The sequence below is a fragment of the Solea senegalensis genome, linkage group LG7, assembly GCF_019176455.1.
Source record: "Solea senegalensis isolate Sse05_10M linkage group LG7, IFAPA_SoseM_1, whole genome shotgun sequence".
Classification (NCBI taxonomy): domain Eukaryota; kingdom Metazoa; phylum Chordata; class Actinopteri; order Pleuronectiformes; family Soleidae; genus Solea; species Solea senegalensis.
Window position 1 is genome coordinate 3,586,932 of NC_058027.1, and position 54,900 is coordinate 3,641,831.

Below are 54,900 nucleotides of genomic sequence, written 5' to 3' on the forward strand. Positions count from 1 at the left end.
GATACTAAGGCTCGGCTACAGCCGCTTCAATCACACTGAGGTGTGCTTTGCAAATTAAAAATACTCCCGAATAAACTCCCCCACCATTATCTTGCCTCAGCAGTGTACTAGGTGACTGAATCCCCAGGAGTCCCGGAACATAAAATTGTTCATTCTCACGACACCACAGCCGGTGAGCGCGGACCAATCCATATCTCCTGTGACCCTCAGCAACATGTCGTTATGCTTGCTAATCAGATTTTTCAAGACAACAAGTGAAAGGATGGCCGCTCTGGGCCGTTTGCTCGCACAAATGGATCTGCTTAATATGGGAGATTAATAGACTACTATCTAATCTTCTTAGTGATTGAAGCTATGATCTGGTTACACAGAAACATGATGGATGCCGGTGCAGCCGCACATGGTAGTCAACGTTAACCCTTTCCAGACAGGTCGAGTTGCAATTTATTGACTATTAAAACACAATGCGGGGGCAGCGATCGCGGTAATCAGGATGTCTGCACAGGGGCTGGCTCTTTAGCAGCAGAGCACTGAGAAAGAGGTTCAATTGGTAGTTTCACATGACTTGGTACATTGAGTTTGAATGAACTTAATTCCTTTAGGTGTTGTCATTTTTTTTTTACAGTGAATGTAATGAAAAGAATTATGCTTATCAAAAGTATTTGGATAGTAATCTGCCAAATTTAATGCAAATAGGTCTGGAAAACTAAAATCTTAATTTGGGATAAAACTGCTACCCGATGTACGGACAGACATAGTGAATGTAGTATCAGTAGACTTTACTGCCTCTAAAGACCAATATTTCCTCTTCTTTCATGTTTAATAGGTTTATAGTTAGTTAAAATGTTACTCTATACATGCTTTTATATTGTAAAATGAACATGATGATGGTATCATTACTGGTTGGGCTTTCTAATACAATCTTTCTTACAGACGGAGTCAAGATGTCCTTGAGACAAAGATAAGGAGCACCAGGACTGATCAATACCTACAGTACATGTATATGACCTGCTGAAACAAGAACAACGCCAGCTGCAGTCTGGAAATCATACAGCACATCCAGGTCTCCAATAATATATCTGCAGTCGTAGCATGTTTATTTCTTTGTGCAAATTTTATTTCAGTATTCATTTATTTCTAAATGTCATCCTTAATTCACTGACCTCATTTTACCAATGCACAGAAGGTGTAAAAACTTGAATGCACTGCAAAAACAGATTTTCAAGAAATTAAAATAAATACATAAATAGTTTTTTTTACTTTTTAAAATAATCTAATTTTAAGAGAAAATATCCAACATTACAGCAACAAGCTAACACTCTGGTTTGCATAATATCTCCACTGATTGTGGTGTGTGTTGTGTATTAAGTTGTAAAATTAAAGTAAAATTCACTATCACATTTACATTGTTAAAGTCAGCTTTCAATTGTGGCCAGTTTTGTCACATTACAGTCTACAAGTGGCTGCAGATTTACAGGCTAGTTTTAAATATTCTAGCCAAACAAAACTGGCTTAGCCCATTGTCCGTTTCTTCTTCTTAAACCACTTTTGTTTTGCAAAAGTTAAGACTTTTTGCCTTATTTCTAACAGGGCTGTTTTTGCAGTGCAGATTGTGCACATAAGCAGGCTGATGGAGACCCACCCAGTGTCTCTCAGTCTGAGATGTTTTCATTGCTACAGATCTGCGAGGATGTAGCACCGTCAGTGTAACATCACATGTAAATCACAGAGAAAAGCTTTCAACCCCAACAGGGCCTTGTTAGTGGCTACAGATACATAATGACTGATGCCTCGCAGGCAAACTAATTATCAGGTACTTAACAGCCAGAACCTATAATATATCTGCCATAGGCTGATGGCTTATGTGAGGCACATGACCACCACCTCCACCACCACCTCCTCTTCTTTCTTTTTCTTTATCTGCATGTCGTTCTCTTTTTCTTCCCCTCTTTATTTCCATCTCTCACTATGTGGCCCCTCTTTCACTCTCATTGTATCCTTTCTACTCCTCTGCCCCCCCCCGCCTCCACCCTTCGCTCTCTCCCAGGGAACCAGCTGGGAAACTGGCCTTGGGATACAAGCTAGAAGGATACAACCATATGCTTGATATTTTCATGTAGCGTGTGTGTGTGTGTGTGCAACACACAGAGGGAGGGGTTGGACTTTTTGTTGAAATCTACTAGTGTAAGAGCTAAGTAGGACATTTATCTGGCAGTGGTTTGTCTTCCCCTGTTGTGTTTGCGTGTGAGATCCTTCTCAATCCCACAGCTGAATGCCGTCAACGTGGAGACTTTCTGCTGCTTTCAAATGCACGCACGCACACGCACACGCACACACACACACACACACACACTGCAAACTGCACAGGCTGACTGCTGAGAGGGAGCAGCAGAAGACACAGACACAGCTTGCTCATTAGACAGCTTCTCCTTGGACTGAAGCCAAATATCTGCGGGTCATAAACTCACTGATGTAACAGGCAATGTAACTCACTGACACGGGGAAGTGTTTAAAAGCTGCACACATCTCTTTTTAGGACTGCCTCGTAACATCATTTACTATAATTGTGTCGCAATAATTATGAGAACATTTGTGAGCGGCCATGATGGAGCGATCGAAACAGAATCACCAGCATCGCTGTGGATGAGTAGACAGCTACACTGTTTCTTCACCATTTTAACCCGCTAGAAGTGGTCAAATTGCACATTTTGACACTGGTAGCTCATCGGAAAACTGCATTCACTTTTCACAGTCAACTCTTTGTGGACACGGAATGCCAAAAGTATTGCGGATGCAGTGTTGGGATGCCTTTGGATGTCCATACTGGGTCATTCATCTTTCATTCTTGTTTCCACTGAGTGTAACAGTTCAGTTTGGTACAGTATGGTCCATATTTTTTTTGCGTTTCCATAAGGAATAGTAACAAAATAACCAGCCCACACTGTTCCATTTTTGGCATCCTTCCCTTGGGGTACGGTATGGTTCGCTAGACAGTCCCTAGACACACCCTTGACAGTCAGTTGATTGGGCGACAGAAAAACCTAGCTCCCTTGTGACCGACCGGTGTTTCATCAACGCCCGCAGTCTATTCTCAGACAAAACAGCGCTGATGCTGCCATCAGGCACTGCCCACACCCGTCGAAGCGCAAGCCTGACCCAGGGCTTTACCGTTCCAAACCGTATCGTACAGTACCAAACCAAACTGTACCATAATGGAAATACAACACAAGTACATATTAAGGTACTGATGGACGTCCTCGCAAGCGTCCATCCCCCTGTCAAAACAAGAGCGAGTCATCAGAGCTGTTTCTAGGGTCTGGCCTCATAGATATGCCATGAAGAATAGGCTCTTGACCTTTAGGTGGAATCCCAACGCCACGTAATTCACAACTGACCTGTGGAGTCGTTGCTGCGTGGCTGTATCTGTTGTCTATTGGGGGGACCCCTCGCAACTCGGGGCCCTAGGCAATTGCTTAGTTTGCCTACCCCGTTACAACGGCTCTGTGCATCACCAACTGGACTGGAAAGTGTTGTGCAACAGGAAGCATGTGCAGCCTACACGGTCACACAATGTGGAGGTCCTCGGGTTCTCCTGCAAAAGGTCCACGTATATGACCACGGATATGGACGGAGTGACATTTACACCGCGGGCGACGGTAGCTCAGTGGTGGGGCGAGTTGTCTTTCAACTGGAAGGTTGTGAGCTCCGCTAGCCTGTGACTCCCACGTTGCTCCTGTGCCTGTGACTGAGTATGAAAGATGTGTGATAGAAAACTGTGTGTGAGTGAATGACAAAACTGCAGCGTAAAGCACCTTTGAGTGGTCGTCAATACTAAAAAAGCGCTATATAAATACAGACTAAAGACGACGTGGAAAGTATGACACATGCCGTCACTTACAGTAGCATCGCTTCCGGCTTAAAAAAGGCTCGCTGAAACCTACTTCCTGTTTTAACTTTGGTTTTTGTTTGAATTTAACAAACAAGAAAAAGCCTTAGAGGTGCTCGCAGATGGATATTTTCTGGGTGCCCCCCAGCCCCCCATTTGCACTAACCCTTGACATATATTAGCTCTATAGCCTTTAGCCTTATATTTAACTAATAGTGCTTTCAGAAGTCATTTTTCTGGCATTTTAGGATGCGTGAATCATGAAGCCCACTCCACTCCAGCCCTTCACATATGCACACGTTTCTACCCCCTCAGGGTGAGAGCAAATGGACAGGCTCTGTCTCTCATTAACCTACTGGTTGGATAAATCAAAGTGCAGGCCAGAGAGGAGACCCTCCGCCGCGGCCGTTCAGATAAGAAGAGCACCAGCTCATAGCCTACAGCCCAGTGATATATGGATCTGCAGAGGCTAATAGCAAAGTATTGACAGGCAAATGGTGTGCTTATCCTGCTCCTGCATGCTGGGGAGAGGTCCCCAAAGCAGATGGGATACACTTTAGGGATAGAGAAGGAGGAGGAGGAGGGTAAAAGGATGAGGAAGAACCGTACTGGGACAAATTAGAGTCTTTATTGCTTTATTTCGCCTAATCTGTCTCTGAGTTTTTTTTAGTCCACAAGCAAAACAATAGGGTTCACTTTCAAACTACTGTTCTTTAGGCTATATTGTGTCTTTGCGCTAACTTCTCAGGCTGATATACGTAAGTTACAGTTTATACAGAGAGTGAATTCAATGAGTTTTAGAGTGTAAGTTCATAAATATTATGTTCAAGTGAGCCCAAAATGTGGACGGTTTTTAAAAATATCTTGTTTAAAAGTGACCTAAAAGTTGTCTTAAAGGTCCAGTTTACAACATTTTGGAGTTTTTGTTTTGACACAAGTAATCGGACTATGAATCACATTATCCAGGTATGTTAGTCCGACTAAGATCATACTTTTAACATGCATGTAAGCACCCTGTGTGTGTGTGTGCCTGACAGTAACGTCATTTGAAGCGTTATGAGACCAAAAGACCCCTTTTAATCTCACTGCTAGTTTTCTAGTAATGCAGTTGTGAGCACATGTCTGCACTGACATATACCAAAAATACAACACACAGGCTGCAGCCAGCAATACTGCTCTCTGACAGGTAGCAATAGATCAAGACTTAGGCCATGCCTCCCATTGGTGGAGTCTTTAATGCTGGAGTCAGTAGGTTATCGCTGTGGGGCCTACACCTTGCTCTAAGTGTCAGCTTTATCAAGCACAACCAATTCTGCCTCCGATGCAGCTGCGGATGCAGGAGATGGGTCCTAATGGCAACACTTCATCAAGCTCAGAGAAGACGTAGAGAGAAACGGCAGTCTCTGATGTCAGATAAAGATGTTGATACTGTTCTGTTACTGGACCACCAGGCATAATCAGGGTAAAGCCTGCAGAGCTCCATTGCGTGGTTAGTTTTGCATGCTGCTGTTTGCTGACACTCCTTGATGTTAATAGCCAGTCTAACACCACATTATGACATTTTTCAGTTATTTAAACTTCAAGAATAGCCTCCTTTGGCTCTTATAGGCATTGGTGGGAGCATTTTTTCCTCTTGCAGCTTCCTGTGTGATTTCCAGTCCAAAGCCATGACGTGCATTCATATTCCGTCCAGTGGCATAACTGTGAACTATATTTGGATCAATGTGCAGCACTGACAAGACGGGGCGGTGAGTCAGCTTCTCCGTAATCACCAATGGTGCTGATGTTCTTCTTCTTCGTCTGACTCATTTTTCACAGGTCACACAAGGGTGAAACAACCACTGGTAATGAGGAGTGGGGTTAATCACCTTTTCCTAAGCGGGTTCAGTCAGTCAGTCAGTCATCATCTAACCGCTTTATCCTCCACCAGAGGGTCGCGGGGGCTGCTGTGCCAATCTCAGCTACATCGGGCGATAGGCGGGGTACACCCTGGACAGTTCGCCAGTCCATCGCAGGGCCACACACAACTAGAGACAAACAACCATTCACTCTCACACTCACTCCTATGGTCAATTTAGAGTGTCCAATTTACCTAATCCCCACATTGCATGTTTTTGGACTGTGGGAGGAAGCCAGAGAACCCGGAGAGAACCCACGCCTAAGCGGGTTCGTCCAGGTTAAAAAAATCCTTGGTATATAACTACAAATATTAGGCTACCAGGGCAACAGTGAATGAATGAAATATCCACTCCAAAAAATGCAGAAACTCTCAGTGCGTTTACCTACATTGTTAAGTAAAGCTACATTTGTAGCACAACTCAACTAGCCTTTTTTAATCTAACTACTGTCCTTGTTCCAAGATACAAGTATACCTTCGTTTGGCTTGTTATGTGTTGTAGTAGGTATTCTTTGGTTGACTTATTACGTCACAGACCAAAGCTTTATCTGGTGCCTCGCCCCATTCCATGTCTTTCTACGACACTCACTGTTTTCTTCTTCTGTGTACAGGCTTCTTCTGGTGTTTCCAGTAGGAGATGTGGAACATGCACAGCACGTCTTGGCCAGTTTGGCTCCGGTTGAACATATACATACATGCAATAGTATTTCAACCAGTGGCTTTTCTGTATGGAATTTGCCTGTTCTCCGGTTTCCTCCCACAGTCCAAAAACAGCACTTATTTGGGGCGGTGGTAGCTCAGTGGTAAAGTAAGTTTTCGACATGTTTCAATGTGAAGGTTGTGGGTTTGATTTCCGGCTACGCTAGTCTAAATGCTGATGAGTCCTAGGGCAAGAAGCCCCACGTTGCTCCTGATGGTTGTGCCAGCAGCGTATGAATGGGTATGATAGATAATGTGCTGTAGTATAAGGCAGCTTTTAGTGGTCATCAAGACTAGAAAAGTGCTATTTAAATACAGACCATTTATTCTCTCCAACGTCATGAGTCACTGTCAGTATCAAAGCTCAAACACAGAGGGATGACTGCCTCTTCTACTTGTCATAACTTTGTTCCTGTAGTAGGAAAAAAAATACCCACAGATGCTCCAAGCTCTATGAAATCTCGTCCTGAATTGAATCAGCATTTTTTTTTTTTTTCATGGAGTTTATATTCACCAGAGGATCCAGGAACACTGCTTACAAAATCTGATGCTGTCGTCAACTCTAGGAGTATAATGAGCGTGCATCTGCGTCAATGAGCACCAAGGGCAAAGACAATATACCACCGTGTCCATGCCAAACGCCTCTAAAGGAGACCACATACGACCGACTTTACATCTGGATGCCAAGCACTGTACTGGGGCCCGTCTATACCCACTTGACATCTTTATAGCTTGGTGGCAAGGCATCCTCTTCTGCAGAGCTGCAGCGAGAAGCGCAGAATGCCAAAGTGTCCCCACAGTGGTGGTGTGGGACATCAGAGTTTTGTGTCGAAATAATTAGCGTGCTTAGCTGCCATCTGGGCTCTGAGTGTGTGGCACGAGCCAGGTGTTTCATGGGTAATACCGAAGAGAGAGACACACAGCAGATGCTCCTGTGTGGAGCCGAACCACCTTGGCATGGATCGGGAATCGGCTACACTAGTCTGGGAATAGAGGCAGGACTGGTCTGAGGACCAGTAACTCATTTAAAGGGTTTTAAGCGATTATAGTCATTAGCAAAGACAAGTCTGCATGACACCGGAAAGTAAACTTTACGATACTGGTTCGAGAACAAGTCAGCAACTTTACAATCTAACCCGGCAGAAATCTATAAAACTGCATCCTGCTCATATATTGAATCCGTGATAACCCCCGGTTTCATTTGACATGAAACACAAGCCAAACAAAGCCGACAATCGACACTCTTATCTTTGAAAAGCAGGTGCCATTTAATTACCGCGCTGCCTCGACGTGTAGTTCAAAATCCGAGGTTTAAATATTGTTTTTGGGCAGTTCAGTCCACCGGTAACTTGATAAGGCCCCTGGATTTACTCGATGAGGTAGAAAGTTCCTGAGCAAGCAGCCGGCATGTGGTTGTTGTTCCCAGAGGGCTGGGAAACTGTATCTGCCCTGAAGGTGCATCCTCTTTGGTAAGCACTTCTTATCCAGGCCATCACTGCAGGCCGATAGCGGACCGGGTAATATCCAGTAACTGCAGCTTTATGTGCGATCCAATACTTGGATCAATCCCTAGGACGGGAGGACTGCCATTAACCCCTGAGATCTCTCTTTCGTTCCCTTTCTCTCTTCCTTGTTCTCGGTCTTTGATAACTGCAGCAAAAAAAAAATTCTGAAACAATTTTCAAGAAAAAAAAAAATCACACTCCGTTTTAAATTTCGCACAATCCTTTTTCACAAGTGTGTGAGGTCAGTGAGTGTGTTGTCTGTGAAATCACGCATCAATTAAACACTTACTTCTGAGGGTCTTAAAAACAACAACAGTGGACTTCTGTTTATATTGTGAGGTGAGACAGTGCAGCGGTTGATGTGTCTATTTTGTACAGTATAATCAAATGTGTGTGTGTGTGTGTGTGTGTGCACAGGCTTGTTTGGAGTGTGTATGCGTAGCTACAGCGACAGACATGAGCAGGGAAGAGATACAGTGGTGAGATACAGATTTTTTTTTGTTTGAAACTCCCAATACTTTGGGGAGCATCGCCCCATATATTGTCCCATGTGACTGAGAGGAAGAAACATAAAAACCTGAACATAAGATGAGTAGCTCTCGCATGACAGCATCTCGACTTCTCCCACAGAATATAAATGGAGGAAAAGGTAAAAAAAAAAACAGTCGCTGAAATAATTTTAAAATGCATTCCTGTTCCTGTATAAAAAAAAAAATTACAGGCTACAAAATGGCTGTTACTACGTGTTTATGTTGTTCAGAAGTGACATTTTCACTCATCATATGACAAATGATCACAATAAAATGCTTTTTTAAATCATGTTTCACTGGGTCATCGATATCAGATTGAAGTTTTACATTTAATAAATCAAAATGATTCAGATTAATCTAAACTACAGGGAATAATTCACTTCATATCTGCCATGAAGTCCCATGCCAATTACCACAAGTTATCTAATAAATAACCTCACTAGAGAATCAGTTCATAATCACCATGACTTCTTTGCCATATTTTTTTGTTTAACATATTATTTGTTTTTCTCCTTAAGAAGTAAATGTATTTATTCTGTTAATTAAGGAACTAAAAGTCTTGATCCTGTCACCAAAATCAATTATTTATGCAGTTAAAAAATAGAAAAGGTCACATGCAGCTGTTTCCAAACAGTAATTAGAAGTTTCACTTACCTTGAGTGTTTCATTTTTATTTTTTTTTTCAAACTTTGGTCAAGACCCCAAACTCGAACGCAGGAAGGTTGAAAACATCTTCTCTTTTCCACGCAAACGTCACGAGAGGCCACGAGGCAGCTTGCAGCACCGGGGGCCACATCGCCGTGGAGGATACGGGCTTTTTGCCTGCGAGCCGTCCAGCCGGGCCGGCAGCCAGTGTGACGGAGGGTTGGTCACTCAGCTCGGCAGCAGAGACAAGGGGACACAGGCACACAGGGAGAAGAGCGGAGCCGGAGTGGGCTCTGCTGGAAGGCTTTTTCCGCCTTCCCTGAATGAAAGCAATCCCTGAGAGTGAATGGGTAATGAGAGACTGGCTCCTGAGATTTTAGCTTTCTTAATCATGTTCATAATTAATTCAAGAACATTGATAATTTCATTACATTCTTTTTGTCTTATCAATAAATGATGTGCCTGCACTTTTGGTCTTGTGTATACGGGAGAGAGGGAGTCGGAGAGGGAGAGAGGGGGACACGAGAAGTAATACGGCACTAAAAGCACAGGAGATGGAAAATGATACAAACAGGGAAGTGGTAATTATAATCTTTGACCAAGCCACTGGTAGCACAATATGAAGTCAAGTGGCTACAAATAATTAATAAGGCCTCCTGGTGAGTGTGTGTGTGTGTGTGTGCGAGAGAGAGAGTATATGGTGTGTGTGTGGGGGGGAGAGTGGGGGAGAGTGAGTGCTGACAAATGTCTGTGTATTCCACCAGCCTCATTTTGGGTAAATATAAACACAACTGTGTTGTAACAACATGATAACACACCCCGGCTTCATCCTCACCTTTAAATGACATCTGTGGAGCATCCTTGTCTTAAAATGCCCTTCAGATCCAATAAGGACTCAGGTTTCAGGGACGTTAGTGCACTGAAGCGGTTTTCCAAAGACCACTCTCCTCCTTTCCTCCCTCCTCGCCTATTCACGTGCCCTCTGTCGGGTCAAGAGAGGAGAGAGGGGGAAAAAGGGTGAAATAAAAAGGAGAAAATCACTTTCTGTCTTGTGGCATATACGGTTTCCAGTTATTTGGCAGCAGGAATAATGAGATAATATGCATTTTTAATAGTTCATATTCAGAATATTCAATAACCTTCACCTCTGAGTGTGTGTGTGCCCGTTATAGATTCTGTGCCTTATCAATTGAAACTTTCTGTTTGAAAACCAAGCTGGAAATAGACACAGGGCGGCGAAGGAGGGGGGGGAAAAGGAAAAAATAAGGACGTAATGGATATCGCTGTATCCTAAAAATACTGTGAGGACGAGGGGGAGTGTGAGGAATCACAGCCTGAAACGAGACAAGTGGACAGATTGACTTTGAGCCGCCTAATCTGACACTGAGTGACTGACTGCTCTGTCAGAGATCTAATCTGAAGCAGAAGAGTCAGACTTCACTGATATATAATCATTAATCTGTTGCCAACCTGGTATATAAAGCAGCAGAGACAGGAATGTTATGGGAGTTTCTTACTGTTTTTTTTTTATCAATTACTATGAATATGATATATATTATATATCATCTTGAATTTCATTTGTGTCTAAATATAATCGGTTGGATTTTTTTTTTTTTGGTGCATGAAATCAGTGTAATTTAACTAAAAGAGTTTCACTATTGTGAGGCTATTTGATTTCTGTCACTTTCTAATGGATTTCCAGCTTGTGACACACTACAATATAGATTGGTAACGCTATATGAGGCATTAGAGATTCAAGTACTTTATGTCCTATTTATTCCTTATGTGCCATGGGCCTTCTGTCTTGAGCTATAACCAGCTCAACACAAGAAACCTTTAATAAAATAAAATAAGGGGGAAAAAAAGTAAAGAGGGGAAAATAGAGATTTACAGCTGGCCATTCTGACAGTAGACTTGATATAAGGTGTTCATAACAAGTTTTGCATTTTATTCCCGGTCCCCTCACACACATTTTAATCATATTTTATGTGATCTATGTATGCAGCACTCATCCTCGCTCTGTCACCCAACCTCTCCAAATGTGTCCCTCTTAAACAGATTGCTACAATACTTGTAATGATGGTCCTCCCCAGCTGTGCTGCAGGAGAGGGGAAGGGAGCAGCAGGCTATAGTATTACCATAATACCCACTCCCCTCCCTCCGCTGTCCCAAGGGCCCATGTGGGGCTGCATGGGGATGTGGGGTAACTCTGCTGTGGAAGGGGACTCAACTCGCTGCTGGTCCTGCAGGCTGCATGTGTGCGTGTGTGTGTGTGACAGGGCTGAACCTGCCTGTAGGCGATGTAATAAAAGCGCCACACACTGCTGGTGGCGATGGTGGCACCGCTGCTGTTGCAGCAGAGGAGAGGATAAATATAAACCAGGCCCCCGCATCAAGGAAACGGCCTCCAGTCAGAGCCTGACTTACATCCTAATAATTAGGCCTCTTTCCAATAAAACAGGGATTTGTGGCCATGCATCTATTTTGCCTTGTGTTTGCCGATGCGATGGGAGGGATGCATGAGCTGCTGGGTGAGGGTTAGACTGAGGATTTCATTTTCAGGAGATGTTGTGGTGGAGATCAGCCATTTACTTCTTGGTCTTCCAAAGTGTGAAGAAACATTTATTTATTCAACGGCATCTTGTGAATTTTAACAACCACCCACTCTCGCATTCACACCCAAAGTCAATTCATAGTGTCCAATTAACCTCTGTATATTATTGGACATGTGAACGCTACACACAATGGCCCAAACTAGGATGCAAACTGGCAACCTTCTTGCTGCAAGGCAACATGTGGCACAATTTCTATTAAAATATTATCAAATTCATTCAAGTTCATTCAAGTTTGTCTGGGTCAGCACCCACAGATGGGTTTTTGGGGTCCCCAAACAACATCTTTTAGTTAACAATTATGTCCATATGTTATTATATAACATGCATAAAATAGCATGCATTTAATTTACCAACCATTTCTTGGAACTGTTTAATTGTCTTTCCTTATTTCTGTTTAAATATAACCCTCCTTTGAAGTTCAAGTTTAAAACAGTGGTTCCCAAAGGCTGGGTCAGGACCCAAAGATGGATCGTGGGAGATTTTGTTTGGGTTCCTAATTTTTTGGTCAAGATGTATGTTTTTTAAGCAAAAGAAGTTCCTAACAAATAAAGTTGTTGGAACTGACTTGAAGTGAATTGAATTGGATATAAAGTCTGCAAATGTGATGTTTCTCATAATTACATGTATTGTAATCTATATTTTAATAATAATAACATCCTTTCATTATAGAACAGCTGGGTTTTTTTTAACTGATCGCTCACATTGTGTATTTGACCTGTAGTCCAAAAATCAAAAGTATTATAGTTCACTCCACAATCAGGAGAAAATGAAATCAGTATTTTGTTTCCGTAAAAATCGAAATATTTTACATTGAATTCCCTCAGCTCCACGTTCGTGCTTGTTTGAGGGTAAAGTGGAGAGAGAGGGAGACAGAAGGGGAGCCGGGGGTCAGCTCCAGCAGTGGAGGGTGTTGCAAGGGTATCAGGCTAATTAAAGTAAGCATTTGTCAGAGATTAAGCCTTAAACAGAAAAGGTCATCTGAGCACCAGAGCGCACTGTTCCACCGCTTGTGCTCTTAGGGCAGTCTAAACCTTTTCCAAGCGAAATGGTAAAGATGCTATTTGCCGTGATAGCGGGGGGGTTGGGGGGGCAGGTGGATGTGTGTGTGTGTGTGTGTGTGTGGGGTGATCCAGATCCTAACCAGTGACAAGACTGACACTCGGGTCATTGCTTCTTCACTGTCCATTACACGGCGCTGGTCAAATCTGGCAATCGGTGTCATTTAGGGATGAAAAATAAGCACCGGGACAAGATCAATAGCTGCAGCCGTCTGTAGCAGCTGTGATTAATCGACTGTCGCCAATTAATGACTGGTCTGTTGCAAAGCAATGCAATCCTGGAGGGACAACAGGAAAAAAAAAAAGAACATTTCTTTCATCTCAGTCAGTGTAATATAGTTATTTCAGAGAGAAAGTTTCCCGGTAACGAATTCAGTTACAGTGTGAACAGAAAGTATCTGCGGCAACATCGTTTTTGACTTGACACTGAGATCAATTTTGGCTTCAATGAAAACTTTGTTCCTTGAACCGAATGTTCAAAAAGTCTATATCATTTTTAATAAACTGCACAGCAGTGTCAACGTAAATCACCTTTACATTTTACTGGTGCGATGTGAAAAACGAGTGAGAGCAAGTGGTGGCCCGTGAACCACTTAACATTGTGTTGAAATCAAGTGGACGAATAGTGTTGGTGTTTTCAAATGGGTGTACAAGCTTATTTTGCAGTCAGTCAATTCTAATCCCATTATATTCCCAGGAAGATGTCTTGCTTCGAGACACGATGAAGAAAAGTGCATGTTGGTTTAGGAATGAGTAATGGCTTTGGAGGGCTAATCTGGGGGCGGAGATGTAATTTGAAATATTTGTAGTGGAAAATATGCTAATATTAACTCGCTCAGTATAGGTAGTTATAAATTAGATTGTTCATCTGCGAGTTTTTAAAGAATGAAAGTGCTGTCAGTAATTTAGTTTTATTTATTTATTTATTTGATATGTAATAAACTAGAGAGAGCATCATTTTCTTAAAGTTTCTTGGACCATAACCTACTCCCCCAGAATATTTGAATTTATGTTGTTCATGAACAAACTTGGCCACAAACATAACCACATCAGTGGAGATGAAAATTGCCCTGAGGTTCCAATTTTGGGGAAACAGAACTCAAAACAATAGAAAGATTATAAATATGAGAAACCAAAACTAACTATGTTCATAAATTACTTTGTCAGTCATTGTGTTGTAAATTAGTCATTTATTTGTGTTTGCAGAAGTGAGGAAATTTACGAGATTCCTTGAATGCACCTTGAAGCTGTTTCTCTAAGCTCAGCAAGCTGTAGATCCGGCAGAAGTGATGCAATGTACCTGTGTTCTTTGAATGCATCTTGTCAGCTGCTGCAGTGAACCCTGCATTAATGTCACTAGCTCTCATGTGCTGGAATTCAGAATATTCAAATTGCATTGCAAATCCTTGCTCCTGATGGCTATGCAGGCAGTGTGTGCTGTGTTTTACCTTTCCATTTAATCATTTAGCAGATGCTTTTTATCCAAAGAGGAATAAACTACATAGAAGTAGTCTTCAAAGTAACTTGCACCGCCCGGGAATCGAACCCGGGTCGCAAGAATGGGAATCTTGCATGATACCACTACACCAGCGGCGCATGTCTGCATATGTGTGTCTGTATGACTGGCTGAGTGCAAAGCCAAGGCATAAGCGAACTTAGCGGTTGTTGGGGGGCCCCTATAGTGTGTTGAGACATGTTGTTTTTTTTTTTTAACATAAATCTTGATATCTTTAGATATATTTGGATACTTAAACAGTGTTTATTTTGAGTTATTTTGTTTTATTTTGGAGTTTTGGACATTTAGTGCACATTTTCACATCTGCTCTAGGTTTTAAAAACCAAAGTCGTGAAACTTGTTGGTTTACTTGTTTAATTCAAAGTTCAGTATCGCCACAGTTCGTGCTTCACTTTGAAGACAAATGTGCAAATTAATATGAGACCACGTTTGGGATGTTACTGCCTTTAAACAAAAGACATTGGTTTGGTGTAAATAACACAACTTAAATTTATAATTAATGCAATTCATTGTGTCACATTTGTATCAAAAAGAGATGAGAACTGGCTACTCTGAAGTGGGGCCCTCTCCAAATCCAATTCAGCTTAGGGCCCTATGAAAGCTTGGGCCAGCCCTGTGTGAGCGAATGGGTGTGAATGGGTGAATGACAAAACCCTATTGTAAGGCAGCTTTAATTGGTCATCAATATATAAAACCAGAGCATTTACACACAAACCCAAACTGAATACACTTCTGTGGAAATATACAATGCATGTGCTTTACATTATGCATACGCTTATGGTGCTGTATTTTTTGTAGTGTATATTTATACAATTTTATTGTACAGTTATTTACATTTTATCTATTGCTTTTTATTATTATTATTTTATGTTATATGCCTGCACTTGGAGAGTCAGTTGCGGCATAACTCTATTCAAATGTGCATTGGACTGGTGTAAAATATTGAATAACAATAAAAGTTGGTCTTTATATCTATCCTGGACTGACAATCCCTACCGCTTTAATTTTTAATTTTATTTTTTTTACCAGAACTCCACTGTGTACGTAAATAACACGAAGAAGTTAACTCAAGGAACAACTATATTTGTTTACATGCTAATTTTAACCCACACACACGGCAGCTTCCGTGTGCTGCGAGTGCAAAATGTATTCATTTATTTTTATTGCCCTTTGTAATTTCTTATAGGACTATGTTTTTCCAGGTTGACTTTTTAATCCCTAAATCTTTGGCATGCAAATTATACCCCGGTTTCAACATTCCTGTGGATGCCTGGTATAGAGAGCTTTATAGATTTTTATGGAGGGAATGCAGCTGTTTTAAAGAGTAAAGTTTCTTTCTCAACCTGCATGGTTGGATGTGTATCGGGAGATATAATAAATTGAGAAAAGTCAACTCTGCTCTTAGTTATGAATTTGGTTGTTTAAAAACAGCAGCAGGTTATATGACTTAAATATCCAGAAAGGCTGGGGTCTGAACCAGTGACCTTCTTGCTGTAAGGCAATAATGTTAACCTCTACAACACTGTGTGTACATCACTGAATGATTTCATACAACAGCTGCAACTTGCTGCAACCATTTTAATGACACCATCATGTACATGATTTTTTCCTCTGAGATCACTCTGTGTAACGTTACTTATTATGTTTTAAACCTGCAGAGAATCATAAGATGATTCAGCAAGCAAAATTCCTGATTTTGTGCTCTAACCACCCCGGTTTCTGACTGCAGATTTAAACTCAAACGGCACTAAACAGCAAGCAAATCACCAACAAGCCAGATAAGACAGTTGATCAATGCACACACAAAAGCATCAGATTCCCCAGGATTTGTTTGAGATGAAAACAGAGCTAAATAGAGAGTGATATTTCACATTTCACAGTCATACCTGAAAAGGTTGGCTTTCTCTTTGAAAAGGCTGACTCAGCACGTTTTAATCCAATTGTTGTCTAATTCCTAATAAAATATGTTTCTCAACATAAAATATAATTACGTCAAACATTACACCTAAACTGTACTATCAATAAAGGGGAAAATTGTATCTTCTAGCTGCTATTTTGAATGCAAGTTTCCAGTGTTGCCAGATTTGACAGTTTGATTTGACCAATAACACTGATACCTTTGAAAAGTTGCAATTGTCCCTGTCCCCATTCAACTTCCCTTTACTGCACAAATCCTTTTTCCCATGAAGGTTCTACGTTTATATTTGCTTGACTTTCATACTGTTGCTTCAGATGCCACTACACACTTGTTTTTCTAACATAACAACATTTCTTTCTGAAATTTTAACCAGTTTTTGGCCTGTTCTTCCTCATTTCAATGAACATTACAGTCTGAAAGTGGCCAGTTTTGCAGGGTACTTTCAAGTATTCAAGCCAAGCAAAAATCGGCAGATTATATTCTTTCAATGAGAAAAATCCATTTAAGAATATATGGATTTTTCTCAATTATGACTGTTTTTGCAGTGAACTGCTACAATTGCACATACACAGACTGTCCGTTCAAAAATAAACTAACCAAATTGTGAACTTCCCGACAGAAATTTCGAATAGATTTGGTGGCCTTCCTCCCAATCTGGCAACTTTGTTTAAAGCCGCCTTTTTGGCCTGAGGGGCTTACCGTAGTTGTAGCACTCGGCGCGCAGCGCAGCGGGACATGGTGGGACATTTGTACTTCCTAGGGACAACTGTGTTTTTCGTGCTGTCTGTTTCTTCAAACCATGGCTTTTAACTATCAGACGTCGACCCTTTCTATGACTTTGCCAATTTCGTGCCAGATATGTCTCGGAAAGGTAAGTTTCCGAGCTGTTTTTAGACCGTTTACGCGCGGCAGCCATTACACACACACACAGATATGTTTACACCGGCTTTCACTGCCGAGTGACCTAAATGTTTTAGCCCGCGATAGTCAAGTACTGTTAATGCTGTGTTTCCACGCTTTGATAAACTTTATTACCAACCTTAAATAGTCTACACACGTCCCACTTTCTCTCACTCTGTTTGTGTGTGTGTGTGTGTGTGTGTAGGTCAGGCAGCCAGTCATTTGTGCCAACCACCACGTGTTCTGTTCGTCCTGCATGGAAATGTGGTTAAAGAAAGCGAGTCAGTGTCCCACCTGCAGAGTCCCCATCACAACAGAGAGCCCCTGCAGGCAAATCATTGGTGAGTAACTCCATAGACACAAATAAGGTACGAAAACGAAGAAAGAAAACACACAAAGCACAAGATCATGCAGTGACAGTGTTGATGTGAGGCTTTCTCTGCCTGCAGCTTTTCACAGCTGAGTCATCATGTTAGTGAAGTAAATCCTGTTGTTAAAAGTTGCAGTCAAGTTTATCTCTGTATTATTACTACTCCTAGTTTGCCAAACAAAATCGAAGACAAAAAACAAGACACAAGCTAGTGTAGAAATAATAATATAAATTAATCTAAGCCACATCGGTGTCCCTGATGGCTGTTGCTTGGTCACTGCTTCTTTCCCAGGTATGAGCAGTTTAAATGACCATTAATACACAAATGTATAAGCTCAAAAACCAGTCAACCTAGGGTGGATGGAACTGACCCCAAAACATTGTAATTTCAAAGTAAGATATGTCTTCTGTAATCGGCTGTCTGTGCACCTTATAGCTGTGGAGCATATAAGACAACCTAACAAGTACAATAAAAACAACCTAAACAGACACTTTAAGTAGAAAGTAACACTCAGTAAGTTTGCGTGACATGGAATTATTGTTAGCAGGACTAAGACTAAAAAATAGACTTAAATTTTATTGAGTTAAATTTCTCAAAGTGTGGTTGGACATAGGGATGTCTAGCAGAAAACTATTCGACTAGTCAATGGTGGTATTTGTCAAATATTCTAATCCACAGTGCATGAGAGGTAGTATAAGTTATTCAGGTTTTAGAGCATTTTGAGCTGACAAGAGCAGCTAAGGAGATGTGTTCAAGGAACCTCTTACATTTCATCACTTCTGCAAACACAGATGAGGTCCACTAACTAAATGATTGTTGCTGCAGAAAGATTAGTTCTGTATGTTTTTGATATATTAGGAATATTCACCATAACTGATCAATGTTTCATAATCAAGTGAATAATGGAATACCCCTGCCTATTCCTAGTCTATAGTTGAATTGCTATCGCATATATACACCTTCAACTGGACCCAAAATGGCACTGTTCAACAGTTCCCCACCTGCAAGCTTGACCTGGGTGTAATAGAGGAGGCCAGTACACAGAAGAAAACAGTGAAAAGAAATACAATGACATTCAGTGCATTTTTACACCGACATGGTGACGGTTTATGCTGTTCTCATAATTGATTAATCCTTCAGTCATTATTCTGATTAATCAAATAGTTGTTCGATCCATAAAATAACAGAATCTTTTGGAAAATGTTGATTTGTTTTTTCCCAAACCTCGAAATGATGATTTTCTCAAATGTCTTTTGTGCACAAACCAAATTATTCAGTTTTAGTGACTTCTTTGGTATGGAGCAAATAAATTAGAACATAATCACATTTAAGAAGGTGTACATTTATTAAAAGAAAACACTCAACCAATTCATCAATTATCAGAAATATTGTGGTTAATTTAGTCATGGTTAATAATGATTAATCATTGCAGCCCTAAATAGTTTTTGTGTATAACTGAATGTCAAATCAAAGGAAGCACCCTGCAATAGTATTTTAACAATGTTTATTCTCAGTTATGTACTTGAAGGGATAAAAAGTAAGTACTGAAATAAAAATATTCCCTCCCATCAGATAAAAATAAAATACCTACTAAGTCCTTGAAACAAATGCTAATTTATGAAAAAAAGTGTAAATTAGTTGCTACTTTGTCAGTTCCCATTCACTTAACAGTTTCAAACAAATTTCTGACAATGTCAACATATTTTAGCAACTAAACATTGTTAACACCTGCTTTTCTCTTCCATTCTGTGTCGTTTTCATCCCACCCTGTTTTTTTGAGGTCAAGGTAGTAGGGATGAGCACAAATGCTAGTTGACAGTGCCTAGGTATTAGTCTGGCCTGGAATACACCAAAGAAAAGTATGTGCTTGCTAAACTTGGTCAAGATGTACAGAGCTACTTCCTTCAGATCTTGGAAAGTGGTCTTAAACCAAAGAGCAGTAGGCTCACTCCAAAACACTCTTTCAGGCCCTAACCCTCACCATAACCCATCTGCTCAGAGCTTAATCTTTTGCATTTGGAGACGGCCAATATTTTCCCACTTAAAGTGTTGTCTTTTGAGGAGCCCACTGACACCTGTGATGATGACTGTGTTCTGAATGAACAGGGTGAGCTGCTGTGAAGATTCAAGAAAGCTGCACTGTCCTCTCCAATGGACCAAAAGTGCACCAAACACTGCCTTTGCTCAGCCATTTTACATTTTTGTCCAGTAGAAGGTCATCTGGTCATCTATGAGAGGCCGATAATACTCTGTGGAAGTTGATAATTCTTCATTATTGTGTTCCTCTGGATTGGATGGCATCTTGGTCTGGACTGCGGTCTGTTATTAGACAAATGAAACAACGAGGATGATAACCGAGGCTACAATTGCACAACAGATGCTGCAAACCATGGCGATCTCAGACTTGTTTTGGCAGTGGTAGTCCTCCTCCTCGTGACTTAGGTGCCTCTGAACATGCTCTTTCAAACCCCTGAGGATGGCAGCCTCCACACGAGGTGATGTGGCAATCAGGTGTTTTGCTTTGTTGCCATAATGGCACTTCAGGTCCCAAAATAAACGATCCGCCACTATCCTTGCACTTTCAATTCTAGGATAGAACCCATCAGTGATGGTGAGTTCCTCCATGGCCCGGTTTGTCAAGTACTTTAGTCGGTTCACCCACCTTTTGCCGCTTTTGTCTGTAATATTGCACTCATTCAGAATTTCGAGCAGCACCACGGTGACAAAAATCCGTACCTGCTTTTGTGTCTCCGTCTGTGGGTGCAATGAATTGCTATATGGGTTGCGTTGCATTGTCTTTTTTGTGATGCCAATTGTAAGATTTGTGAAGTCGTTCATTTTCCTGCTGCTTCCTCTTCTTCCAATTTCCAGCAGGCTGTACCCTGAGACATGTGACGCTGCTCTCCACAGTTGAAAGTTCTTAATCTCACTTCGAAATTCTTTAGTGCAGCTCGTAGTTCTCATCCCCTCATTTCGTCCTCTTTTCATCGCAGCTCAAAGCTCTTTATCATAGTTAAAAAAATTGCTTTGATGTCATTGCAGATTATAGCTCTTTTAACTGCTCTTTTTAAAGAACTTTGATATATAAACTCTGAATAGGGGTCAGCGGATTGTACTGTGATTGAGAACTTTAAACTGTGGAGGACAGTGTTGCACCTATCCATGCACAGCCTGCTGGAAATTATTAGAAGAAGCAGCTTCTTATTTGGCGCCTAGACTTCCAAAGGCGTATTTGGTACATCAAGGCCAAATGTAGGCTATCAAAGCTATGTTATGATTAAAGCAAGATTCCATGTGTCCTTGAAATCCTTGAAAGTTTTTGAAAATTGCTCTATCGCCGTTGATGTGCCCTTGTTGTCTTACAACTCCTTGAATTTGAGGGAATTGGTCAAGGAGAGTCCATTTTTAAAAAGTCCTGTATTTGATGTCAAGTGGCACTTTTCCACTACACAGTTCCAACATGGAATGTTAGCGATAGTACATAGTACTTTTTATAGTATTTACTCTGGTGAGGTTCTAAGCAAGCTGACCAAATACTATATGTAACGTCGACAGACTGATTGGCACGGGAAGTCGTGACGTCTGACACAAGAATCAAACCGAACATTGCCAAACTTCGAAAAGCAACATATAGCATAAAAATGTCTAAAATCACTACATTTATCAGAGGATTTATTTCGGTTTTATTTAGCAACAGCACTGCCGAGACTGGCGATAGCAAGCGGCATCACAACCCCTTCCGCCATATTTTAACAAATCTTATTTATTAACTGGGTCTAATGATACCGTACACCGAAAACAACTACTTTACAAGTCACTTTGTGTGTTTGTGTCGTATAAAACAAATTTGTGTCGTGCTGGAACTGTATTGTGGAAAAGCGCATGGAAGAAGAATGCTTTTAACTTTCTTTAATTTTGTTTTTCATAAATGCCTCCAGTTTATAGAAATTCCTGTTACCCTGCAGTGATAGTGCTACCTCACTTAGTTGAACTGGACTTATTACTTAGGTTATTATTTCAGATTTTAGCATACACACTATGTTCCAAATATTCAAAAAGATTGTGTTCAGTGGGGAGTTTTTTACCCAGATGTTTCAAAATAATTAAGCAAATCCATAATGCCTTTGCTGAATTTGAGCATACTGTCAGATTCTCATAACAGTCTGTGTTTAATGCTAGAGGATTAGGGTTTTATTTTGCATGTGACACTAATAATGCCACAACACCTAACAAGGACTCATTCTGCTGTCTCCACTCTACCTTACACATGAAGAAGCATACATACAGTTTTTCCTGAGCAGTGCTCATCTCTAAACTAACAATCGAGACACAAACCCTAACCACAGCAAACAAGACGCCCATATTTAGGCGTCAGAATGTGAAAATTAAAATATTAAATGCACTTTTATTGTATGCTGCTTTTGGACATGCACTGAAATACAGAAAAGGTGCATTTATATACCACTATTACTTTATTTATTCAAATGTTTTCAGATGTAAATAACAGACAGTGAAAATAAGGTGAAACATTTTGCCTTAAATACTTTGGAACTACAGTACATCTTTTAAAGAATATTGACATGAAACTGAGACAAATTGTCCAATTGTTGAAATCTAACAGTTTTCCCATGGTTTACAGAAACCAAGCTCTGCTTTTGCCCTGGCTAACAGACTTGCCAGAAGATTTTCATGCAGAAAGTAGTGGGCTGTCTGTAGAAAAGAAATGCCAACAGAGCGTTTGTTTGACGGGGATAAAAAAGTCTTAAGAGAAGGAAAACAATGTGGACTTCAACAGTCCTTGTGCTGAAAAGGGACATTTGAGTGGCCACGTCCGCTCCTTCAGCCATGGCCAAGAACACTGACGAGTATATTTCCCAAAAGGTTAAAATATCACTTAAAGCAAGGCCAAAAGGACGAAGATTTGAGACTTGTTCTTACATCAAATGGAAGACAATTTTCTGTGCTTGAATTTGGGCTTTTCAGTTAACATTTACCTCCGTTTTAAAAGGGCAGCTCCCCATGTTACCAAACCTTTGTCCAGTGCAATTGTTCCATTCTGTGCTTGTGTATTTCTTGTACAGGAGGTACCAACGAAAGCGATCACGGCGAGGGCCAATCCGTGAGGAAATGTCTCAGAAAAACCAGAGGAGAACTGCTTTTACGGGAGTACGAGGTATTATTTCATCGTTTATACAGTTTATGGTTGCAAAGCAATAACAAGTAGAGTTTAGTTCTCTAGCAGACATTGATGCCTAGACACATCAGCTTTTCTGCCTGTCTAATAACCTAAATACTATCTTTAAGCTGGCTCATAAATGTGTGCGTGTTCCAGGGACATCTGTGCATGCTCAATGCACATTTTCAGCTGTAGGTAATATTGTAAATAAAAAGAGCCACACTTGACACCAGTCAGGTTTGACAAACTTGTGTTTCTGGCATTTAATATCAGAAATTAAGTTGGGCTGCTTGCCTTGACGTAACATTATTACATTTTAGTTAAAAGCTTCCTCATGTTTTAGGGAGTGTTTATTCCATCCTACTCTGAGTGCTGTATGTTTATAAATCCTCTTAACACTAGCAGTTAATAAAGTAACAATTATTAAAATGAGAACTGATGTTATTATGTATTAGGGGTGCAATGATGATGATGATGGTCTCTGGGTATCTGGTTGAGCAGTTTATCATCGACAACTATTTTGATAATCAATTAATCCGTTTGAAGCTTTTTTTCATGATTAAAACAATATTTACGATTGTTCAAGCTTCTTAAATGTGAGTATTTTCTTCATTTCGTTGCTCTGGATAAAAAATATATCATTAAAAGTTAATAATGTTGGTTTGTGGACAAAACGAGACATTTGAGAACATCATCATTTCCAGGTTTGATGAGATTTTTTTTTTTACTGATATTTTATGGACCAAGCGATTCATCGATTGATCTGGAAAATAATCGACAGATTAATCGATTATGAAAATAATTGTTAGTTGCAGCTCTAATCATTTCTATTTCATTTAACAAATATTGGAGCTGAAAGTGTTTATTGAAAATCTGCTTCAACTGGATATGTCAGATCAGATTATGTGAAAGAAAACATTCGGTGTCCATCTTTTAGGTTATTGCAATATAAAATCTGTATTTTATGTTGCTGTAACTCAACAATATGTCGGTATGGAAGTAATGCTTTTTATTTTTACCCCATTTCTCTCTGACAGGGAGAAATTGACGGGCTCATCAGAGAAAATGAAGAACTGAAAATAAAAAATCAAAGTCTGGAGGCCCAGCTGAAGACTGCTTTGGATCCCTGCAGCATTACTACAGTGCAAACAGGTGACAAAAGGGTTGACCCCCAAGTCCTGGAAGAATGGACTAACAAGCTGCGCGCTGCCACAGATGTTTGTGATAAAGTGAAGCAGGATATGGATAAGCTAAAGGAGGTATGTAACCTATAATAATCAATACATTGCATAACAATATTGATCTTCAAAGGAGAAATGTGCCTTTTTCTGTGTTCACCCCAGAGAGCAAGTTCACTTTCAGTAACCTAATAATCGTCAAATATATGTGTGTTTTTTCACTCATTACATACCAATTTCCGAACATTTGTCAATGTCTCCACACAAAACCTAAAGATATTCTTGCTGTTGTCACCCATGCATGGCAGTGCTGCACTCAAATCACCTACGTTTTATTGTTACGTTCCCTCTGCACACGGGTGTCTGCTTGCTTGTTGTGCTTGTAAGGCAGTAGGAAAATGACAGTGACGTGACGTGACGTGTGAGAGACACTGACACGTTTTTTTCGTAGTACTCTGTCACGGTGTCATTTGAGCGCTGGTTGCAACCAACGGTTATTTTAATAATTGATTAATCTGTTGTTTATTTTCTCGATTAGCCAATTAGCTGTTTGGTCCATAAGATGCTGAATTTCACAAACCAAAATTATTCGGTTCTCTTTGTCACATGGAGCAAAGAAACCACAAAATATTCACATGTAAGATGGTGGAATCATCAAAAAAGTGGTAAATAGTGGGTAAGTAGGTAAATAATGCAAGGTTTCAACAATTTATTGATTATTAATTATTGCAACCCTTCTTTATTTACCCTGTAACTGCATGCAAAGACAGATGAATTAGTGCTGCAACTACTGGTTAATAATAAATGAATTTGTCAATTATTACATCTATCAGTAAGTTCTTTTAGTCATAAAATGCAGAAGGTTTTGTTCAGTGTTTTTTCAGACCTCAAAACGGTTATTTGTTTTTTGACCACAAACCAAAGACATTAAGTTTACGTCGTAGAGCAGAAAAAGAAAACAGAACATATTCAGATTTAAGAAGCTCAAATCAGAAATGTTTATTTCATTTAAGACAAACAAACAACAGGAATGATCATTTGTTGGCAATTTATTTAGTAGTTGATTAGTAATCAATTAATCCTTGCAGTCCTGGTGTGAACAAATGTTTAGCTGTGTTAAGAAAAAACACATTTGTAATTTGCCATATGTAGCAGATAATTAAAGACGTGTTTTTGCTCCCGAGTGAAACCAATTCATTTTGGTTTATACTTCTTTGTGGGCATACATCTACTAACACTCTGAGCAGTTACTGTATGTTATGTAAGTGTAATTAATTAATTAGGTATTGTACGGCTATTGAAGAAGATTCTGTTTCTATAATAACTATATTTGATTGATATTTGTGAAATAGGCCAAACCTTCCACATGTGTGTTACTCTGTCACCCCCAGGCTAATAAAACACTACGGTCTCAAAACATCGACCTTGTCCAAGAGAACATGAGATTGAAAGCAGAGGTGGCGAGCAGATCTCCTCAGAAGTGAGTGTCTTTGTCTTGAATTAATGACGGTAAAGCTTTTGATCCTTTCTTTGATTTGTCAATTAGTCTTATTTAGCATGTGATTCAGACCTGGTATTAACATCCGTCCTCCTTGATCCGATCACAGCAAGATTGTGCTAAGTATGTTCATACAGTATGTGGTATTAAACCCTTTATTCAAATACATACAAATATCTGGACTGTTTGCAAGAGCAAAATTATGTTTTTAAGTCTGATAATACAGATGTGTCCTCTGTCAACACCTGTCTGTGTGAGTGATAGTGGATGACGACCATGAGAAAAGGTAATGATTTCGTTCAGAGTTAATATTGTGGCGTCGCCTGCAAAGACTAGTACTTGGCATGATCTGACTGTGATTGGATCTCAGGACAGATGCCAATACCAGGTCTGAACAGGGGTTTTTAAGTCAGACACCAAGACAGATGAGGTACAATGAAGTAGCTTGGTTTCAGTTCAGGGTTTTCTTTGTGAAAATGGCTGGTTGTCTGATTTCAAAATAAAAAGTTAAGATTTGATAGAATTTATTTCTTGGTTTTCCTTCACTTCCAAATCGTCATACTGAACCTCAGATATTTAAAGGCTCATGATCATGAAATGATCTTTCCCCAGGTTTGGACGTTACACAGTGGCAGCACTGGAAGCTAAAATCCAGCAGTATGAGCGTGACGTGGACCACTTAAAGAAGGCCCTGGAGCGCAGTGACCAGTACATCGAGGACCTGGAGTCTCAGGTCAGAAAGTGTGAGAGTAGATGTTCTGAAGCGCATGAAGCCAGTGGGAGCAGCAAGTCCGGGTCGGACGCTCTCACTCAGCAACAGAAGATCAGCATGATGATGAGGAGCCTGAGTGACAACGAGCGGGCGTTGATCTGCAGCAATCCAGAGACCGAATCTCGAACATTTTCCAGAAACCCTGGTTTGATGTTCATGTCCTCTGCAGACCACAGAGTGCTGAATAAGAATCTCGCAGCAGATAAGAAAAACGAGGACTTGGAAAGTGCTTCCTCTGACTTTTTGCCTACCACTCCATCCTCTGCTTTCCGTTCCCTGACTTTGAGAAGCCCCGGCATCCATGAGAAAAAGGTATCATTCAAACCTGTGTCTTATCTGAGGAAGCTAGATTTTGAAGATTTTCCATGTATTGATAAGAATAACGGCCCCAAAGAGAACCAGTTCAGAAGCCTTGATAAATTCCCCAAAGCCGTGTCTCCAAATGCTGACATTGAACCCTCAAAGTCTGTCCTCTGGGGGGGTTGGCAGAGATCAAACTCTGATAGTAATGACCAACCGTGTCCAGGTCCAAGTGAAGAAAGCTCTGTTAAAGCCTCACCATCTACCGTTGTGGTAGATGTTAAAGCCTCAACATCTACCATCGAGGTAGATGATGAGTCTGATTGTTTCCAGATGTCCAGCGAGGCCTCCATGGACGCAGCTTACCTGGACAAAATCTCGGAGTTAGACTCCATGATGCTGGATGGAGAGAGCTCCAGCAGCCGAGGGTCCCAGCCCTCCCTGGTCTCTTCTCCTGCCACAGATTTGAACAACACTCTGGTCCCAGAACCACGAACCTGCCCCAATGCTTTGTCAAACCATGTCGACACACTTGCGTTAAACCACCAACCATGCGATGACCCCGATGACGCCTTGAATGACGGAGATTCTCCAAAAGATGGAGCTTTTGCAGCAGTAGTGTCAGGTAAGGAGAGCCAGGCTCATGTTAGTGGCCGTGCAGATGATGATGCGCCCTCTCAGACTGAAGAACTCTCTTTTGATTTGCTGTTTGATTCGCTGGAGGAGAATAAACCCAGTCCCTCTTGCTCTGCCACTCCAAGTAAAGATGCCGATCACGATCACTTGGATCACTCCTCCTCCTTCTCCAGCTGCAGTGGAAAGCCTGTAAACACACCAAGAGACAAACATGCTCTCATCATTAGTCAGCCAACAAAGAGAAAGTCTCACAGTCCATTTAACTCAAACAGTCCCACGAAACTTTCAAAGCTAATGTGAAAGTTCTACAAAGTGCCGTCGACTCACAGCCACACATGGAAGGTAACTTTAACCCTAGGTTTCTTCATATATACATTTGTACATGTGAAGATCTGGTTTAACTTATTGTCTCTTTTTGTTGGATAGTTTTTCTGTGTGTAGTCTACTTGTAGGTCTGGTTAGCTGTTGAATAGCTCTTTTAAAGGGGTAGTTCAGGTATTTTGTAGTTCGGTTGTATGGGTGATTGACATTGGACACGAGACACTCACGCTCACTGATAACAGACATAATTGAGGTCAGAAAATTAATCCTTTTTTAAGTCACTTGATAAAAGACCCTCAATACTTTCCCTGCATTTTCTTGCCTTTTTCTGTCTGAGAAACCACTTTTTAAACCACTCACTCTCCCACACCAAAGTCCATGGAGAAAATTAGGGATTTTTATGTCATGGCACACAGACGGTGTTTATCCATTGCTGCCTCTGTCAGTAAATTCAACTGTTATCATGTGACTGTGGTGTTTAAAGCCTTTGTTTGCCCAAGTGGCACAGACTTTCTGAAAGCGGCAGCAGTAGACCAGCAGCTTCTGTGTCCTGGTGCACTAAAAACACTGGTTTTCTCTGTGGGGTTTGGTGCTGGACAGTTACAAATGTGTGTTTCCAGGTGGAAAAGGTGGTCACAGAGGAAGATGAAGCAACAAACATGTCTCCTTCTGTCCTTGAAGGCAGCTATGTGAGCGTGAGTGTCCAGTTGCCAGGCTGAAAGTAGGTGTGAAAACTGTGCTAGAAACTGAACTATCTCTTTAAGGCTGGTCTTGACAGTCTGACTGTTTTATTGTAGTGCATCACTTTTGTTGCTGAAATTGTTTCAGCCCACTTTGATGGCGTGTTAAGCTATTTAGCAAACATGGCCATCCTTTAGTGATGATATGCAATACTGGAGATGGACGAACAATGACTATTGTGCAAAATAATGACATTTTGAATTAAATATTGCTGTGTAGCACTGTAATAGGAAATAAAATATTAATGCAATGAAGCTTCACTCATTTTTTTTTATACATTTTATTTCATCTCTTTGAGATTTTAAGACAACTTGAATCATTCAGGCATGTGACTGACCTAATATTTTGTGGTGAATTTTAATTCAACTGTATTTTATTGGTTTTCATTTGAAATGCATAGAGTTTAATATTTAGTAGACCAGCCAATGTTTTTTTTTTTTATCATTTCACTTTCTTTTGTTCTACTTTTCCCGATGATTTGCATTACATTAAACTAACAATTATTAATCTGCTGCCATTAAAAAGTCGGGGAAAACCATCGTCTAAAAGCTTTGCTGTAGCCTATAGCAACTCACATTAGAGACCGCACACACGCGCTCTTTAAACTCCATTGTCGGGAGGGCGAGGGAGCGCGCGCCTCATTTATTATGCAAATTTAACGATACCATGTATATTTCACATACCTCTCTAATCGCCGCATGAAAATTTAATTGCGTCACCGTTGTGGGTTGAATAAATGAAGTGTTAATTCATTGGGATTAATTAATTTAGGTGAGGACCGTGCGCGAGGTTACGCTGGTGTATTAAATCAATTTGTTTAGTGCTCATCGGGCGATGATGGCCTTTAATGACGAGGCCTCATTACTTCAGTGGCTAAGATGAGAGACGCTACAGTGAGACACTATTTAACAGCCTTTGCACACAAACGGTAACTTAAAAAAAAGACCGTAAGATACACTGTGGATAACTCATAACGCCGATAAAATAAAATATATATAAATGTCTTTTATCCACATTTGTGCGTCCATGTTTATGTTATTTAACTGAACCTGGAGGCTTTTGAACACACGTGTGTTTTATCACCTCTTTTTGACACAATTTTTAATCAATTTAGTTCAAGTTTCAAGAAATCAGATTGATGATATTTGTTCACTTACGTCTCGGGACTCAATTTTAAGTGTAAACCTGTTCATTCTACGTATCACTCCGCTGACACGGAACAAACATGGGCGCACTGACCACTTAACAGAAAGTAGTGCCTCTGTTGTAAAACTTGTTGTAAATAATGGAATCATGCAGGATTTTGCCAATGCATAACACAGAATTGATTTCAAGTGAACGATTTGAGGCCATTAACCCAAAGATCAGCGAAGATGTCAAAAGTGAATTCTGTTTATTAGTTGATTAATTCACAGCTTTAGATCATACGTATCACTCCGCTGACACGTCACTTAAACTTGTCAACAGGTGCAGGCTGAGAGAAAGTAGTCCCTCTTGAACGCTGTAAATAATAGAATGATGGATCTTAAGTAAACAATTTGAGGTAGTTAAGTGGAAGATCCGACCTCGAGACACTGAGCAGCACAGTTTTGAAAAGTTAATTGAATTACTTAACAGTAAATAATGTCTTGAGTCTTTACTGCTAATCCAAGACGTATCACTCCGCTGACACATCAGGAATATTGACCACTGAACAAAAGGTGCACTCTCTATGTACCTCAAGATCAAGTTAACTATAGGTTATTAGTTAGGTTTTGTCTAATTCAAAATTATTTGATTTATTGGTGAAAGTGCCCTTATCATGATGCATTTGTTCACGAGATATATTATCAAGAACATATATCATTTGTGATGTAATTTACTGTCAGTTTATGACAAAGTAGCGCCTCTTCAACTATGTAAATAATAAACTCACACATGCTTTTGCCAGTAATATAATATAAAGTCAAGTCAGGTTTGGTTCTTAGGTAATGTTAACTGTGGCCCATTCGTTAATTATGTCAAATATAATCTAATTCAAAATTCTAATATTCAGAATTAGGTGAAAGAAGTGTTTGTTCACTTACAAAGCAGTAAATAATCATGACTTTGATGTCATGTTAATTAAAGAATGTATATGCATCACTCATAAATACAGTATCACTTGTGATTTCAAAACGCAGTGCAATTAACAATGTAAATAAAAAATAATAACATACAGTCAAGTCTAAAATGACACCAAATCAAACAATTGGAGGTCAGTTTTGTATCTGGATGGATGGAGATATGAATTAGGGTGAATATTGAGCACACCCCACCCCCTTTTTGGCACATTTTCATTATCAGTCATTGTGGGAAAACAATTTCCTAAAATCAGATGTTTTAAAGTCAAGTAAAAACGGATAAAATAAACAATTCCAGCTCAATAAAGTCAAAAATCAGGCCTTAAGATGTTGTGACTGGATAGAGTGCGCCTTTAAAAAAAAAAACCTCAAGCGTCTAGTCTCCAGATGTTACTGCCTGCCCTGTGAGCAGTTTTTTTTTTTTTATTTGTCAGCCTGTTCACTGCTCTGGCAGCGCATGTCTCGCGAGAGCACTCGGGCAGGGGCTCGACGAGATCTGAGGCGCTCAGGTGTAAGAGCCTCTCTCATCCCCAGCAGTGGGAAACAGTAGACAGATAAGTGCGTCTGAGAGACTGCAGGCATCTCTGTGATCTCCGGGCTCGAGGCTGCACTATACACACACACACACATACACACACATACACTTTTACACACATACACACACACACTGGCTGCAACCGCATCGTTACTGGAGAGGCAAAAGGACCAGTGTGTTGCATCTATGACTGTTTTCCAGCTCTTGCCGCCTCTTCTTCTCCTTCTCCTTCTTCTTCTTTCTCGTGCACTTTAATTGGAGACGCTCGCCAAGATGATGTCCATGAACAGCAAACAGCCGCACCACTTCGCCATGCATCCCTCGCTATCCGAACCCAAGTACACCACCCTGCACTCCAGCTCGGAAGCTATAAGGAGAGCCTGTCTACAAACTCCACAGGTAAATAATCCCTAACCATTCACAAAAAGTTCCATTCCGTGCTTTTTTTTCCTCGCTTGTAGCGCTGAAAGGCTGCGCGTAAAATCAAGAGCTGCTCCAAGGCACATTCAGCCAGAACGCGCGCTTTATGTTTTTTTCATGCGATCACTCGGACGTGTGTGATCTCGCTCTGTTGTTGTTGTTTTTTTTTAACGCATGCTTTCTTTAATTTTTATGACTTGCTGCTTCTAAAGGAATATTCCAAATGTTTTTTTGTGTGCGTTGCCAAATGTCCAGACTGACATGTTTCCTCCTCCACCTTTATTTTCCTGCCCCCCTTTTTTAAAAACATCGCTGTTGCAGCTGCAGAGCAACATATTCGCGAGCTTGGATGAGACGCTCCTGGCGCGGGCTGAGGCTCTGGCGGCCGTGGACATCGCAGTGTCCCAGGGCAAGACGCATCCGTTCAAGCCCGACGCCACCTACCACACGATGGCCACGGTGCCGTGCTCGTCCACGTCCACTGTCCCGCTGGCTCACCACCACCACCACCATCACCACCACCACCACCAGAACCTGGAGCCGCCGGACATCATGGACCACATCACCTCGCCGTCCCTCGCTCTCATGTCCAGTGCGCACGACGGGACCGGCGGAGGAGGAGGCGGCGGCGGCGGAGGCGGTGGAGGCGGCGGCGGGCTCATCTCTACCCCTTCTGGCCACCCGCACTCTCACATGCACGGCCTCACTCACCTCTCACACCAGGCCATGAGCATGAACTCGCCTCTCACCCATCACGGCCTCTTACCGGGCCACCACGCGGGGAGTCAAGGCGGCCCGGGACTCACGAACGTCGGAATGCCCTCAATCAATGACTCGGACACGGACCCAAGGGAGCTGGAGGCGTTCGCGGAGCGCTTCAAGCAGCGGAGGATCAAGCTCGGGGTGACGCAGGCGGACGTGGGAGGCGCGCTCGCGAGCCTGAAAATCCCCGGCGTGGGCTCACTGAGCCAAAGTACAATTTGCCGGTTCGAGTCGTTAACTCTGTCCCACAACAACATGATTGCGCTCAAGCCCATCCTGCAGGCCTGGCTGGAGGAGGCCGAGGGCGCGCAGAGGGAGAAAATGAGCAAACCGGACATTTTCAACGGCGGCGAGAAGAAGCGGAAGAGGACGTCGATAGCGGCGCCGGAGAAACGGTCTCTGGAGGCTTACTTCGCCGTGCAGCCGCGGCCCTCGTCCGAGAAAATCGCAGCCATAGCGGAAAAGTTGGACCTGAAAAAAAACGTGGTGCGAGTGTGGTTTTGCAACCAAAGACAGAAACAGAAGCGGTTGAAATTTTCCGCCGCCCACTGATGGAAAAACACAGACAAACAAACAAAAACTAAAAAGTTGTGTGGCTGAATTTGGGGACCAAGGGACATTAATATGAATACTAATAATGATGATAAAGACACCACTTTCAGTCTTTTGTCTCCAGCGATTTTACACGTTGGCGCACAGTGGACTTCATGATGTTACCAAGGCTTCATACACTTATATCCTGTTTATTTTCACGTTATTGGTGAATGTGAAGTATGCAAAAAAACAAAAAAAACACACAAAAAAACAAAAAAAACAACAGTTGTGACGAGTGGGGAGAAAAGTTTTGCCTTTTGAGAACACGCGTGGACAGACACAGAGGTAATTGGCGAGTTATTTTCTCCCTAATAGGCCTTTTTTTATTTTGAAGTATAGCCATTTACGAATTACCTCATTGATTGTTGAACTGTGTTTTTTTTTTCCTTTTCTGTTTTTTTTGTCGTTGTTGCTATAGAAATAATTCATGAATCTGTTCATTTATTCATCTATTTATTTATTTATTCTTCTTTGGAGGCTGCTATTCACTCAAATTATGTTGCATTTATGGCTATAACGAAAAAAAGGAAAGATACAGAGAGAGAGAGAGCATTAGGGCCTGCATGAAATCCTTAAATCACGGGCAGTAATTGGGCCTCTGTAGGCTGTCACATCTATAGATCTATTTATTTTGAATTTGCACAAAAGGACCCTTTAGGTTTCAAACGGTTTGTGTATGTACAGACTTCACTTTATCACTTATCAGAGGTGTTTTTGGAAAATACATCAAATGATTGGTTTTAGTTTCAAACAGAGCCAGAAGGTCTAGTCTTGTCTGCTTCATCAAAGAGAGGGATTACATTATTTTTATTATTGTTATTATTATTATTATTATTGATGATAATAATAATAATGATAATACTACCAACTAAAGGAAAATCAATCGAATTTGCAGTGCAAACACTATGCATTATCACTGCGTACACACTGACAGTCCTGGTTATTTTGTGGATGGTGTGAGTTACTGTTTAAAAAAAAAAGCCTGTTTTCACATGAAGAATCAATCACCACGTTGTTTGTCGTGTTAATTGTTCGACGGGAAAACGTTGTGTAAGTATTTTATTTTATTTTTTTACTTTGTTGCACACGAGTATGTTTACAAAAAAAAGAAGAAGAAAAAAAAACACACCCTGCAGCGACGTGATGATGAGCATCATGGAGGAAAAACAAAAAACAAAAACAAAAACAAAAAGAGAGAGAGAGAGAGAGAAATGTCCCACTGTCTCCTTTCCCCCTCTGTCATACTAACTCTCCTGCTCCTCTGTTGTCCTCTTTACTTTCAGTGCTATCTGTTCATCCTGTAAGCCAAAATCCACCAGGGAGGTGTGTTCCACTAACCTTCCAATACATTTAAAAAATAACAATAATAATAAAAAAAATTCAAATAACAAAAAAATGATATGTTTTCTGGTCGTGATTGGCCTCCTGTTTGCTGAACGAGCTCATGTTTACCCACATCTTCATATCTGAATTGAAACGTTATTTGATTTTCGATGAATGCATCATGTTAAATTCGTTTTTTTTTGTTTGTTTTTTTTTTGGAATTGGATCAAATTAAACGGCCTGCTGTCGAAAACATTTTGGGATTTAAAAAGAAAAAAGAAAAAAAGATTTTGAGTGATTGTCAGGATGTTAAACCTTTTAAAACCCTATACAAATACAAGTATAGTTGATTATAATGCATTTATAATTTATAGTAATTTGTGTCAGACCCAGGGGTTAATTTTCGTTAAATAATTTGTTTTGTTTTGTTTTAGATGCATTTAAATATCATGTATGTGCTATATATATATATATATATATATATATATATATATATATATATATATATATATATATATATATATATATATATATATATATATATAGCACATCATATATTTTTGGCGGGACATATAAGCTATGACACAAACCCATGATTTATTTGTTTGTCTGGAATTCTTAATTAACTAAGATGAAGTTGTCTTTCTCTGTGTTGACACTGCAGACCTGACCATTAACATTTAATGGGAGAGAGGGAAGAGAGAATGAGGGGGAGAGAGAGAGGGGAGGGAGAGAGAGAGATTACAGAAACAAAAAGTTGATTTTCATTGTTTTTCTTCTTATTTTCTTTTGAAGATGACCCGTCCAGTGGTCCAGTGCCAACTGTTCTCCAAATACTTCTGTGCATTTAACTCCCCCCCCCCCAACTTCCGGCTGCATTTATAAACTACAAATACATGTGTAAATGCAGGTGATGCAATATTAATCACGGTTTGCTGATGTGTAAAGATAATATTGTCACAGAGGCATCAGAGGTTTGGAACTGTGTGGTCACGTGGACAGAAGAGCGTGTGCGTAAAGTGAGGCCTGTGATGTTTGTGTCTTCGTCGCTCAGAAACAGACTCAGTGTTTTTCACGTGGACAAACAGAGGGGTTTATTTATATGGCGAAGCAAAGCAATTCCCCGCAATGTAATTAAAAGTTTCGCAGGAAAAACAAAGAAACGGGAAAATGTGTTTTCATGCTTAGCTGATATTTTTAGATTTCTATCTATCTATCTATCTATCTATCTATCTATCTATCTATCTATCTATCTATCTATCTATCTATCTATCTATCTCTGTCTCTGTGTTGCTTTTTTTTTACCTATTAAGTTACTGTTGTGTTTTTTTCGTTTGTTTTTTAATCAGCCAACAATAACAACACTCTGCACGCGCTCCATGCATCAGCACCAGCACCAGCACCAGCACCCAGTGCGCGCGCCACCTCATATACAGTACAGGGCAGTCATTTCAGCACCATGAACAGCTCCGTTGGCGGATGGAGGTGAGGAGTGGGAGATGCATTATTGAAGGCTCTGGGCTGCTCTCTCTCTCTCTCTCTCTCTCTCTCTCTCTCTCTCTCTCTCTCTCTCTCTCTGTCTCTCTTTCCCTCTCTCTCCCTGTGTGTGTGTGTGTGTGTGTGTGTGTGTTATGGAGGCCGCTGCATCATGGCTGCAGTCAGGGACTGTCTGCCTGCTCAATAGCCTCTAATATGTTAATGGCCGCGGGGGAAGCCTGAGGTTCCGTCCCCAGCTGCTGCGCCTGCCATATGTCAGCCTCCGCTACAACACACTCCTCTATTAATCACAGCGAGATTTTCATCATCGGCAGCAACTTCACCGATATCGTAATCATAACCATAGCCCCCGAAGCAACATCGATACAGAGACTGCAGCGCCTGTATCGATATTGTATATCCCATTTGGAACCGAAACAATCTTAAATTTACAATTACATAAAAACGTGCAGATATCATTATTATTATTATTTTTATATTAACAATAACAGCAGTATTGGAAGGGATATAGTATTTTTATATCACATAAAAGCATAAACATTAAAAAGACAAGGCCTTGGAGCCCCATCACACTTTCATACAGGCCTTGTTATTATTATTAATATAGTTATTATTATTATGTAACAATGTTTTTGTTTTTTTTAACACTTTTATTTATTTCCGGTACTATCTCTTCTCCTCGCCCCCTCGCATATCGGCCGTGATGGATGTGTTTATCATGGAGCCTGCATGGCTGCATGCATATGTACCCAAACATCTCATAACTTTAATTCCTCCAGGCTACTTTGGTCCGGGGCGGTAATTAATCTGTACTGTGGATGTAAATAAAGGGAAATTGGATTCCTGACAGACGAGAAGACGAGAGAGTTTTTTCCATGAGTGACGCAGCGTCGCCAAAAAATAATGATTTCATCGCGTGTTGTGGTAACGCAGTAGATTTACGACAGTTTTTGTGTGTGTGTGTGTGTAACCGCAGCTGTGAACGGAAGGGAATGGGCCCGTGAACGCAGCATTGCATTATTAATAATTACCAGCACATTATAAAGAGAAAAAAAAGAGAGCGCGCATGTACTGCGTTGATTTATTTTAAGAATGGGCAAATACCCTTCATATACATATATATATATATATATATATATATATGGATGGATTTTATATATATATATATATATATATATATATATATATATATATATATATATACATATATATATATATATATATATATATATATATATATATATATATACATATATATATATATATAAAATCCAGTGACTTAAATAAATAAATAAATAATTAAATAAATAAATAAATAAATGCGAGCTCCCAGCGAGGGCTCCGTTGATCTAACAATGCGCAGGGGAGGTTGGCCTTTAGACGGGAAATGTCAAACCGGGGGGATGTGGATGGTTAGATCCCCCAGATCTGCACTCATTTCCCACTCATATTTGCTCGGTAATCCGCGGTGGCAGCCCTCCATCGCCCGGGACCCGGTTTGAGAGGCGACGCTGTTGACACAGGGGTATATTTCAATCACAGAGGCTTCAGAGTCAGGCGGACAACTTATTTGTCTAATAAATCCGTCATTTAGTAAGAAAAATATTTGATCTTGAGGGGCCTGACCTCTTGTCATGTAGCCATACTGACAGGTGAAATGAATGGATATGGACGCCTGGATATGCAGGCTGTCATGCATATGAGCGCTCGCGCGCACCAAACAGATCAAAGTCATCTTCTTTACTGCTGCATTTGTTTAAAAGAAAAGAAGTAAAGTTGTTTTTGCAGTTTAGAGGAGAAATGGAGTTCAGATCTCCCTGCAGTCAAGACAATATTTTTCAACGTTTTGGATTTTTATGGTAAAAAGACAACATTTAAAGTATTGATTGTTGTGATTTTACATGAGTTTGAAGATGGAGGAGACTGAAATTAAACTGCAACTCAGATGAGATGACCAAACGTTAGTGTCACCCAGATTTGTTGACCAGCTGACACCATTGCCAAATTGACAGTTGTAGACATAAATATTATATTGAAAGTCATTAAAAAATGTCCATTCTTGCATGGACTGTGGTTTATTTACACACAACCTCATCCAAATTCACCATCTGTTGCAGTTTGGAAATTTCTACCACAACTTTTTTTTGTCTCCTGGAGAGTCCACTCTGACTTTATTCAACTTTATGAACCCACAAATGCCTCATATATAAACAGCCTAAAATATGCCTTGATTAACTGTATCTTAATGGGGCAGCAGTCGTGTGATGTGACGTGCTTGATGCCTGACTTCACTGTGTTTGATGCTCAAACCTCTTCTGCAGATGTGTCTGGGAGGTTGTTCTCATTTCATTTTTGTTTTTACATAAGAAAAATACAATAAGATTTTAAAATGTATATATAAAAGTTTGTCTTAACAGAGGCTTTAATAACCAGTAAGTGAGAAAAAAACAATGGTTTGCAGGAAATTCCAATTGCTCCTGATTTGTGTGTTCACTACTGGTGTGTAAGTGTTAAATGCAGTAGTGAAATGAACAATCATAGATTGTTGAGTGTGCAAATAAGAAAAGAAAGAAAGAAAAGAAATCTAAGACAACTGTCTTAACTTTTGTCAGATTTTGACCCGTTTTCCTTCATTTTATGGCACATTAAAGTGCTGGATTTGCATTCGAGCTGAGCAGATTCATTTTCTTAAAACAAGAAAAAATAATTGTTGTCTTCTTTCTAGTAGGGCTGTTTTTGCAGTGTATGATTTGTTGGTTTATTAGTCTCACCAAGCCTCAGTCTGTACTGAAAGAGATCAACAGTCCATGATCGTTACATGTCATTACGTGTCTCTCAATCTAATCTTAATCCATCCTTGCAGCTGCTGGACAAGGACAGAAACCCCCTCCCAAAAACTTCCTCCCAACAAAGCCGTCACTTACTTTTTAACCTTCCAGTCTCGTGGCCCCCGTGCGCCATTTGACATTCACACTGATAAAGTGTAGAGCGTTAAAACATCAAAACACTTGTCAATGTCTGCCCCGGTTCTTTTGCGGGACGTGTTTCACCTCATTCAAAAAAAAAAAAATAATACGCCTCGCCAACTAAATGTCACTTCATGCAAAATGTGCCTTATTCCCTAAATGTCATTTATTTCCCAACTCCTGCCTCTTTAGAGCTGTCATGGCCCCGGGGCGGGCTGCTCATTGAACCATTGCATTGAACCCATTTCCCCTGTCATCATTACCTGCATGTGAGGCAGGCAGAGGGAGTGTGGTATATAGAGAGAGACGAGGGCGGGTGGGAGGGAGCTGAGGGCACAAGGCCGGAAATAAGAGGAACGACACACACTATATGGGGAGTTCGGGTGCTATATAGTGTCAGTTCAGACAAAGGGAGGCAGGATTTTAAATTTTAATTATGATCTTATGTTTTAAAAAGTAATGTTTTCCCTCTATTTATGTTAAAAAATACCAATGCTACAAATTTAAAGTGCTCCCACACTTTGACTAGAAGAACTCCTTTATAAATTGGGAACAGTTTCATTTTAGCTGCCATTGCCTGTTTTTCATCCTCCACATGAAAGTCAAGGGGCCGCTCGTGCCAATCAGAGAGAGAAAACCCATGTACACACCATGCAGAAAGGCTCTTATTCCAAACCGGATTGTGAACCCGGGTCTTTTTGCTGCAAGCCAACAGCACTAACCACTACTCCCGCTGTGTAACGCTGTTTGTTGATGTTACAATGGACATATAGGACAAAAAGGTGGGTTATAACCTGAACAGGTCACCAGTCCATCGCACAGCCAACATACAAAGAGCCATTCACGCTGCACACCTATTTATGTCCAATTAACGTCACAATTGTGGATTTTCTCCAGATTTTCCTCCCACATGGTCAAAAACATGCAGAGGTTAATTGGACACACTAAGTTACAGGTGTGACTGTGTAATAATTATCATAAAATGAAAACTTAATTTTCACCCTAGATAATCTGGGAGCAGCACCGCGACCCTTATGTGGAATATAAAGTGATGAAGTTCAAGTTGTGTCACATTCGTTTTTAATTAACAAGGTTAATGCACACACATCGTAGTAAATGATGTTATTATTAGGGATTTTAGTCTGGATTTTGACTTTCAAAGTGAAGTTTTCATGTGGACGACTAAACTACAGAGAACATAACGTTTTTGTTTTTGTTTTGAGCCCTAATATATCTAAATATATATAGTGAACAATTAGACTTCAACTTTAATGATAAAAAACCTCATTAAGATAAACTTTTGAAAGATTATCAAATATTGTGTGTTGATGCATAAGCGCTACAGTGGTGATGTGCACATTCTGAGATTGCTCTTTAAATCATGTAAAGTTCTCTGTAGAAATTCACAATCTACTGTATATGCAGTACATTAACCCGTCCATATTTGTTAAACGTAATTAATTAAACTTCTGAAAGATTATAAAACATGGTGTGGAGCATGTAAAGTGCCAGAGCGCTTGCTTTTAAGGGGCTAAATTAAAGATAAAAAAAATTGCACTTTTATGATATACTTTATTGAATGTTGTAATATGGAGACATACACATTATTTAGAAAATGCTGCATATTTGGTCTAAATTACAACTACAATATAGGCCCACATTCCCTGTTATTGTATTTCTAATTATTTTTTCCCCTCCACCACTTCTCCATTAATGGGATTTTCTTTTTTTTTATAGCACCACTATAACATGTATAGTTTTTGTGTCCAGGACCTGTGAGGGCATTTCATATACGCCTGAGAAAGGCCAGTCCCCCATCGCTGTAGGTATTGAATATCTTCCTCTGTACACATGGACTTGGATAATGAGGAGAGTGTCGGCCACCGTTTGCCCGCCGCCATGCCATCAAATATTTATCAGTGTTGATTAAACAGCCGGCAGCTGTCGATCGGCCGGGTGTCAAATTTGTATCCAGCTCCCTCTGTATATCTGCACACACGCGGCCAGTCTGAATAATGGCACTGAAATCAGCCACAAATAATCATATAGAGGTGTGGAGAGGAAGAGTTCACACACATACACACATGTGTGTGTACATGAGGTTACAGGTTATAATTTGCACTCTTATAATCCACCAGGTCTTAAGTCTTACATTGAAGTTTTCATCTATGACTATTACAGAGAGAAAGCGAGAGAGAGACAGAGAGAGGTTACTGTGAGGCACGTTTAATATTTCATGAGTTGTTGGAGTAGAGAGGAAAGACTTCCCAGGAAGGTTGCTGAACACATTTGCTGAACTCGGGCTGACACACACACACACACACACACACACTTGTCTTCATATCTTAGTGAGCACGCATCATAGACATAATGCGTTCCCTAGCCCTGTACCGTAACATTAACCATCAAAACTAACCCTAACCCTTAACCTAAACCCAGTTTGGACCCTAACCCTAAAACCAAGTCTTAACCGCCAAAAAGCCCTTTAAAGTTGTGGGGACCGGGCAAAATGTCCCCCCTTCCCAAAATGTCCCCACTCACTATGGTTTATACTTGGTCCTCACAAGGGTACACATACACACACACAGGTCTGTACAGCTAGTCTTCTTACGACGCTACACTGAATTCCATTCATTTGGACAGCCTAAACAAAGTGTTATTTAACCACAGTTCACATGTTAGACCTCATTACTAGGACCCAGTTTTGGTCTCAATCAGGACTACTGGTCCTGACAAGGTCTGTGTTTATGCTAGAAAACGTGCTAAAGAGGTAACAAATATAAGTACACACACAATCTGAACTTTTGTCCTGTTGAATGTACAATCCAAAGCACTTGTGGCATGTTTTTGTATTTGTCATCTCTTTGTCACCCCCTCCATCCCTCTCTCCCTCCCTCCCAAAAATGCACACTCCACTGGGTCGTGGCACTTCAAAGTCCCACGGCTCATTTAGCAAGACAACAGAAGTGTAATTGGATGATTGATGGATGTTTGATTTTTTTTTCTTCTCCCCTCCTATGGCTAAAAACCCACCTTTTTCTTACTCCCTCATGCTTTTTTCATAACATAAACAAATGGGTGTGTTTCTGTTTATAATCATAGATATGATTTGCAAAGCTGTAATTCAGTGGGTTTTCAAAATACAACATTAAATATTAAATTTCTAATGATATGGATATATATTACATATAAAATCCCCACTTTCATGGGACAACAAATGTTTGTCATTCATTTATTCATACATTTTCAAAAGCTTCATCCTCCACATGAGGGTCGTGGGGGGGCGGGAGGCGCGGTACATCGCAACCGTTCTCTCTCACACTCACACCTATGGTGTTTATTTTTATTTAGGGTGTCCAGCTAACCTATAAATGGGTTGGGGAACATGCAAATTCTACACAGAAAGGCCCTTGGTCATACTGGTGACCTTCTTGCTGTGAGGCAACAATGCTAGCCACTGTGTCACCATGTCACACCCGAATGTTTGCATAAAGTGAAACCGAAAACAATCAGTTGTTATGAAAATGGAAAGTTTCAGCTAATTGCCTCATCTCTAAATCTTAATTCCTCAGATTGGGCCTCAGCCTAATTTCAGTCCCTATAAAACCAACACCCATGTGACTAATGCCCAAAATTGAATATATCAACGCAAGGTATTCTCACAAAGTGCAGCAATTAATGCTCAGCTCCCCCATGCACCCATAACAGTGGTTCTATTTTTTTTTATGTGTTAGCAAAACTTAAACATTTGCAATATCTCCCCAAAGCTTCTACAGTGCATGGTGAGTTAAATGTATTGTTGGAGGTGTTTATGAGAAAACTGAATAATCAGCATGAAACAGTAACAGAAAACAAGAGAGAGCGAGAGCAGGAGACAAAAAAGAGAGCTCAGTTTACTGTCCATTGATTGTCTCTGTGTTCATATTAGCCTCTCATTACCCAGACTGCAACATCATCCTCCAGATCCCCTTACTGAAATATCCGACCCATGACACAGATGTTAAATCAGCACTTCAACCAGAGCGTGACAAACTGACAGGCCGACAGACAACAACGATGACGAGTTTCTGTTAAAAACCTGTTCAAATTTAAAGGGTTACATGTAAGAAATGACCACGATACATCATAGTAATTGAGATGTTAACAATAATGGAGCCAGTACATTCACAATTTGAACAATTTGCTCCACCCACCGCCACCCATCCAATCATGCAGTTAGTAACATAATAACACACAGGTTAGTCAAACACAGCAAGATGCAGACATGCCAAAAGTTACCAAACCTATAGAAAGCCCAACAATGATATTTGATAGCACTTAAATAGCACCTTCCTAGTATTGATGACCACTCAAAGCTGCTTTGCACAACAGTTTTTGCCATTCATCCATGCACGCCGCTGGCACAGCCGTCGGGTTCGATGCGGGGTTAAGTGTCTGGTCCCAAGGACACATCGACATGTAGACTAGCAGAGCTGGAAATCAAACCCAAAACCTTCAAGTTGAAAGCAAACTCGCTCTACCCCTGAGCTACCGTTGCCCACATCCTCCTCAAAAACATCTCAAAAGCAGAAAGAAATCATGACCATGGTTTCTTCAGATTTTCTTCTGGACAGGGAGGCAAAACAGAAAGATTTAGCCAAGGTTAGCGAACGCTAACACTCCAATACAGTGTCGGTGGATAGTTGAGCTATATAACGTTTTTCCTTCCCCCTAAATATTATAACTGAACTACTGCTCTGAGCAGACATTCACATTCACTTTCAATCTCTGCCTGTAGCTAACATGCGATAGCATCGGAGACCATTTACCATTTACTCCCAGTTCCGACTTCCAAGTTCCAATGTAAATGGAACACACCGTCAGAGCAGCTTCTTACTTCCATGTTTGGGAGGCTTTGGCAGCCACTCTCTACAATATTTTGAACTGGGATTGTAGAGACTGTTTTAAATGCTAAAGGTCCCTGTTGTACATGTTTTGCATATATACCCTTTAAAAGGATAAAAGCAAGTGATTTTTGCTCAAGGGCACTTCAGTAACCAAGACAGCGCGCATACAGTCAATGAAAAGTCTCTGCTTCAGTCAGCAGACCCTGACTGCTGCTGCTGCTGCTTCATCTTTTCATCCCAACGCTATACGTTGCTTTTTAATCACAGTCGAGCCCAAGAGACGCGCACTGAGTGCCTGCAGGATCACATGTGAGTTCCAGCCATTTCTGACACCTTTCATCAATGTCCCATGTTCTGACATTGATTGTCGTGTCCTCAGTGTCCTGACTTCACACCTGGCAGGTCAACACAGTGCGGAATCAGCCCTGCACTTTATTACTCGGGGGGACAGCATTCGCTCCTCAGAAGACTGACAGCTTTGACAGCTGGCTCTGGAGTTGACCATGACAAAGTCCTGATTAGCCTGTCACTCTGAATGGAGGAAAGCTGCAAACTATGTAAAATTCATTCATTGCCTCGCCGTGAGCCACTTAGGTAGCGAGCTGAATGTGTTGGGTGCACAGAGACGACTGCTTACAAGAACTGGCGTAGCTTTGGTGTCATGATAGTAATTGCACAGACGCTGATTGATTAATTGGAGGTAATTATCTAGTGACTTAACAGAGAGACACAACTTAACTTTGTGAATTATAAATTTGTCCTACAAACTTCCACCTTAGACAAAGGTAAAAACTGACTTGGACATGTTAGGTTGTGGCAGTAGCCGTTATTGTAGAAGTGTTTTTCTTTCGTTAAGGTTCATATCTGGCATCCCATATTTATGGACAAACCAGGAACTCATGATCTGTTTACATGAACACCATTTGGTATTCAATGTCTTTCCAATTTGTAAGAATTATAGTGGCTAGGACTGTTGCCTCACATTAAGAAGCTAGCTGGTTCAGATCCCGGTCTGACCAAGGGTCTTTCTGTGTGGAGTTAGCATGATTTCCCTGTGTGTGTCTCTGGGTGCTTCATCCCACCGTTCAAAAACATCCAGATTAGGTTAATTGGACACTCTAAGATAACTCTAGGTGTGAATGTGAGCGTAAAAGTTTTGTGTTTGCCCTGCGACCTGTCCAGAGTGTACCCCGCCTCTTGTTCTATGAACCGGCGGGGTACCTTCTTGCTGTCACGCAACAGTGCTAACCACTACCCCGCCGCGTGGCCTACATCGATTACAGTCTAATGCAATCTTGTCGGTGCCATTTTTAATTCAAGTGTCTCCCTATTGCATTCAAGCCAAAGGAATAGTGGCCTCAGACTTTTAGATCCCATGTACCAATGTCAGCAATGAATGTACATTCTGGAGCAGACACTTCACTTCATTTGTAAATGGGCAAATTACACAAATTGAACATTATTAAAAAGTTTTTCAGTAAAAAGGCACTTTCCGAACATACCGAAAAATTCTGTCTCTAAGAATAGCACAAACTTCAATACACCCCTCACCTCAGGCCTCGGCGGCCCAGACCGCTGTTGATCGCTCCTCTAATTACCGCGATTGACTGTCGTGCAATATTATCTGTCTGCACCGACTGCCCCCCGCTCTCACATCCACACCCTACGAGTCACCCTGTCCCACACAGTCAGGATCCAAATATCACCCACTACTTATTGACCAGTGTGACAAATGGTATGTGGGGCGGCGGTGGTTGGGGTAGGGGTTTGGGGGGGTTGAGGGGGAGGATGGTGAGGAAGCCCTGCGAGAAGGGAAGGTGAGAGGATAAAGTGTACCACTGAATAATTCAAAACGAAAACACAAGAGGAAATCGATCATGGGGTTCAAAATCTGATATTAACAGCAAGTTACTGCACGTTGTAGTGTTCAGTGGGAGGTGGTGCGTGTGTGTGTGTGAGTGAGTGTGTCTAATTTAGTATCTATCATGTGGACCAAACTCACTCGCCTGAACTCACTTTTTCTTTTTTTTTTTGTCTGCTACAGTGACTTTTCAAGATAAGCATCTGCACCGACGTGTAATGTTCCCGGTATTAGTCAGACACTTAAGAGTTGCTAAGTAATTAGCGCCACATTGGATTTATAATTGGCTATCATGGGCCTTTATTGGTCAATTACCCGCTCAAATCGAGTGACTCAGCCAAATGTAACAGTCTTATTATTACTCAATTAAAACAAATGCTCTCTGTGGTAGGGACTTTGAGAGAGACAGACACGTACGGGGGTGGGGGGTACAGGGCCTCCAGATCCTCAGTATATCATCAGGTAATTAATATTTTCATTAACTGGCTCTGTGTTGAGCTGTGACCCGCCTGATCATTTCATTTCCCCCTCCATGGGCTTGATACAGTAGTGGCTCCATAATTAGTTTGATTTATATCTATCGTGCCGGTAATGAAGGAGACCACTTGTGCTCCTTTCCTTCTCTTCTTTATGCCGAGCGCCGCCATCGCTGCTGCTGCCCCACTCGCTACGGTGCTAATGTCCAATAAACACGCCCGGGCTGTGCTCCGTGGAAACAACAGGCCTCTTGCGTACTGAGGCGGCTCATGAGTGAGAAAACACACAGACACGGTTTATGAAAAATTCACACCCGGATCTTTGAGGGACGGTAGGGAGGGCTCGTGTGTAACGCAGTGAGGAGACACGGCTTATTAAAGATTGAAGCATGTACACACACGTGATGCTCAGGACTGAGGTTGTGGAAAGCAAAGCACCCCCTTAAAAAAAACCTTAGGGATTTAAGAGAGAAAGAAAAGACAGTGAAGGAGAGCTGGCTCAGGAGGATCTGAGCTCTGTTCATAGTTAAACAATAAGATTTTAGCAGCTGGTAACACACACCTGTCATGATTTTTAGATAAACATAGATCTCAGGTTAGTGCACGTGGCTATGATATGTACACAGTATGTGATGCAATCCACTGTATGTGCTGCAGTTGCTTTAAACTCAGTAGGATACTTTGGGGGGAGGCACGTGGATGATTTCAGCATTAATAATGCTCCATTGATTATTGTTCTGCTGTTTAAAGGTGAATGGCAAAGCTTTCGGAGCAGCAGGGGAGAGAGAGAGAGAGAGAGAGGGAGGGGGAGAGGGGGAGAGGGAGGCTTGTGTTTCTCTGGGAAGGCCTGATTTACATTTTGGAAAGTGCACCTTATTCCTTGGGGGAGTTTTCCTATTGTTTCCAGTCAATACTGTCTCTGAACTTTCTTTGTTGTGAAAGACTCACCGGTCTTTTATACACAAGCCTGTGCTACGGCTGCTTAACATGTTTTCTTCATGACGTCTGTGTTAATGAAAAAAAGGAAACCCATCTAAATCTATTAATATGTGGAGTAAATCAGTCCCACAGAATTGTTTTCAGCCTTTTACTTAAGATTTATGAAATAAGGTGCATAAAATGAAGTCGTGATTTATGTTCTAGGTGTTTGGTTTGTGATGTTTCATCCAAAATGAGATACACATACAAAACCACCCAGTTGTATTATAAATATGAATTTCTATACCAAAGGTTTTTACAGATTGCAGCGAAGCACGCTTGTAAAAGGACTCCAGTCTGATGATGTATCAGGTTTCAGGTTTCGTTTTCCCTCCCTATGGCTGACTCCAGTATTTTCTGCTGATCATGTTATTCACAGGAATGATTGGACTGCATGAGTGAGATCCGTGGCCTACATTTCAGAGGCGCGCTCTCTATCTGAGATACACAAAGAAACAAGCAACAGCTCTTGCCAGTAACTGCCCTCCCGCCAGCTCTGCTTTGAGGTTATCTCAGGCTCAGGATTTTATAAAGTGATCGTCAGCATAAAATCCAAGTCAAAGTTAAAGTAAAAGGAGGCAACTTTTAGATTAAATGGAGTATTGAGTCAAATACCATATTTCTACTGGTTGGAAAGACCCTGTTTAATCCTCGGTTTATAACAAGAGGGAATGTGATTAATCACACTTTTTTTCTTCGTCTAGCCATGTTACACATACGTGTAGGAGGTGTCAACCAAAACGCTCCCCATTCACTTTGAATGGTGCGTTGCCGTACCGCACTTTTGGTTGTTTGCTTCGCTTCGTTCTCGTGCGTGCATCAGAAATTCCCAACTTTCCAAGTGACTGTGTGAGTCTGCTAATCAAATCACATTTAGCTATTATTATTATAGTATTACATCGCCATCACTTTAGCAAATTGAGCAACTCTTGCTATATAATTGACCAGATTTTGCTCTGCTAATCTCAGATAGCTGCCTTCAGAACGAGTGATGCATACCTATTAGCCAGTTGCAAAATCTGCGTTTACAGCATGTAGCATACCATTTGCAGCTGCTGGCATTGAGTTGTCTTTCAACTGGGAGGTTGAGGTTGTGGGTTTGATTCCTGGCTCTGCTGGTCTGAATACCAATGTGGGCAATACATTTAACCCTGTGTTGCCGCAAACACTGCTTCCGTTAGCGTTAATAGCACTTCTGTCGTATTTCTTTCGCAGTAAAACGGTTCAAAGCAGGGCTAGCTGTTTTAAACGTGGCCATGGTGTGTTCCAACTTCACTCTGGAGTGAGGCGAACTCAAGAGGTGACATAACTCCCAGCTCCGACTTCCAAATTTGGATGTAATTGGAAGCAGCATTATCTTGTGGTTGTAGCATAGCTGTTAGCCATGAATGTTTTAGTGAACCTCACTTTTTACCCTTCATTTTATCAGCACCTTGAAATCATTCACTTGCGAGTAAGTTTGATGGGCAGATGCTCCTGTGATTGGTGGCTGATGAGAAGATCCAGTGTGTTTAGGAGCGACTATGAAGTAATGGAAAATGACATGAGTACCCAAACCGAGCAGATAAGTGCTAGCACTGTAGAATAGAAAAGCACCAATTGCCACTGATCTTAATTGTGCTGTTGTTGTTTTATCCTTCCTCCAACTCTCTTTGTCTCAGGTGTGTTTTTTTCATTCCGTAGTGGTGAAAAAAGACACCACAGGGCAGACCAACTACTGGCAAATGGAATGATGTAAACTGCCTTCTTTCAAGCAACTTCAAGCTTCGGCTTCAAGGCTAAATTCTCTCATTCATAGCCTGCAGGATGAGAAGTGGGTTTCATTCATGTTGTTGTGAGGCTCTTTGGGATCGATTCGCACTACCACCGAAGCATTGTGATAAAAAGCAGTGACAGGAAATACTACGTGTTTGCTCAGGTTTCATAAGAGCCAAAGCTAAGCGGTGGAGGAAACATAAAGATAATCTTCAGTGCCACATAAAAAAGGAGCCAAATTAGCGAGCTAGCCAGACTGTCCATCTCAGCATCTCTCAGGCACATTTAGCAAGCAGTGAATGCAGCTCTTTCTACCATTTCCCCTTACTCAATTATTGATGGTAATTATCAGGCCGTGCTTAGTCTGCACCATAACAATATATTCTTAACAAGAGGCAAGTCAGTGGGCATTCTCTCAAATTATCTTTTATTTCTTATGGGACGCGCTTGGTGTTTTTCCTCTTGGCTGAAAACTCAGATACTGGTGATTCATCTTCGTGCGATAACTGATGTGGCTACAAATTCACTTCAACAGCTTAGAAGCACACACACATATTTACTGGCCACTAAATTAGGTATACCTGCTTAACTGCTTGTTAATGCAAAGCTCTAATCAGCCATTCACATGGCATCAAATATGTAAAGATGGTCATGCAGACCTGGTACATACTAGGGGACAATAGCTAAATGTCTTCATTCCGAAAATAATTAGTTTGCATGGACGCAAAATGAAATGATCCGATTGTGGCGTGCGTACACATGCACCAAGCGTTGAGTCAGAATGGACTATTGTGACTAGTAAATAGAACAATAATCAGTAGAAGCAGAAGACACATACAGAATGGACTGTATTGGATTGGCATGTTTACAAAATGTGTTTTTATTCCAATCTGGCTTTTATTCTGATTACTTATGTCCATGTTAGACGCATGCAATGAAATGTATTTTCATTCAAACGAATGGTTTTATTGAAAATATTTACCTTAATCCCAACAGAATATTTTTTTTTTTTTGCTATTCAAAGCTTTGCGATATGTATGTGTATTTTTGATACGCATATTGTGCAGCCTTATCACATAATACAAGAATAATTTGTCTGTTGTTTGTGTGTGTTCTTGTATTTGTCACCTCTTGAGGACCTTTTCTGGCATAAACACTGACCTTGACTGCTCAGTGCTGCAATATACTACAATTTTTGCCATTCACCCATTCACTCACACAGTCTCACAGCACATTTTCTGTCATACATTTTTCATAACCATTCACATGCTGCTCACAAGCAATGCGGGGTTTAGTGTCTTGCCCAAGGACACGTCGGCATGTAGACTAGGAATCAAATCAACAACCTTCCAGTTGAAAGACGACTCACTCTACCACTGTGCCACCGTTGCCCCTCATGGAGGCCAAAACCTGGGCCCAATCAGACACAACCTCATTTCTGAGGAACGAGTTATGTTTATGACTTAAGATTTGAATTGTGGTTATGGTTAAGGTTAGTTATTAACTGGTTACGGTTAAGGTTAGGGGTAATGCTTTGTTCAGGCTGTCCAAATGAATGGAAGTCAATGTGAGTCCTTATAAGGACCGCTGTGTAAACACATATTCCAGGTATTACTCATATTGTGGGGACCTTAATCTGTTTACACACACACACATTGTGGTCTTCCTGAAGTCAAACCAGACAGTGTGTTTGTGTGTGTGTGTGTGTGTGTGTAAACAGCACATGTATCAAATTCCCATTAATTATTTATTTGATATAAATTCCTTAAAGCACTGATGATGGTTCACAAAAACAACAGGAAAAGAATTCCTCCCCATGCCATCCGTGCCTGTACACCGACAGACAATTGTTATGTGAGACATTACCGCCAATCTGGAAAAAAAAAAAGGACAAGAGAGCCCGCCAAAAACTGTCAAGGTGCAAAGCAAACAATATGTCACCCACCAAGCAGCATGTCCCATGTATGTAAAATCACACTGTGTCACACGGGTAAAAGTGACAAAAACTAAACAGCTTCCTCTGTCCTGATTATGATCTCGGCCCTCTCTGTCCTCCATTTCCCCCTTCCATTTTGGTGGAAGGCCCTAGCTTGCCGTCTTCCAGCGCCGCAGGGCATGGAGCTAGCCGGCGGTGAGTTTCCATCAATTAGTGCACCCCCGCGGCCTCATGGCACAACCCACCTTTGACTGCAGAGAGATATTGATTAGTTCAGCTGCACTGTCAGGTCTGGAGTGAGCAGGCCCGGGTGATCCAAGGCCTTCACCGGAGACAACATCATGTCGAGTTTCTGACATGTGTAAGCACACGCATACACACACACACACACACACATACAGGCACGCACGCACGGGAACCAGCACATCCACACGTGTACACACATACAAATGCAATGAAATGTTCTCGCACAGATGACTGCAAGGTGAGAGAGAGGGAAGATAAGAGGAGAAGGGGAGAAGTCCACAAGAGTGGCTTGTCAGGAGAGTGACAGGTGAGAACTGACAAGTGCTTGTTAGTTTTTTCTCATCCTGGTGGAGTTCCTATGAAAACAACCAGCTGGATAGTCTCCAGACTCACAAAGGGCTGGAATCCTACAAGTAAAACTATAAAAAATACACAGTATGTCTGTATTTTATATAAATATACAGTATTAATCATTTTCTAGCAAAACAAAAATGCTGTTTAAATCAACTATTAGCAATTAGCAATTGCAAAAGCTGCAATTTAATAGTTCTATTAATTGATTGTTATATGTTCAATGTGTGTTTTTTTTTTAAATGTGATGCATACAAGTTGTCATCTTTGCATTAGATCATGGGTTCCCACAGACTGGGTCGGGACCCACAGATGGGTCGCGGGAGAATTTCTTTGGGTCCCGAAAATCACATTTTTCTCAACCTTTTAGTTAAAATGTATGTGTATATGTTTTAATTATGCATATAATGAAGTTGTCATATCAATTATTCATTTACCAAATATTTATTTAAAATATTATCAGTTTGGTTGCAACATTATGCACGAATTTGCTCTTGTCACGGTTCATATTGTGATTGGGTCATGATTTATATAGAAAGTTTGGGAAACACAGTATAATAGACTTTATTGTGTTACAAATCAAATTGCAATTGCAAAATCACAATTAGACATTTTGCCCAAATCATTTAGACTTAATAAAAAATATTCCTAGAATCTGGAATAGCACAATGTCTACAAGTAAGTATGATAATAAATACAAGACAATACACACTGTATCATCTCCAATACAATGAAAGCAGTTGCATTTCAATAGTGGATTCACCTTTAAATCATTGCAAATGTTAATATTTTGTGATCTTGTATAGATTAAATGATTCATAATGAGGCCTTTAACTGAAAATGAAGCACAGCACTACACTACACCTTGTATCTTGTAAAACAGCAGCAGCAACAGTACAACTCTATTGTTCCCCCCTTTTTAAAAAGTGAGCTTCTCCTCATTTTCCCTTTCCCCCTCTTGTGTTTCTCTCCACCCACAGAAAACAAACATCATAATCCCCCATCTTTGTAAGCGCCCACTCTTCACCCGATCATATTCACGCCGTCTTCAAAGCCTTTCTGAAGTCTCTTTTGTTAATAAATTAGTTTGAATATAAACAAATGAAAACAATTTTGGCGGATTTGGCGAAAGACATTTTCTGAGAATCCACCACAGTTAAGATGGTAGGACTTTGCAATAAGGGTACATTCATTAACGTTTGTAAATGTTGTAATAAGTTTTTACTGTTAGGTTAATGAAGGTTTTAATTCATTCATTATAAGTGTTTAATACTGTTTATGGGCGTGCTGAATAAACAAAACTTAACTTTAACTAAGCATTTATTAACCATTAGTAATGTTTATTAATGCTCCTTGTGAGCCTTAAACAACCACACGTTTCCCACTTTATAATAAAGGTCACAAGGAACATTAATACAGGGTAATAATGGTTAATAAATGCATAATTGCTTAATTGTTAGCTAATGCTTATTCTCTACACCCACACAAGGGTCACAATGAGCATTAAGAAAAGGGTAATAATAGTTCATAAATTCTTAATTATACTTAAGTGCTTATTCTGTACTTTTTGACGTTACAAAAAGGCTCACACAGAATAAATAATACAGATTAATAATGGTTAATAAATACTTAATTATAATGAATTCTTCTGTACTTCCATATATTTACTAAGTTACAATTAGGGTCACAATGAGCATTAATAAAGGTAAAGAATGCTTTAAGTAGTAGAGTAATGATAATTTAGTGCTATTAAAAGGTTATTATGTATAAAATGATAACTATAGAATGTCATTTACAATTTAATGTAACGCTTAACTATCAGTTAACAATCAGTACTGACATGAACAGTAGCTCTGTAGACCTTTGAATCATATTTGAATTAATAATTTTGAATAAATTGTCAGTTCAAACATCACTTGACTCAGCTGAGAGTGTTGCTCTTACAGTAAGATGCTGTTCAGATATATGACCTATGCATATTGTATGCATACCATCCCGCTCTGTCTGGAGCAAAGGGGTGAACACACAAGACGGGAAGTCTTCTCTCCACTTTAACCGAGCAGAACAAAGTTCCTGCTGGAGAACTGAACCCCCCTGCAGTTCCATGCTCTCTGTTGGTTAAATAAGCCATTTCACCTCCGTTTCATCCCCCTCGCTCTGCTCACACGAGCTGTCATCCTATTATGCCGAGTTGTTGAGCGCCGGAGCTTCACATATTCAGGTTACTAGAGCTTATCTGAGGAGAGTTCCTGGTGCTTTGTCATTCAAGTTGTCTGGGGGATATTTCCCATCATAAAGTGATATTGTCTTATCATAAAGACTCATTAAACATTCCCCATGAAATCATTTTATTACTTTCATTATAAATAAATTTGGTGTCCTTTTGAGAGAACACTATGTATGTATGTTTGTATAAGTGTATAAAGTATCTTTCAATTTCCATAGCATTAGAATAAGCCTTTTTTATGTACTTTTACTAAACTATGACATTTTGGTGACATTTGGGACAACATACTAATCTATGACATTTTGGTGACTTTTTGGACAACATACGTCCATATACTATGATTTTTTGACTGATTCTAGACGACATGCTATACAATGACGATTGTGAATGATTTTGGACGACATGCCAAACTATGACGTTTTTGACCGATTTTGGACGACATGCTATACTATGATGTTTTTGGCAGATTTTGGACGACATACTATACAATGAGGTTTTGACAGTTTTTGGACAACATACTATACTACGACATTTGTGACCAATTTTGGACGACATACTATACTATGACTTTTTTGACAGTTTTTGGACTACATACTATACTATTACTTTTTTGAACGATTTTGGACCACATACTTTACTATGACTTTTTTGACCGATTTTGGACCACATATACTATGACTTTGACAGTTTTTGACATACCATACTATGACTTTTGACCGATTTGGACGACATACTATACTATGACGTTTTAGCTGATTTTGGACCACATACTATACTATGACTTTTTTGACCGATTTTGGACGACATGCTATACTATGACGTTTTTGACCAATTTTGGACGACATACTATACTATGATGTTTTTGACCAATTTTGGATGACATACTATACAATGAGGTTTTGACAGTTTTTGGACGACATACTATACATTGAGGTTTTGACAGTTTTTGGACGACATACTATGCTATGAGGGCCACACGGTGGTGTAGTGGTTAGCACTCTCGCCTTGCAGCGAGAAGACCCTGGTTCGAGCCCCGGTTGGAACAAGGGCCTTTCTGCATGGAGTTTGCATGTTCTCCCCGTGTGTGTGGGTTCTCTCCGGGTTCTCCGGCTTCTTCCCACAGTCCAAAAACATGCAATGTGGGGAATAGGTAAATTGGACACTCTAAATTGACCATAGGAGTGAGTGTGAGTGTGAATGGTTGTTTGTCTCTAGTTGTGTGTGGCCCTGCGATGGACTGGCGAACTGTCCAGGGTGTACCCCGCCTATCGCCCGATGTAGCTGAGATTGGCACAGCACCCCCCGCGACCCTCTGGTGGAGGATAAAGCGGTTAGATGATGACTGACTGACTGACTATACTATGAATTTTTTGACAGTTTTTGGACGACATACCATACTATACTATACTATGACTTTTGGATCATTTTGAACATACTATACTATGACTTTTTGACTCCATTTCGGAAGACATACTATACTATGACTTTTTGACTGATTTTGGACCTTATTATACTATTACTTTTAGGTGATTTGGTTGACATACTATACTATGACTTTTGACCGATTTTGAGACAAACTATACTATGACTTTTTGACTGATTTCAGACGACATACTATACTATGACTTTTTTGACTGATTTTGGACGACATACTATAGTATGACATTTTTGACCGATTTGGAACGACATACTTTACTATGACGTTTTTGACCAATTTTGGACGACATACTATATACTATGACTTCTTTTGGTGATTTTGGTCGATATAGTATAATATGACTTTTTTTGGTAATTTTGGATGACATACTATACTATGAATTTTT

General features: G+C 40.5%; 2 protein-coding genes, 1 long non-coding RNA gene and 1 other non-coding gene across 5 annotated transcripts in view; 2 read left to right on the top strand and 2 right to left on the bottom strand.

The window, feature by feature from the left end:
* The window catches only part of LOC122772693, a 37,663-nt gene extending 28,168 nt beyond the window's left edge, over nt 1–9,495 (bottom strand). For both annotated transcript variants that reach the window (XR_006360803.1, XR_006360802.1), the window contains exon 1: nt 9,172–9,495. This is a non-coding gene — a long non-coding RNA (uncharacterized LOC122772693). The remainder of the gene's footprint in view (nt 1–9,171) is intronic.
* A 4,865-nt stretch (nt 9,496–14,360) lies between these two features.
* Nucleotides 14,361–14,431, bottom strand: trnag-ccc. Its single transcript has one exon. It is a non-coding gene; the product is annotated as a tRNA-Gly (tRNA).
* Nucleotides 14,432–16,968: 2,537 nt separating this feature from the next.
* obi1 (ORC ubiquitin ligase 1) lies at nt 16,969–28,416 on the top strand. Its single transcript, XM_044031075.1, has 6 exons — nt 16,969–17,140; nt 17,375–17,510; nt 22,622–22,713; nt 23,754–23,975; nt 25,286–25,374; nt 26,005–28,416. The coding sequence occupies exons 1-6, from the start codon at nt 17,069–17,071 to the stop codon at nt 27,398–27,400; spliced, it is 2,007 nt and encodes a 668-aa protein (XP_043887010.1). The 5' UTR covers nt 16,969–17,068; the 3' UTR covers nt 27,401–28,416.
* A 2,354-nt stretch (nt 28,417–30,770) lies between these two features.
* On the top strand, nt 30,771–33,761 carry pou4f1 (POU class 4 homeobox 1). The gene is made up of 2 exons (XM_044029662.1): nt 30,771–31,198; nt 31,541–33,761. Exons 1-2 carry the CDS (start codon nt 31,073–31,075, stop codon nt 32,531–32,533), a joined length of 1,119 nt encoding a protein of 372 aa, XP_043885597.1. The 5' UTR covers nt 30,771–31,072; the 3' UTR covers nt 32,534–33,761.
* The last annotated feature ends 21,139 nt before the right edge of the window (nt 33,762–54,900 follow it).

Coding starts and splice junctions, on each gene's coding strand:
- obi1 (XM_044031075.1), top strand. CDS start 17,069: ATGGCTTTTAACTATCAGACGTCGACCCTTTCTATGACTTTGCCAATT. Junction 17,141..17,374: donor GCCAGATATGTCTCGGAAAG/GTAAGTTTCCGA, acceptor GTGTGTGTGTAG/GTCAGGCAGCCAGTCATTTG. Junction 22,714..23,753: donor TGCTTTTACGGGAGTACGAG/GTATTATTTCAT, acceptor TCTCTCTGACAG/GGAGAAATTGACGGGCTCAT.
- pou4f1 (XM_044029662.1), top strand. CDS start 31,073: ATGATGTCCATGAACAGCAAACAGCCGCACCACTTCGCCATGCATCCC. Junction 31,199..31,540: donor CCTGTCTACAAACTCCACAG/GTAAATAATCCC, acceptor TCGCTGTTGCAG/CTGCAGAGCAACATATTCGC.